General features: G+C 43.3%; 2 protein-coding genes and 1 long non-coding RNA gene across 8 annotated transcripts; all 3 read left to right on the plus strand.

Moving 5' to 3' along the window:
* The first annotated feature begins 2,189 nt into the window (after window positions 1–2,189).
* On the plus strand, window positions 2,190–2,743 carry LOC116353058 (uncharacterized). The gene is made up of 3 exons (XR_004202365.1): window positions 2,190–2,233; window positions 2,386–2,492; window positions 2,706–2,743. It is a non-coding gene; the product is annotated as an uncharacterized LOC116353058 (long non-coding RNA).
* Window positions 2,744–4,725: 1,982 nt separating this feature from the next.
* On the plus strand, window positions 4,726–14,746 carry LOC109902629 (sterol O-acyltransferase 1). 3 transcript variants are annotated; one of them, XM_020499145.2, is made up of 16 exons: window positions 6,317–6,463; window positions 7,145–7,282; window positions 8,170–8,228; window positions 9,344–9,492; window positions 9,616–9,678; window positions 9,826–9,933; window positions 10,025–10,307; window positions 10,422–10,500; window positions 10,595–10,688; window positions 10,811–10,856; window positions 10,951–11,080; window positions 11,259–11,356; window positions 11,511–11,609; window positions 11,808–11,943; window positions 12,056–12,201; window positions 12,356–14,746. In XM_020499145.2, the coding sequence occupies exons 2-16, from the start codon at window positions 7,159–7,161 to the stop codon at window positions 12,428–12,430; spliced, it is 1,689 nt and encodes a 562-aa protein (XP_020354734.2). In that variant the 5' UTR covers window positions 6,317–6,463; window positions 7,145–7,158; the 3' UTR covers window positions 12,431–14,746. The 3 variants fall into 3 exon arrangements, with proteins under 3 accessions (XP_031641845.1, XP_020354736.2, XP_020354734.2); XM_031785985.1 differs by lacking the exons at window positions 6,317–6,463; window positions 7,145–7,282 and adding an exon at window positions 4,726–5,116 and having other exon boundaries at window positions 9,383–9,492; XM_020499147.2 differs by lacking the exons at window positions 6,317–6,463; window positions 7,145–7,282 and adding an exon at window positions 4,727–5,116.
* Window positions 14,747–15,457: 711 nt separating this feature from the next.
* On the plus strand, window positions 15,458–53,845 carry LOC109902628 (tyrosine-protein kinase ABL2). Of its 4 annotated transcripts, none has more exons than XM_031785986.1 (11): window positions 15,458–16,170; window positions 22,622–22,696; window positions 44,015–44,179; window positions 45,248–45,543; window positions 45,714–45,986; window positions 46,270–46,354; window positions 46,470–46,832; window positions 46,931–47,083; window positions 47,239–47,328; window positions 47,837–48,028; window positions 49,890–53,845. In XM_031785986.1, the coding sequence occupies exons 1-11, from the start codon at window positions 15,960–15,962 to the stop codon at window positions 51,665–51,667; spliced, it is 3,681 nt and encodes a 1,226-aa protein (XP_031641846.1). In that variant the 5' UTR covers window positions 15,458–15,959; the 3' UTR covers window positions 51,668–53,845. The 4 variants fall into 4 exon arrangements, with proteins under 4 accessions (XP_031641846.1, XP_031641848.1, XP_031641847.1 ...); XM_031785988.1 differs by lacking the exon at window positions 49,890–53,845 and adding an exon at window positions 47,559–47,647 and having other exon boundaries at window positions 47,837–47,950; XM_031785987.1 differs by lacking the exon at window positions 22,622–22,696.
* The last annotated feature ends 1,545 nt before the right edge of the window (window positions 53,846–55,390 follow it).

Genomic DNA, 55,390 nt, shown 5'->3' on the forward strand with positions numbered 1-55,390 from the left:
AATGGATCCCATGTAAATGCAAGCCCCCATTTATGTCACAGGGAAAACCAGGTCCTCCTGGCCGTCCAAGAAACAGGCGACCTGGAGCCCTTGGTAAAAGAAGAGGATCCAAAAAAGTTGGTACCCGATTTATTGTAATCTATACCTCTTTATTATACTGTAAAATGGAGGAATCATACGCCACAGTCCACACTAAATGTTTCCTCAAAACAATTGCATAACCTGCACATAACTTGTTCTGGGATTCATCTGATGGCATTGAGGAGTTTATCACATCAGTCACCGACTTCATTAATAAGTGCATCGATGACACCCTCCCCACAGTGACCGTATGTACATATCCCAACCATGGGATTACGTGCAACATCCGTTCTGAGCAAAAGGCTAGAACTGCCGCTTTCAAGGAGCAGGACACTAATCTGGACGCTTGTAAAAAATCCTGCTACGCCCTCCAACAAAATATCAAACAGGCAAAGCGTCAATACAGGACTCAGATCGACTGTGTGATCACAATCTCCATAGCCAATGTGAGTAGAAACTTTAAACAGGTTCATATTCACAAGGCCGCAGGGCCAGACAGATTACCAGTATGCGTACTCACAGCATGCACTGACCAGCTGGCACGTGTCTTCACTGACATTTTCAACCTCTCCCTGACCCAGTTTGTACTACTTACATGTTTGAAGCAGACCACCATAATCCCTGTGCCAAAGAACGCTAAGGTAACCTGCCTAAATGACTATCGCCCCATAGCACATATGGAACCATTAAATACTTTGAAAGGCTGGTCATGGCTCACATCAACAACATCATCCCAGACACCCTGGATCCCCCAACAGATCCACATGACACAATCTCTACCTGGACAAAAGGAACACCTATATGAGAATGATGTTCATTGACTACAGCTCAGCGTTCAACAGCATAGTGCCTTCCAAGCTCATCACTAAGCTAAGGAGCCTGGGACTGAACACCTCCCTCTGCAACTTGATCCTGGACTTTCTGACGGGGTAGGCAACAACACATCCGCCACACTGACCCTCAACACATGTGCATGCTTGCTTAGTCCCCTCCTGTACTCCCTGTTCACCCACGACTGTGTGGCCGTGCACAACTCCAACACCATCATTAAGTTTGCCGACGGCACGACGGTGATAGGCATGATCACAGACGAACATCAATCTTTCCCTCAACGTCAGCAAGACAAAGGAGCTGATCGTGGACTACAGGAAAGGGAGGGCAGAGAATGTCCCCATTCACATCGATGGGGCTTTAGTGGTGCAGGTTGAGAGCTTCAAGTTCCTCGGTGTCCACATCACTAAGGATCTATCATGGTCCACACACACCAACACAAAGGCTTAAAAGATTTGGCATTGGCCCTCAGATCCTGAAAAAGTTCAACAGCTGCACCACTGAGAGCATCTTGTCTGGCTGCATCACCGCTTGGTTAGGCAACTGCTTGGCATCCGACCACAAGGCGCTACAGAGGGTAGTGCGTACAGCCCAGTACATCACTGGGGCGGTATAGAGGAAGGCGCAAAAAATTGACTCCAACCACCCAAGTCAGACTATTTTCTATGCTACTGAACGGCACCAATTCACCAAGTCTGGAACCAACAGGACCCTGAACAGCTTCTACCCCGAAGCCATAAGACTGTTAAATAGTTAATTAAATAGTTAACCAAATAGCTACCTGGTCTATCTGCATTGACCCTTTTGCACTAACTTTGTTTCATAACATACGCTGCTGCTAATGTTTATTATCTGTCACTTTAGTCCTAGTTATATGTACATATCTACCTCAATTACCTCGTACCCCTGCACATCGACTCGGTACTGGTACCCTGTTTATGTAGCCAAGTTATCTTTGTACTTATAATTAAATATATTAATATGTATTTTACTTTTCTATTATTTCTCTTTTTTCTCTACATTGTGGGAAGGGTCCATAAGTAATAATTTCACTGTTAGTATACACCTGTTGTTTACGAAGCATGTGACAAATAAAATGTGATTTGATGATGTATCAGTCTTATTTATTAGTTAAACCTATTGTGAGTCGGGTTTTGGATGGCCCTGTTTTCCCAGCAAACTCGGGCCATGACCAGGAGAACGCTTACCTCACTGCCTGACCAGAACCCAAGCAGCTCCATCAGCTGGCCTCAGGGCAGCAAAGACAGCCCTGCAAACACCTGCCACGAGCTGGGGCTGATTCATCCACACCTGCAGGATGGTGAGTAGAGCTCAGCAGGTAGCATTTAGACTGAACACTGAGCTGATGTAGGTAACAGATCTCTTGAAAGCAAACCTCCTCTCCTCCTATTTACAGCTAGAGTCCTTTGTCCAGTAAAATGTTGTAAAACTAACAGAGTCTGATCTTTCCAGGACACTTCTACATGGACCCTAACCAGGGCTGCCCATTTGATGCCGTGCAAGTCTTCTGTAACTTCACTGCAGGAGGGATGACCTGTATACCTCCTGTCCAGTCACAGGTAAGTAGCTGGTCCTGGCATCAGTCAGGACACTGGGGAAAGTGGTTGCACAGAATATCTGAGTATGAATGATTTATCTATAACTTTGCCTCTCCCTTGAGCAGAATATTAAGGAAGGCTTTCTAGTGAGCATCAATTATGGGTCACACCATTTCTCACTTATACGTATTGTTTTCATTTTGAAAAGGCATGTTGTGGTTTATCTTTCTATAGATAATAGGAAAATGGGAACCAGAAAAAAACATGTCAAAAAGTATATCCAGTGGTTTAGCCAGCTTGATGGTGGCTATAAGGTAAGACATACTGCATGTTACATTTAGAATTCATCTATAACTGCATTACTGTAACTGATCCAAATCATTTCCCCCTCCTACTGTAGTCGGAGTATGCTGGTCTTGATGTGGTCCAGCTCCGATTTCTACGGTTACACAGCCACTCTGCCACTCAGCACCTGACCATCGCCTGCCCGTTTAACCACAATAGTAGAGAAATCAGGAAAAATGCAACAAGCAGGGTTCTTCACTTTCTGGGTGACTCTGGTGGGGAGATTGGTTCAAGCTATTTGACAGTATCGAAGAATGGTTGTGAAGTAAGACCCAAAGAACAATGTAACCCTTTATACACACCAAGTACATTTGTTGTTTTATGTCAGCTACAGAACAACTCATTCTACACAACCATTGTAATTCATGGCCTGGCCACTTGATGTCAGTCAAGACCAATACAAAGACGACAGGGCTACTGCAATGTGAGAACAATGTTGTGTACTGTAATGACAGCCAGGTATTTTCAGCTTGTTTTCCCATGTTTGTCACTCAGGTGGAGGTGGAGGTACGAGTGAGGGGAAGCACAGAAATCCACAGAGGGGACATGGAGCTGCTGCCCCTCAGGGATGTTCGTATGGAGGGAAGGGGAGACCACTGGGACACAGACCTCAGAGCTGTCCTGGGACCTTTGTGCTTTTTGTAGCCTCAGCTTATCCATAGAGAAGCAGCACGCTCTGACCAGTGTATGGGTCAAGAACATTTGGTTGCAATTCCTCTTCAGGACAAAAGAAAGAGATATCATCATGTTGTGTGATCGCTGTAGCATTTGTGATAAAAACTAGAGCTATATAATAAAATGTAGTTTTAGAGTTATTTGTTAATCTTATCATGTGTCTTTTATAAAGAAAAATATAAAGCTGTTGTGTTTATCTCCCGCATTTCTATTTTTTTTAATGATTCATTTTCTTAGTGATGTACTGTGTATATATATATATATGCTTCATATTAGATTCATGTGGATGTTGTATTTAATTGTTAAGCTTTTGTAAGTATGTCTTTGCTATGACTTGATGTCTTGTTTTTTATTCCTGTCGACTAATACCTGAAGTCTTGATGAACACCAATATCTGGATGGTCTAAACTTCAAATTGATATAAATTGAAATGTTACTTCAGTTTACTTTACAATAACTTGAGCACACATTTTATGGTTTATACCTCAAATGCAGTAAACAGTAGTACACCCTGTTGTCACAAATGGAATTAACCCGAAATATATGCAATGAATTATATAAATGGTTTTCGTAAGATGGAAAACTGTTGTAGTAGGCTGCTGTATTTATTACAGAACATAATTTGCAGGACAATAAACCCATGCTGGGTAAAAGTGTTGTTCATAAAAACAGTGTGCAGTAGGTTACACATTGATACATTGAGGACTTGTGTAGGAATGTGTTCTCTCTTGTGGTGTCACTTCCCCATTACTCATCCTCTCCTACCATGCTTTTAGACCAGGGGTACTCAACTACTATTTGAGAAGGTCCGGTCACACACATTTCCTAGGCTGCAGTTTTTAAACTAATTTCCTGCAATTCTACACATTACGCCTCCTGTGTTCATATGATACCTGAGTGAGTCAACAAAATCAATGTGGTCCCCCTGGGGGTCAAGGACCCCATGGGCACAATCTGGCCATGATAACTACAAGGTTTAAAAAGCTGATTAGCCTAACTTACCTAACATGGGCTAGTAGTTGATCAACTGGACATTTCTGACAGGTTATATACTGTACTTTACAAAGACTGTTGTTTAATATTCTGTTATCAATGTTCTCTCTCACCATTCTCCATGGTCAACATAACTTTGGTGACATTTTGCCTAAAGCTATGGAGGACAGTATCAGTGTGTCTTCTGACTGGTTTCTTACATGGACAGCTTGGCACGGAAAATAAAATGTAATTTCCCAAATTGCTCAAAAACCATGTAGACAGATTTAATTCACCACGCTATAGCACATGTTTACCATTATACCAGCGTGGTCTCATAGATTAAACGTAATATAGTAAACGTAAATCCAGGAAACTGACATTAGTTTTATATGTTACATTTGGTATGGTTACATAAGACAGAAGCTTACTTAAGGCAAAAATGATATATAATGCAAACGTCTAGCATCCCAAAGGTTGCATGTTCGAATCTCGTTATGGACAACTTTAGCATTTTAGTATGCTGGGGATGACAGTGTCCTGCGCTGCCGCAGCGCTTTACCGAAGTTTGCCCACCATTTCAGACCTGGATGGTATGGGTGGAGAGAGCAGCAATGGAGAGAACCCTTGCAATGGAGAGATCCACAGTAATGGTGTGAGAATGGAGCTTGATTAACAGGTGTCAGAGCTAAATGCAACACAGGTGGTTGAACAGTTGGAAAGTGTTTATGCTTATGAGTAAGAATGATCTATGTGGGGTGACATTATCAGGATATAGATGGTGCAATTCTTAGGTCATGGGTTGAGCTCTCAAATGTCATTGTTTTATTTCCACATAGTCAATGGTCAAACCTGTTTAAATTCTGAATGCATTTTTCAATTAATGTATACCTAACTATCAATGGGCATAAAAATTGGAAGACAAGCTATTATCTCTTTGCTTACTTGCTTGATTGCTAACTGACCTCATTGGAACTGAAAGACCTGGTCTGTCAAAAAGTTAGTTGAGGGTCAGCGGACGGTTGTGATTTGCTGAGCATGCCTTGCTAGCTGGCAGCAGTCAGAGATTTGTACAGAGCCAATAATATAATAATGTTCGAACCATCATGGTACAGTCATTCAGTACAGCCATTCAGTCATGGGTGTGTTTGAATGGTTGTAGTGGCACTTGCTTAAACCCCAGCAGGTGTTCTCACTAGTCATGTCTTTATAGTGGTTACATTTGTTTCTCAAGACCAGTCTTCAATGACTCTCAAATGACTAAGCGCCTCATGGAACTTCCCTGATCTGTCCTGTTGCCCAGTTCAATTTCAAAGTTTTTACATTTCTTATAAAATAATTTTTCAACAGCATTCAAAGGTCGGTTGTTATCTGTAGAACTATATCTGGTCTAAAGGCTCAAATGGTAGCGTAATGCAAACGTCTAGCATCCCAAATGTTGCATATTCGAATCTCGACATGGAAAACGTTAGCATTTTAGCTAATGAGCAATTACTTAGCATGTTAGCTAACCCTTCCCCTAACCTTACCTAGCAACCTAGCTAACATTAGCCACAACAAATTGGAATTTAACATACGTTTTTTCAAATTCGTAGCAATTGTACTAATTGCAATTCATAACATATCATACAAATTTGTAATTCATATATCATATGAAATGGATGACAGGACATCCACAAATTAATACACACCATACGGAAACTTAACATAACATACTAAATGGAGTGGCTCGGATTACTTATAGCATAATGTGAAATGCTCTGAGACTAGGTTGCAGCCAGCATACTGGTCTGGAGAGGGAAACTAATAGGCGGAGTGACTTAGATTATTGATTGGGACTGACCCCTCTCGTCATTTAGAGGCGGGTGGTGGCGTAGAAAAAGAAGAGACATCATCGCATCACGTTTTTTCAACATTGAAGAGATGAGAATGTGATGAAAAATTGAAAAGTAACAGATTAACACGGGGGGTTTCATTTCAAGACAACGGCTCAGTGAAGGGTGAGTAGCATCAATATAGCTTGCTAGCCAATTCCTTATCTCGCTAACCAAAAAAAAACACCAAACGCCGAACTTGACAGACAAGCTCTGCTAGTTACCTCGCGCTTGACTGACGTTTTCTCGAGCGATGGAACCACAGAATTTGAACTCTCATAAGAACAAATATTTTTGTGACTTGATTAGCTCGATTGTAGCAAGTTTGTGACGTATGTACAGGGCACTAGCTACATAGCATAGCGTAGCTTGTTGTTGAATACCTGGCACACTGTGATTTATCCATGATGGTTCGAACATTATTATATTATTGGCTCTGTACAAAATCTCTGACTGCTGCCAGCTAGCAAGGCATGCTCAGAAAATCACAGCCGTCCGCTGACCCTCAACTAACTTTTTGACAGACCAGGTCTTTCAGTTCCAATGAGGTCAGTAAGCAATCAAGCAAGTAAGCAAAGAGATCATTGCTTGTCTTCCACTGTTTTTAAGCCCCATTGATAGTTAGGTATACATTAATTGAAAAAATGCATTCAATGGCCACTGATGTTTTCACATTTTGGCGTTATCATGTTTTTTAAGACTAGGAAGTTGAATTGTTTTAACTAATTGTGTGGAGCTCCATCTAGCTTGTCAGGTGAATATGATTTGTGTGTGTGTATACATATCCAACATTTTGTTCTCTTACAGGATGGAGAGTGGGGATGACAGTGTCCTGCGCTGCCGCAGCGCTTTACCTAAGATGCCCACCATTTCAAACCTGGATTGGTATGGGTGGAGAGGGCAGCAATGGAGAGAACCCTTGCAATGGAGAGATCCACAGTAATGGTGCGAGAATGGAGCTTGATTAGCAGGTGTCAGAGCTAAATGCAACACAGGTGGTTGAACAGTTGGAAAGTGTTTATGCTTATGAGTAAGAATGATCAATGTGGGGTGACATTATCAGGATATAGATGGTGCAATTCTTAGGTCATGGGTTGAGCTCTCAAATGTCATTGTTTTATTTCCACATAGTCAATGGTCAAACCTGTTTAAATTCTGAGTGAAGATAACCTGGATTAACCCCAAGTACAGTCATTCAGTCATGGGTGTGTTTGAATGGTTGTACAGTGGCACTTCCTTAAACCCCAGCAGGTGTTTCTCACTAGTCATGTCTTTATAGTGGTTACATTTCTTTCTCAAGACCAGTCTTCAATGACTCTCAAATGACTAAGAGCCTCATGGAACTTCCCTGACCTGTCCTGTTGCCCAGTTCATTAAAGTTTTTACATTTCTTATAAAATAATTTTTCAACAGCATTCAAAGGTCGGTTGTTATCTGTAGAACTATATCAGGTCTAAAGGTTACATGGTAGCGTACTACTCATTTGATCCTGTTTGAAGACAAAAATTGATTTAACCACACCCCAGCTAGCTTGTCCTTAAGGTTCCCTGAGACTGTGCTTATTATTTCCCATGGGGAATAATGGCCAATTGTCCACCCGCTATATTGATTTAGGCATTTATGTAAATATTTAACATGGTATTGTTTACTCATAGTAGGCCTATATTAATCCTCCTCTTCCTCTTGGGTAACCTGGCAACTGTATTGGTCCTGAAGTAATTTAGGATTCATATTCCTCACTGGCACTGGTAGACTTTGGAACTGAATGAATACGAAAGCCTGATCCACGCTTTATTGCTTTGCATAAATGACATTTTCTCCATCTATTTCAGGAAAAATGGAAGTGGAGCGACTCATCAGCAAGAAACTCCAACTGAAGAGGAAAGCAGAGGTGAGACTTAAAACAGAATGTGTTGTCAGCAGGTAAAATTTGTTCTGAGCCTGTGATTAGATTCTGAGTTCTGATGTCAAATCCTCCAAACAATGTTATCTGTTCTCACATGTCACCCGTCCATTGTTTGAGTCCCAATGATTCAACAAACTCCTCTTAGTTCTGTTTGTGGATGTGCCTAATCATATATATTTTTTAAAGTGTTTTGTGCCTTGCTTCTGCACTGCCAAATCCCTACTAGACTGATTCAATCTTTTCCTTAAGCCTATGTGAGCTGTAACATTATCATTTTAACTTGGCGAGCTGCTTTGCCTTGACTGTTTGTTTTCAAATCCTGTCATTATTTGTGCATTAGGAAAAGAGCTAACAACTAGCAGTGAGCCAACGTACAAGGCTATTCTAATCTCCATCTTTCCCACTTTCATGCCTGGAGAATGGAAAGATACAGCAAGATTCAGTTCTGCTTTTATGACATCCAAACCCTTGTCTGATTTGAGTCCATGGGTATTGCATACCAGTGAGGAAATTACTGAAATGCATTGTAGGGGTCAACCTCGGTGACTGAGTGTCCAAACGAAAGTTTCACAATTAATTGGGAAGTGCAAACTGAAGAGGGCCACTTGAAACATGTATTGATGTATGGTGTAATTGGCTGAACTATGAAGTGTTATTCACATCTTATCGCATTATAATAGATGGGTGAAATTAACACGTCCTGTCTTTACTGTACAGGACACCCAAACCCAGAGAGCGCCCTTATTTTCACACAATGTAACAGGAAGAGAGAATGAGGAATAGGATTATTGTTTTCTTAAAGTGATCTTTTAAGGGCAGTTTGTTTAGTATAAAGGTCAACTAACCTCTACTGTGCAAACAGATCAAATAGACAGAACAGTCACCACAGTCTTTCTGGACATGAGGTCATCATTAAAATATATATTTTTTAAGTGTCATCATTATCTCCAGCTACAAATGGTTACTTTCCGTTCTGACATAATGTTTGTCAATTTAATATTTGTCTTTATGATATGGATTTAAATAAACATTCACAACCATCCTTTTCATTTAACTGAACCCTATGACTTGCTGATTGTGAATGTGTATCTGGTTGACAGCACTTGAAGTTTGACCTGATGAGGCAGTTTGACTCCCAGGTGTTGGAGTTCATGGACAGTCTGATAGAGGAATCGGCCAGCCTGGAGCCTGCTCCTGTCCCTGCTGTCTTCTCCCCTCCTCTGTCCGATAAAGAGAGGAGTAAGCTCAGGTATTGAGCCCCTCACTGCTCCCTTTTGCCTTCCACCCTTCTCCTTTCTGACCTACTCTCTTACTATGTCAGAGGTCAACATCTATTTAACTAATATTTTGTCAATGATTTTTATTCTATTAGGCATCTCCAAGGGTCATCCCAGGGCCAAGGCAAACAGTTTGTGTTCCGGAGGTCCTTGTTAGAGTAAGTGACGAGTTAATAATAGACTGTGTGTGACTGCTTTTGACAAAAAGCTCCCTCATCGAACACTATATACATTGTGCTTAAACTGAAATGTTGCTGGTTCCGTATTGTTTATGTTTATCATGGTCTATGTATCTTGTTTCACAGTGAGCTGTTTGAAGTGAACCACATCCGGACCATCTACCACATGTTCATTGCCCTGCTGATCCTCTTCATCCTCAGCACCCTGGTGGTTGACTTCATCGATGAAGGCAGGTGAGGTGTAACACTGACTCTTTACTGATCTCTCTCTTTAAATATAAACTACCACTTGTGTATTGACTCTTCATTCCCCCCTCTTCCCCAGATTGGTGCTCGACTTTGACCTGCTGGTCTATGTATTTGGACAGTTCCCCCTGGTGGTGATTACCTGGATCTGCATGTTCCTTTCAGTGCTGGTGGTGCCCTACAGCCTGTTCCACACCTGGGCCTCTCACTACCATGAGTCCCGCCATGGGACCCTGTGGTCTCTTCTACTGGGCGCTCTCTTCCTGCTCTACCAGGGCCTGGGCCTAGGCTTCCTGCCTACCTTTGTGGTGGTGAAGAACAGCTTTCCCCCTGCATCCTGCTTCATCATCATCCTGGAACAGGTACTCCAAATACAGGCCCGCCCGGGGCATGACATGTTCTTTGTTTTATTGATGTTCAGTCTACTGATGGACATGCATTGTGATTGGTTGACAACATGTGCTGTCTCCCTGCAGGTGCGCTTGATGATGAAGGCACACTCCTATATCAGGGAGAATGTCCCCAAAGTTCTGGCTTTGGCAAAAGACAAATCCAGTAAGCAACTGTTTTTGTATGAATCATTTATATACACTAGCTTACATTCTGTTTTTGTCTGTAGATGTATTCAGTTCCCTTTTTTATTCTCCAGGCTCCTCCCCAGTCTCTCCACTCATCCCACAGCTGAGCCACTATATCTACTTCCTCTTTGCTCCCACCCTTATTTACAGAGATAAATATCCCAGGTAAGCAGAGTGGAATGACATAAGACCTAGTTTAAATTAACATACCTCTTGCATGTTATACTCAGCTGCAAGAGCGCTATTTGCCTTTCTGTAAACATTCAAACTCTTGTTTCCCTCTGCAGGAATCCCATCATCAGGTGGAGTTATGTGGCCTCTAAGTTATTACAGGTATGATTTGAGAATCTAAATGAATACCTGAGCATAGTTGAAGACCTTGTCCAGGATATCAGTTCATTTATGTAGTTTCTCTCTCGTCTTTCAGGTTCTAGGATGTCTCTTCTATGCCTACTATGTGTTTGTGCGCCTCTGCATCCCACAGTTCCGCAGCATCAGCCAGCAACTGTTTGACCTGCGGGCCATGGTCCTGTGTGTGTTCAACTCTATTCTGCCAGGTAACTCCAGTCAACACATCTTCACTTGCAGCTTGTGTCATCGGCACCACAGTATTCCTCCTGCATGTTCACTATATTGTCTTCTGGATCACTCAGTCTGGATGATTCTGTTAACTAACTACACAAATATTTGAATGAATGGAGGGAAATCATATGTCATCTGTGTGTCTCTCTCTAGGAGTTCTGGTTCTCTTCTTGGCCTTTTTTGCCTTCCTGCACTGCTGGCTCAATGCCTTTGCTGAGATGCTGCGGTTTGCTGACAGGATGTTTTACAAGGTACACAGGCAGATGCCTTTCCTCGGCCATATTACTCATTTAGTCAATCACTGACTAGATCTACAGCGCAGTAGTGCCACAGTGTTCACTACACTGCCTCAATCAGCTCTTTGCTGTGTTCTTTAAAAAAATAATATATTGATTTGCTTCACAGGATTGGTGGAACTCCACATCCTTTGCCAATTACTACCGCACCTGGAATGTGGTGGTACACGACTGGCTGTATTACTATGTGTACTGTGACTTCCTATGGGTGAGTGTTATTGTTGCACTTGGCATTAATGTTAATCTCTCTGTTTTTACAATACTTATGAATTATCCCTCCCATTGCTGTGTAACTCTAATCTTAAACAAGCAAGCCAGTTGAGCAGCTTTGATTTAATTTTGTCCATGCCGTCTTAACCCTCTGGTCTGTCGTCTGTTTTTTTCCCCCTACTCCACTCCCTGACAGATGTCAAAGAAGAGATTTCGGGCGGCAGGCATGTTATTGGTCTTCACTATGTCTGCAGTAGTGCATGAGTACATCTTGGCGATCTGCTTCGGCTTCTTCTACCCGGTCCTCTTCTGCCTCTTCATGTGCTTCGGAAGTAAGACCTTACCTTCATTACAATACAACAGACACAATATAAAAACAGAAGGTTTTTTTCTGACTCCCAATCCTAACTGCTCATCTTCTTTACTGGGCTGTTCATCTGGCAGTGATGTTTAACTTCATTCTTCATGACCGGAGAAAAGGCCCAATTTGGAACGTGATCATGTGGACTGCTCTGTTCCTCGGTCAGGGGGTCATCATCTGCCTCTACTCCCAGGAGTGGTATGCACAGCGCTACTGCCCCCTTCAGGAGGTATATGCCACTGCACATCTAGGAAAAACATTCATTTTAGGCTCATATTTCATAGCTTTTCAGATCAAGGAGAGTAAATATTTTAAACGATTGAGATGCAACCTTAGATTCAACCAAGTCTTTACATGCCATGTTTTTTTTGTCTTGTTTTTAGCCCTCTTTCCTAGAGCTGCTGAAGCCGCGTTCCTGGAGCTGTCACCTCCAGACCAACCCAGCAGTCGACTCTTGAGGGGCTGTAACTGACATCACATTGAACTACTGAACCGACAACACTCGCCAATCTATTGAATGTGTTTAGGAAGAGCACAACCTCCTGTTTCTTTCAAGCCTTTTTACTTTTTGTTTGACTTAATTTTTTTTGTGTTACACTAGTCATTCTGACTGATATTGAGACTGCGTTATTCATTTGAAAGGGCATGGAGTGAGACATATAATGGACTCTGTTATTCACAAAGATGCCTTATTTATCCTTTTAGTTACATGACAAACCCATTGGAAATCAGGGTAACATAGAGCACAGAAATGTGAACCGAATAAATATATATGTATAAAATATTATTTTTTATTTATAATTTTATTTCCAGCCTGGATACAATTACCACACTCTTTCATTTGAAATGCACTTTCAATGCCAATATGGTAAATTGTAAAATTGCTGCTTTTCCCAAAAGTTAACCTCTTAGCAAACATGCAGTTATATATATTTAGCAAATAATTTACTTAACCAATTTTTTTTTTTTTTTTTAAATGAACCCAGACATTTCAAATGTTCAGCCACTGTATTTTGTCGTATATTCTCCAAGGTGTTTTAAGTCATGTCGATGGAGATCAGCGTTGGGCTCATTTCAGATGTTTGAAATTAACTCCCATTCAACTCATGAGTTTAAATTAGAGTTGAATTGGCTGCACTCCACGGGATGTAGAGTTTGTGTGACAGAAACTAACTCAAGGAAATTTCACTCGTCATACAACATGAGTTTCATTGAATCTCACAGTTCCAGACACCAAATAATAACTTTTCTCTGGAAATAATGTTTAACTTTGGTGCTTAGAATAGCCAATTATATTTCTGCCAACCCTTTCATTTGTTTGGCTTCTTTTTGAAGTCCTCATGGTCAACTGCAGGGTTACACTAATGCATTCTGGGAAATGTATTTTCCTCATTGAACAAAATGTAATCAATTTAATGAAATACAATAACTTTGAATATTCACATACAGGTTTTGTTTCCCTTGATCATTCAGTTTGTCCTGAAAATCAATTGTTTTAACATGTATATAATGACATGTTTCATGTCCAATATCCATATTTGTATAGACCACCTAATATAGAATAGAGGCATTTGAATTTCTCTGAACTCAATTACATTTCCTTTCAGTCAAGTTTGAATTGCAATTTTGTTTGCTGTTTACTATTTAAATTCAACATTTAAATTGGAATTTGAGGCATTCTCCATTTTAATTCTGAAGTGAGCCCGACCCTTATGGAGATAAGTTTGCTCTGTATTTACTGCTATGAATGTTTTGTCAGATGTGAAGCCTTACACAAAGATTAATGTTAATTAAGAATATGTATTTATTCAAAAGCAATATTGAAAGTGTTCCTATACCAATCAGAAATTTCACACCTGACCTTGAGTTGGTGGAAACTGCACTGCTGTTGCAGCTGGCTGCTCCAATGTTGCCATTATCAGTATGACTGATGCATGTATTGTTTATTTACTTGATTAGTGCCAATGCCTAAATATACACTAGTGCATTATTTGCTTTTGGCAGAAATTACATCATTACACTAACTGTTGCCATTAATGCTGTAAATTAGGGATTCCATTTCAGCTTCTATCCATGAGTCTGACTTGTCATTTTGTGATTGTCTCTCTTTAGAACAGTTTTTGTTTTTGACTCAAACCATGTATGGTGATAATTTAAACCAGATGGCGCTGTAATGTAACATTTTTGAATTCCCACGACAATCTATTTTACTCATAAGTAATTATTTAAGAAGGACCGTTAACAAAACATTGTTATATAGAGAAACGTGTGTGTGTGAATGTGTGTGTGTTTATATATATCCTATCAAGAGATTTTGTTGCAAGACTACTTCAGCCTGTATTGTAATTGGGAGACTGTTTACTATTTGTGGTCGTATTTCAGTGGTTATTCGAGCCCACTTTTGAGATTATTATGATGCTCTTTTGATCATTTAGAAAATGAGTGATACTTTTGTTCAGATATTTCTATTTTTGAACAGAGATTGACATTCCTCTATTTTGCTTGATACATTTATGGAGTTCTAGTGTTTGAAACATTTATTTGGTATTATACGAGATATGTTGAATAATATTTTCCATTACAGTGCATTAGGTATATGTCAGGTTGAAAATAAAGCTATAAATCTATATTTTTGGTCTTTAAACCAAACCCTGGGTTAGAATTGAGAGTGCAGCATTTTTTTACTTTAAAAAGAACAGTTCGGGTTTGTGATGTACTTTCCACATAGAATATTGTACATTTCACAATGTCAAGACAATACAAATTTGAATGGATTTTTCTAAATGTTTTTTGTCATAAAGTTTATTGTTAATATTTATTAACAAATGGCCACCCTTTTGTTTTTACGATGCTGCTACTCGCTGTTAAATATCTATGCATAGTCACTTTACCCCGACCTACACATACAAATTACCTCAACTAAACTGTACAGGTGCCCCCTGTATATAGCCTCGTTATTGTTATTTTATTGTGTTACTTTTATTTTTAAAATTTTAATTAGTCAATATTTTCTTAGCTCTATTTTCTTAAAACTGCATTGTTGGTTAAGGGCTTTTAAGCATTTCACGTTAAGGTATATATATACCAGTTGTATTCGGCGCATGTGACAAATACAATTTGATTTGATTTAATATAAAATGTAGTCAGTTCAAATCAAAGATGTGGGATCCTATCCATGAAATCACACCAGTATGTACACTAGGAATAGGGGGGAGGAGGACATACAGAGGCATGAAACATTAGCTGTCAAGTCAGTGGTATGGAGCCGAACTGTCACTGCCAAAAGAAAACAGACATAGGTTGTCTTTTTAAGTGTTCTTTGGTAGAAATGGCTTTCACACAAATAACATTTGGTCAATGTTATGACAGTATTTCAAGAGTGTATATTCTAACGTTGAACAATAGACATTTCGTTTTTCCAGAGGTCTTACTTCATACATAAAACCTGTGAACAACGCAATCATGATAGTAGTTGGTCTAGCGAATCTCGACAGAGGGTCTATGGTTGGTCCTCGAGCTGTCCGCCTAGTGGCTCGGAGGTCCTAGTAATGTTGGGGACAGGGATGGGAATGGAGTTTGGTGAAGGGTGAACCCCCCCCTTCTTTGCGAAATAGCAAGCTCTATTCTGCGGTAAAGATGGCGCCGGCAGAGGGGGCGCGCAGTGGCCGGAGCACGGCGAAACGACCCTGAAAGGCTCCATATTTCATAGAAACTCGGACGTGGGGGACCGAATATTACTGTCTCGAGATCCCACGGGCCGTTGGCAGAGAGTTGTTTTCAGTGATTTATCAGACTTTTGCTTTATTGTTTGAGGTAAGGTGGGTGGGTTTCACAACGATATAGCTAACAGCTAACGTCAAGCTAGCTAGCTAGGAGACTGGTTGAGGAAGACTTCTGAACAGGCCGCTCCATAATTTGGGGATGTGAACTGGGAGTGTGCAGGGTTGGATAGCTTCGTCCCGAACATCTTTACACTGAACTGCGGGGATGGGACAACAGGTAGGCCGCGTTGGTGAGGGGACTTCGACAGGGCTGCCACCGCCACAACAACAGCAGCAACACCCGGGGAAGGGGAACAGGGGAAATGCCGGGAGGAGACCCCGGGAAGTCAGTAACGTTAACACTGGAACACCGCCAGGCAGGGTTGCTGCCGTTAACGTGCCGGACCCAGCAATTAATATATTCACCCAGCATTCAGGTAGGAATAGCCACATGGTATTACACAATAGTTTATTTAATCAATTGGTTTGTGCAATAGTAGTCAAACTGTGATTTTTAATTGGCTAGCTAACCAGCCAATTTACTTCTACTAATCAACTCTGCTCGTCAACGACGCGTTAGCGGAAATACAACCAATTGCCATCAGTGCCAGCTCTAGTTGTACGGTTGACCAGCATATGTTTGCTAGTTTTCTTGGTTTCTAATATGTTCTCGTACATTATCAGACAATGAAGTTGAAGAGCACAAGCGTGAAGTGACAATGACAGCTTGACATGTCCCACAAGTAGCCTAATGGTTGTGTGTTTTTTTCTTCATGCAGCTGTCTGGCATGGGCAGGTAACAGTGCAGTCAGTGCTACTAACGAGGATTGGGGTTGTTATTCTGATCCCAAACAGAGTGATGAAGACAGAGCCGTTTCAGGACTACACAGCTGCAAGCAGCAAAGGGACTGTTCACTTCTCCTGCCACTGAGAGATTCTTGTTAAACAATGATCTCTGCTACAAGGGGATGCAGTGGCAATTCCACTCCATTAACTCACTATGGCAGCCACAACAGTCTCACATTTCAGCCTGAAGAGGTTTACACATGCTCGGTTACAACATACTCAGCAGACAATTGCAGCTCAAAGTAATTTTTTGAATTATGTTTGTGTAACTGACTGTAATCCAACATATTCTTTGAGGATACTCTCATTTTCATAGACATTGTAAGGTACTGAAAGACTCACTGTGGTCAAATGATCTAGTTCCCCAGTGACACACTCAGTGTGCTCTGAGGGTCAAACTGGATAGATGTACTCTCATTGTGCTGCTGTCTAGGCCTGTTATGTGTCATTGGCACTCACGATTTGGTCAAGAGAAGGCAATCATTAAGGATCTCCCTGCAGGGAAACCATTATTGCATTTGGTCAGCTCTGAGCTAGAATGAGTTGCTGTTGTGTATGTATGCTATTAGGTTCTGTATGACCATTAGGGATGCGTTATGTTGAGGGGGATGTTATTATTCTTTGCATGACAAAGCTATAATATCCATACATGATTGTAACAACTATCCAGTCTACTGCTTCCATTGAGCTTCTGCTTGCCTAAGGGAAGGTCAGTCAAAGTCTCGTATGAAATCAGATGTGATGTGAATCGCAAGATTGTACGTCTCATCCAATAGTTGTTTTTTCAGCGCTCTGCACTGGGGCAAAGAGATACCTGTCACATCTCCACAATTAAACTCTTCAGCTGGAAACGCAAACCTGAAAAGTGCACACTATCTGTTTTTTAAAATGTCAAGTGTCCTTTTTATAGCTGGATGCATAGCCAAGTTGTTGGAAGGCTGTTAATGGAAGGTTTACAAGGTTATATTTTGAAGTAACTCTCTCCTTGACCTAGCAGAATCAATTCTAATGTAAGTTTAGGCTATATGATGCAGTTATTACCTGGCAGTGCCACTGTTCGGTAATATCAATGTGTTGTGAAGGCATTGGACCATATGAGTAAATTAGCAATGTGTCAATGTCGAACATGGTTTTGTCTGTTCATAGAATTTGAGCTCTGCACATCTGGCTGAGTTATGTGACCACACACCAAGGCTGCTTTAACAAAGTTATTTTGCAACAAAGCACATTTCCTCCTTTCTTTGCTGAGCAAGATGATTTGAGATCCTTCATCCATTTTCCCATTTGTGATTGCCACTGTTCAATAGTTGATCTTTGTGTGGTTTGTCAATGGTGAAAGGCCTAGGTGTACAGTGCAGTTTTTACCAATGCAATGACTTTGTAATCATGTTTTGATACTGTGGCTATTTTAGATGTATGTCTCAGTCTGTGACCTTTTCGAGGTGTGTGTGTGTGGTAAGTGTGTACTGGTATCCATGTTTGTATGGGTTATGCCTGTGTACGTGTCTTTTTTCCTGAAGGGATTCACGGTGGGGACAGACAAGTTTTCTAAATCAATGGCCTCTGCATGTCACTGTCCCCCTAGGTGACTCGGCGCATCCCTGTTGTGTCACGATGCCATTTTGGTATTTATTTATTCATTCATTGTCTCCGGATCTTAGAATACGTTTCTTTGCAGCGTTATGAAAACTAAACCCTACGTAACTCAGTGGCATTTTAAACCCGAAGGGAATGGTATCTTTGATATGTAATATGTAGCCTCAGTGAAAGAAGGTTCACATTCCCCCTAACCACATCATGAGTTTAGAGTGCTCATCCAGTGTAATGCTCTTCTGATCAAGTGAACTTAGAATTCTTCAATCGTTTAATGGCTTGTGTGGAACTATGGTCTTTCATTTTGCTCTGCCTTGGGCTCTCTCTTGTTTGCAGAATTCACAGAAGTGCTGATTTGGCTATCAAGCCCATAAGCAATTCAGCAGGTTGAGCGGTCAAGAGCAGGTTTCATATACTTGATTAGGAAATGGGCCACTTGTATTTCACATCTCTGCTCTACATGTTCTCCCTCCGCCTACCTTCATAAAATGGAATGAATTCCAGGGTAGGCAGGACAGTGGATGGGTGATCTGCCCATTATCCCTGATACATAAACTGATTTGCATTAGGAATGAAATTGGATTAGACAAATCCTCTTTTCTATATGGGCAAAGGCCCCTACAACCAAAATAAGCCTCACAGTACTGCTAATTGACTTTGAGGCAACTGTAAGATTTTAACAAATGTAAACTTGATGTGTTGAAGTAATCATGTCCTTTGGTGGCTTATCTGGGTGACTGGATCCTCTCCCCCACCCAGCAGGTCACCCCAAGTTGCATCGTTCAGCCACTAGAAGGAGCTCCGTCTCGTAATTTTCAGCCCTATAAATGCTGGGTAGTTGTGTTTATTTGCATGTTTACCAGGGTATGTACTATGCTTATGCATGCCATGAAGCGCATTGATTATTGTGGCGGACTATGTTCTGGTAATATAGTACACTCTGTACTATTGCTTCATTAATGATTCAATCTTGCTCCTCTCTGTGCCTGACTGGTGAAAGCATGAGGCTGGAGACTAAAGACAGCACTTAATCCTGGCTCATTTTCCCCTTCCCAGTGGAACTCATTCTACTCTCATTAAAATAACCAAAGGAAATGGTCGGAGTCGATGTTGCTGCTGTTGCAAATGATACCTGTCCCACCTGAGCTTACATACTCCCACATATATATCATATTGGGACTTTGTTTACCCTACATAAGGTCAAGTTGTTTACTGTCTATCTTGTAAAACCAAGATCAGTGGTTTTCAACTGGTTTTGCTTGGGGAACAAAATCGAACCAGGTTGTCTCGGTCGCGAGGAAATATTTGCATTGTGGAAAAAGAATCACAATTACAATCCGCAAGCTATTTTTAATGCTATATTGATAGTAAATGTAGCAGTTATAACAAGTTAACAACATTCCCACCTCTTTCATTGACAATAATACAATGGTGCCCATATTCTTGATGAAGAATGTTAATAAATTCACTGACTTTGGACACAAAGTCAACCAAAATAGCGCTGCTGTTAGCTCTATAATGAAAATACTGTGATTGAAGACATTTTTTTTCAGAGATTAAATTATTAACAAATTTAAGTCTTATGTTCAGACTGGAGTGTGTATGTGTGTGTTTATGTACATGTTTGTATAAAAGAAAAGAAACTGACATCCAGGACCCACTTAAACTACTGTGAACCAAATTTGGGTCTTGACTCACCAGTTGAGAATTGCTGACCTAAATCATATAGGTCCAGATACAGTATGTCATGCTGCTGTTGGTTTTCCAAGTGGGAGACTGGTCTATTGGGCTGCTTAGTGAAGACGTCTGATTTGAAACTCAAAACCAGTTCAGTGTTGACTGGGTGCCAGCACTTGGACTGGGTTGTGTCTGACTGCTCTATCAGTGCTTATCCAGAGATCCAAGCTCCTGGCTTGGACCCTATTCCCTCAGCGGGACTGAGTCTCTATCCACTATCACTCTCATCCCAGACTACTTGGTTCTCTCTGTGCCCAAAGCTCAGCTCAAATCCTTCATCTTCATTCCCTGTCTTCTCATCTGCCTCTGTGTCATCTTAGTGGAGTTGAAATTGAGCACTGCTTATACCCGGGATAATCCTCTCCGTCCTCCCTATTCTTCCTCTCCTGTTTAATCACACACCAGAGTCGGCCTTAATCTGGCCTTTAATGTGGTGCAGCCAGGGCCGCCTCCATGCTCTCTTGTGTTGAGCAGTGGGGGTGAGACCAAGAAGCTCAGCCACAGAGGGGGCCAATTTCTCTTTCAATAGACTGGGATAATTTGCCCCATTTCAAAGAGAATGAAGCGAGTGGCTAACCTGGGTGCTATCGGAAGCCTTTGATACACGGTGCCTTGTGCAGGGCTATTTGGGTGGCCAAGCCCTCCATATGGAAGCAATGGGAAAGTAATCTCGTCAAACTCACTGTATTATCACAGGAACATGAATAGACCCACTGAAGTCAGTGTAATCCTCTTCAGCCAGGCCTGAATGTTCATAGTAATTTCAGCAGTTCGAATACCCGAGTCGACAAGATAAAAAAATAAATAATAATCTGTGCCCTTGAGCAAGGCATTTAACCCTCTTTTGCGTCCAGGGACGCTGTACTACTATGGCTGACCCTGTAAAACAACACATTTCACTGCACCTATCCAGTGTGCGACAATAAAACATATATACACTGCCGTTCAAAAGTTTGGGGTCACTTAGAAATATCCTTGTTTTTGAAAGAAAAGCAAAAAATTGTAAATTTAAAATAACATCAAATTGATCAGAAATACAGTGTAGACATTATTAATGTTGTAAATTACTATTGTAGCTGGAAACGGCAGATTTTTATGGAATATCTACATAAGCGTGCAGAGGCCCATTATCAGCAACCATCACTCCTGTGTCTCCAATGGTACGTTGTGTTAGCTAATCCAAGTTTCTCATTTTAAAAGACTGACTGATCATTAGAAAACACTTTGCAATTATGTTAGCACAGCTGTAAACTGTTGTTCTGATTAAAGAAGCAATAAAACTGGCCTTCTTTAGACTAGTTGAGTATCTGAAGCATCAGAATTTGTGGGTTCAATTACAGGCTCAAATGGCCAGAAACAAATAACTTTCTTCTGAAACTCGTCAGTCTATTCTTGTTCTGAGAAATGAAGGCTATTCCAATGCGAAAAATTGCCAAGAAACTGAAGATCTTGTACAACGCTTTGTACTACTCCCTTCACAGAACAGTGCAAACTGGCTCTAATCAGAATAGAAAGAGTGGGAGGCACCGGTGCACAACTGAGCAAGAGGACAAGTTTTTATTTTATTTGTTATTTTTACCTTTATTTAACTAGGCAAGTCATTTAAGAACAAATTCTTATTTACAATGACTGCCTAGGAAGTGGGTTAACTGCCTTGTTCAGGGGCAGAACAACAGATTTTTACTTTGTCAGCTTGGGGATTCGATATGGCAACCAGAGTTCCTCTGTCCAGTGTCTGTTCTGCTCATCTTAATCTTTTCTTTTTATTGGCCAGTCTGAGATATGGCTTTTTCCTTGCTACTCTGCCTAAAAGGCCAGCATCCTGGAGTCGCCTCTTCACTGTTGACGTTGAGACTGGTGTTTTGCGGGTGCTATTTAATGAAGCTGCCAGTTGAGGACTTGTGAGGCGTCTGTTTCTCAAACTAGACACTCAAATGTACTTGTCCTCTTGCTCAGTTGTGCACCGGGGCCTCCCACTCCTCTTTCTATTCTGGTTAGGGCAAGTTTGATCTGTTCTGTGAAGGGAGTAGTACAAGGCGTTGTACAAGATCTTCCATTTCTTAGCAATTTCACACATGGAATTGCCTTCATTTCTCAGAACAAGAATAGACTGACGAGTTTCAGGAGAAAGTTATTTGTTTCTGGCCATTTGAGCCTGTAATTGAACCCACAAATTCTGATGCTTCAGATACTCAACTAGTCTAAAGAAGGCCAGTTTTATTGCTTCTTTAATCAGAACAACAGTTTACAGCTGTGCTAACATAATTGCAAAGTGTTTTCTAATGATCAGTCAGTCTTTTAAAATGAGAAACTTGGATTAGCTAACACAACGTACCATTGGAGACACAGGAGTGATGGTTGCTGATAATGGGCCTCTGCACGCTTAGGTAGATATTCCATAAAAATCTGCCATTTCCAGCTACAATTGTCATTGTCGTAAATGACAATGTCTACACTGTATTTCTGATCAATTTGATGTTATTTTAATGGATAAAAAAATAGCTTTTCTTTAAAAAATAAGGACCTTTTTAAGTGACCCCAAACTTTTGAATGGTAGTGTGTGTATACATGTTTTTTTAAATCTAGCGTAGCCAAACTATGGAAAAATGTAACAAATGGCTAATGAAAGGCCAGCTGCTGCTGTATACTGCCTTACAATTTCCATAATATCATGGGGTCAATTGAAATGAGATGTTATATTTTCTGCCTTAGGACTTTTGCTCCGAGTCCCACTTGATCCTGTCAGGCTGATCCTATCATCTCACCTTGGCTGGACTGTGATGCAACGTATGTATACCATTTTGCTTCGTAACTGATGTAATCATCTCTAGGCTTATGTCTCTACACCACACAGATGGCACTTGTGTCTCTCCACACAGTGGTCCAGTTGGTTTCACATTGCCAAATGTCAAATGAACTAAAACTCCTCAACAAAACCAGGTGTCCATACAAGTAATTTGTTTATTGGACAAAAATGCTCATGCTAAATCATCTACCATTATCATGAAACGCGACTTGTGTGTCCCAATCGTCATATTTCTTTTTCAACAACATGTGGGAGGAAACCGTGCAATAGCCGCTCTAACTGTGAAGTGAATAGCCAATATTCAGTGGCCTATAGCACCCCCCGTACCCCTAGTTTGCATCGGATGCTCTCATAAATGCGCTGCTATACAGTTAAATCCATATGAATTCAATCACTTTTTGACCGCACCCCTTTTGATTTGAACAAAACCTACCATAAATATTTGCCCATTGTTGAAGTGAACAGAAAGTTACTCTTTGGACCTGAATACCAAGACATCTAAGAGAAAGTTGACCTATTTTGCGTACCCCACCATACCATGAAACATCTTCATTACTGGAAAATATGAATGGTTGAGATTTGATATCATTTAAAAGCTTATGAACAAGGGTGTCAAACTATTTTATAATGTTTATAACAATTAGAATATTTGAACCTTATGTAAATTCTCTAAAAACACATGAACCTCAAATGTTTTTCATATTTGCATATGTTGTTGCTTAGACCTTTCATTACATCCTGGGGTTTTTGTGTTGTGCCCGCCATCGGTTGAGAAACAACATGCTCTTGAATACAGGGTGGGTGTCATGTTTTGGCTGATAAATGTACTAAAGTTGAAATTTCAACTTTCAAATGGTACCACAAAAAGAGTTCCACAAATCAGAATGTTGAGTTGAATGGGAATACCTCTTCTGAAATAACCATCAACCCTCCAAAGGAAACTTATTGAAATCATATAAATATTTGTATTGCTTGTAACTGTTTCGGGTAATGCAAGTTCTTGTGCTGTTAGGGGAATAACCTGTGTGTAAATGTAATCTGTTGCTGTATTCTTTTGTGTTATCTGTGATCGTTTTGTTTGTCTTGTGTAGTTTCTTAATCATTGTACCTAAACTCTGTGTAAACATGTATACGCAGGGCCCAGCTGTAAAAGAGACCTTGATCTGTCTGTGTTCCTTGAAATAAAGGTATAATAATAGAATAGACATGACCATTAAGTTGATATTCGATGGTGGGTGGACCGGCGTCCATCTTTATGGTACTAATTATAATGAACAAAAATATAAATGCAACATGGAACTATTTCAGCAATTTTTACTGAGTTATAGTTCCTATAAGGAAATCAGTCAATTGATTAGGCCCAAATCTACAGATTTCACATGACTGGCAGGGGAGCCAGGCCCAGCCAATCCGAATGCGTTTTTCCCCAGAAAAGGGTTTTATTACAGACATAAATACTCCTCAGTTTCATCAGCTGTCCGGGTGGCTGGTCTCAGACAATCCCACAGGTGAAGAAGCTGGATGTGGAGGTAGTGCGCTAGCATGTTTACACATCGTTTGCGGTTGTGAGGCTGGTTGAACATAGTGCCAAATTCTCTGAAATTACATTTGAGGTGGTTTATGGTAGAGAAATGAACATTCCATTTTCTGGCAACCGCTCTAGTGGGCATTCCTGTAATCAGCATGCCAATTGCATGCTCCCTCAACTTGAGACATGTGGTGTTGTGTGGCACAACTGCATATTTTCGAGTGGCCTTTTGTTGTCCCCAGCACAAGGTGCACCTGTGTAATGATCATGCTGTTTAATCAGCTTCTTGATATGCCACACCTGGCAGGTGGATGGATTATCTTGGTGAAGGAGGAATATTCACTAACAGGGATGTAAACACATTTTTGCGCACAATTTTAGAGACGCTTTTTGTGCATATGGAAAAATTCTATCATCTTTTATTTCAGCTCATGAAACAGAACCAACACTACATGTTGCATTTTTATAATTTTGTTCAGTATAGAATTAAAAATGTACTTTCAATGTACATTTTCATGGCGTACCAGCTAAGTTACTCTGGTCGGAAGTAATAGAAATAGAATTCATAGAATGGACCTATGATTGAAATGAAGCCCACTCTGTATTCAAGAGCATGTGTCTCAACCAATGGTCTGCTACAACAATGTAAAACAAATCAGAGTTTACACATCTTTTTATAATTGATGTTAAGGTTGAGTTTTGTAATTTTTATATATATTTTTTTAAGATACTTTTGGTCATGTGTATGTGGACCACGTGCTTGTCGAACATCTCTTTCCAAAATCATGGGCATTCATATGGAGTTGGTCCTGCCTTTTTCTTCTATAACAGCCACTACTCTTCTGGGAAGGCTTTCCACTAGATGTTGGAACATTGCTGTGGGTACCTGCTTCCATTCAGCCGCTAGCATTGGTGAGGTCGGGCACTGATGTTGGGCGATTAGGCCTGGCTTGCAGTCGGTGTGCCAATTCATCCCAAGGGTGTTCGATGGGGTTGAGGTCAGGGCTCTGTGCAAGCCAGTCAAGTTCGTCCACACCGATCTCGACAAACCATTTCTGTATGGACCTCACTTTGTGTACGGGGGCGTTGTCACGCTGAAACGGGAAAGGGCCTTCCCTAAACAGTTGCCAAAAAGTTGGAACCACAGAATAGTCTAGAATGTCATTGTATGCTGTAGTGTTAAGATTTCCCTTCACTGTAACTAAGGGGCCTAGTCCAAACCATGAACAACAACCCCAGACCATCATTTTTTCCTCCTCCACCAAACTTTACTGTTGGCACTATGCATTGGGGCAAGTAGCATTCTCCTGGCAGCCGCCAAACCCAGATTCATCTCTCGAACTGCCAGATGGTGAAGCGTGATAATCACTCCAGAGAATGCGTTTCCACTGCTCCAGAGTCCAATGGCGGCGATCTTTACACTACTCCAGCCGATGCTTGGCATTGCGCATGGTGATCTTAGACTTGTGTGTGGCTGTTCGGCCAGGGAAACCCATTTTATGAAGCTCCCGACGAACAGTTATTGTGCTGACGTTGCTTCCAGTGGCAGTTTGGAACTCAGTAGTGAGTGTTGCAACCAAGGATAGATGACTTTTAGAAGCTTCAGCACTAGGCGGTACCGTTCTGTGAGCTTGTGTGGCCAACCACTTCGCGGCTGAGCCTTTGTTGCTCCTAGACGTTTCCACTTCACAATAACAGCACAGGGCAGAAATTTGACGAACTGACTTGTTGGAAAGGTGGCATCCTATGACGGTGCCACGTTGAAAGTCACTGAGCTCTTCAATAAGGCCATTTTCATTTTTGTCTATGGAGGTTGTATGGCTGTTTGCTTGATTTTATACACCTGTCAGAAACGGCTGTGGCAGAAATACCCGAATCCGTTAATTTGAAGGTGTGTCCACATACTGTTTCTATGTAAACTCAGCAAAAAAAGAAACAGCCCTTTTTCAGGATCCTGTCTTTCAAAGGTAATTTGTAAAAGTCCAAATATAACTTCACAGATCTTCTTTTAAGGGTTTAAACACTGTTTACGATGTTTGTTCAATGAACCATAAACAATTAATGAACACGCACCTGTTGAACGGTCATTAACCTCTCTGGGATATGTGGGGCCAAAAGCCAGAGAAAATGCAGAGCGCCAAATTCAAATAAATTACTATAAAAATCAAACTTTCATGAAATTACACATGTAAGATACCAAATTAAAGCTACACGTGTTCTGAATCCAGCCAACATGTCAGATTTCAAAAAGGCTTTTCGGCGAAAGCAAACTATGCTATTATCTGAGCATATCACCATAGTAAACAAAGCGAGAAAACATACAGTGGGGCAAAAAATCTTGCGTGGAGCCCCAGATCGAGGGAGATTATCAGTGGTCTTGTATGTCTTCCATTTCCTAATAATTGCTCCCACAGTTGATTTCTTCAAACCAAGCTGCTTTCCTATTGCAGATTCAGTCTTCCCAGCCTGGTGCAGGTCTACAATTTTGTTTCTGGTGTCCCTTGACAGCTCTTTGGTCTTGGCCATAGTGGAGTTTGGAGTGTGACTGTTTGAGGTTGTGGACAGGTGTATTTTATACTGATAACAAGTTCAAACAGGTGCCCTTAATACAGGTAACGAGTGGAGGACAGAGGAGCCTCTTAAAGAAGTTGTTACAGGTCTGTGAGAGCCAGAAATCTTGCTTGTTTGTAGGTGACCAAATACTTATTTTCCACGATAATTTGCAAATACATTCATTAAAAATCCTACAATGTGATTTTCAGGATTTTTTTTCCCCTGATGAAAATTACAGGCCTCTCTCATCTTTTTAAGTGGGAGAACTTGCACAATTTGTGGCTGACTAAATTATTTTTTGCCCCACTGTACACTCAATTGGAATTTGGTAGCATTGCCTTTAAATTGTTGAACTTGGGTCAAACGTTTCAGGTAGCCTTCCACAAGCTTCCCACAATAAGTTGGGTGAATTTTGGCCCATTCCTCCTGACAGAGCTGGTGTAACTGAGTCAGGTCAAATCAAATCAAATGTTATTTGTCACATACACATGGTTAGCAGATGTTAGTGCGAGTGTAGCGAAATGCTTGTGCTTCTAGTTCCGACAATACAGTAATAACCAACAAGTAATCTAGCTAACAATTCCAAAACTACTACCTTATAGACACAAGTGTAAGGGGATAAAGAATATGTACATAAAGATATATGAATGAGTGATGGTACAGAGCGGCATAGGCAAGATACAGTAGATGGTATCGAGTGCAGTATATACATATGAGATGAGTATGTAAACAAAGTGAAATAGTTAAAGTGGCTAGTGATACATGTATTATATAAGGATGCAGTAGATGATATAGAGTACAGTATATACGTATACATATGAGATTAATAATGTAGGGTATGTAAACATTATATTAGATAGCATTGTTTAAAGTGTCTAGTGATATATTTTACATTTCCCATCAATTCCCATTATTAAAGTGGCTGGAGTTGAGTCAGTGTGTTGGCAGCAGCCACTCAATGTTAGTGGTAGCTGTTTAACACTCTGATGGCCTTGAGATAGAAGCTGTTTTTCAGTCTCTCGGTCCCAGCTTTGATGCACCTGTACTGACCTCGCCTTCTGGATGATAGCGGGGTGAACAGGCAGTGGCTCGGGTGGTTGCTGTCCTTGATGATCTTTATGGCCTTCCTGTGACATCGGGTGGTGTAGGTGTCCTGGAGGGCAGGTAGTTTGCCCCCGGTGATGCGTTGTGCAGACCTTACTACCCTCTGGAGAGCCTTACGGTTGTGGGCGGAGCAGTTGCCGTACCAGGCGGTGATACAGCCCGACAGGATGCTCTCGATTGTGCATCTCTAGAAGTTTGTGAGTGCTTTTGGTGACAAGCCGAATTTCTTCAGCCTCCTGAGGTTGAAGAGGCGCTGCTGCGCCTTCTTCACGATGCTGTCTCTGTGGGTGGACCAATTCAGTTTGTCTGTGATGTGTATGCCGAGGAACTTAAAACTTACTTCCCTCTCCACTACTGTTCCATCGATGTGGATAGGGGGGTGTTCCCTCTGCTGTTTCCTGAAGTCCACAATCATCTCCTTAGTTTTGTTGACTTGTTGAGTGTGAGGTTATTTTCCTGACACCACACTCCGAGGGCCCTCACCTCCTCCCTGTAGGCCGTCTCGTCGTTGTTGGTAATCAAGCCTACCACTGTTGTGTCGTCCGCAAACTTGATGATTGGAGGCGTGTGTGGCCACGCAGTCGTGGGTGAACAGGGAGTACAGGAGAGGGCTCAGAACGCACCCTTGTGGGGCCCCAGTGTTGAGGATCAGCGGGGTGGAGATGTTGTTGCCTACCCTCACCACCTGGGGACGGCCCGTCAGGAAGTCCAGTACCCAGTTGCACAGGGCGGGGTCGAGACCCAGGGTCTTGAGCTTGATGACGAGCTTGGAGGGCACTATGGTGTTAAATGCCGAGCTGTAGTCGATGAACAGCATTCTCACATAGGTACAGTGCCTTGCGAAAGTATTCGGCCCCCTTGAACTTTGCGACCTTTTGCCACATTTCAGGCTTCAAACATAAAGATATAAAACTGTATTTTTTTGTGAAGAATCAACAACAAGTGGGACACAATCATGAAGTGGAACGACATTTATTGGATATTTCAAACTTTTTGAACAAATCAAAAACTGAAAAATTGGGCGTGCAAAATTATTCAGCCCCTTTACTTTCAGTGCAGCAAACTCTCTCCAGAAGTTCAGTGAGGATCTCTGAATGATCCAATGTTGACCTAAATGACTAATGATGATAAATACAATCCACCTGTGTGTAATCAAGTCTCCGTATAAATGCACCTGCACTGTGATAGTCTCAGAGGTCCGTTAAAAGCGCAGAGAGCATCATGAAGAACAAGGAACACACCAGGCAGGTCCGGGATACTGTTGTGAAGAAGTTTAAAGCCGGATTTGGATACAAAAAGATTTCCCAAGCTTTAAACATCCCAAGGAGCACTGTGCAAGCGATAATATTGAAATGGAAGGAGTATCAGACCACTGCAAATCTACCAAGACCTGGCCGTCCCTCTAAACTTTCAGCTCATACAAGGAGAAGACTGATCAGTGATGCAGCCAAGAGGCCCATGATCACTCTGGATGAACTGCAGAGATCTACAGCTGAGGTGGGAGACTCTGTCCATAGGACAACAATCAGTCGTATATTGCACAAATCTGGCCTTTATGGAAGAGTGGCAAGAAAGCCATTTCTTAAAGATATCCATAAAAAATGTTGTTTAAAGTTTGCCACAAGCCACCTGGGAGACACACCAAACATGTGGAAGAAGGTGCTCTGGTCAGATGAAACCAAAATTGAACTTTTTGGCAACAATGCAAAACGTTATGTTTGGCGTGAAAGCAACACAGCTCATCACCCTGAACACACCATCCCCACTGTCAAACATGGTGGTGGCAGCATCATGGTTTAGGCCTGCTTTTCTTCAGCAGGGACAGGGAAGATGGGAAGATGGATGGAGCCAAATACAGGACCATTCTGGAAGAAAACCTGATGGAGTCTGCAAAAGACCTGAGACTGGGACGGAGATTTGTCTTCCAACAAGACAATGATATAAAGCAAAATCTACAATGGAATGGTTCAAAAATAAACATATCCAGGTGTTAGAATGGCCAAGTCAAAGTCCAGACCTGAATCCAATCGAGAATCTGTGGAAAGAACTGAAAACTGCTGTTCACAAATGCTCTCCATCCAACCTCACTGAGCTCGAGCTGTTTTGCAAGGAGGAATGGGTTGCATCGTCTGTGGACCTATTTGGGCGGTAAGCAAATTGGAGTGGGTCTAGGGTGTCAGGTAGGGTGGAGGTGATATGGTCCTTGACTAGTCTCTCAAAGCACTTCATGATGACGGAAGTGAGTGCTACGGGGCGGTAGTCGTTTAGCTCAGTTACCTTAGCTTTCTTGGGAACAGAAACAATGGTGGCCCTCTTGAAGCATGTGGGAACAACAGACTGGGATAGGGATTGATTGAATATGTCCGTAAACACACCAGCCAGCTGGTCTGCGCATGCTCTGAGGGCGCGGCTGGGGATGCCATCTGGGCCTGCAGCCTTGCGAGGGTTGACACGTTTAAATGTTTTCCTCACGTCGGCTGCAGTGAAGGAGAGTCCGCATGTTTTAGTTGCGGGCAGTGTCAGTGGCACTGTATTGTCCTCAAAGCGGGCAAAAAAGTTATTTAGTCTGCCTGAGAGCAAGACATCCTGGTCCGTGACAGTGCTGGTTTCCTTTTTGTAATCCGTGATTGACTGTAGACCCTGCCACATACCTCTTGTGTCTGAGCCGTTGAATTGAGATTCTACTTTGTCTCTATACTGACGCTTAGCTTGTTTGATTGCCTTGCGGAGGGAATAGTTACACTGTTTGTATTCGGTCATGTTTCCAGTCACCTTGCACTGATTAAAAGCAGTGGTTCGCGCTTTCAGTTTCACGCGAATGCTGCCATCAATCCACGGTTTCTGGTTTGGGAATGTTTTAATCGTTGCTATGGGAACGACATCTTCAACGGTTTGTAGGCCTCCTTGCACACACACTTTTTCAGTTCTGCCCACAAATTTTCTATAGGATTTAGGTCAGGGCTTTGTGATGGCCACTCCAATACCTTGACTTTGTTGTCCTTAAGCCATTTTGCCACAACTTTGGAAGTTTGCTTGAGGTCATTGTCCCAGAAGACCCATTTGCGTCCAAGCTTTAACTTCCTGACTGATTTCTTGAGATGTTGCTTCAATATATCCACATCATTTTCCTCCCTCATGAAGCCATCTATTTTGTGAAGTGCACAAGTCCCTCCCCCACAACATGATGCTGCCACCCGTGCTTCACAATTGGGACGATGTCCCCCCCCCCCCCCTTTTCTCCAAACATAACGATGGTCATTATGGCCAAACAATTCTATCTTTGTTTCATCAGACCAGAGGACATTTCATCCAAAAAGTGCGATCTTTGTCCCCATCTGCAGTTGCAAACTGTAGTCTGACTTTTTTTATGGAGGTTTTGGAGCAGTGGCTTCTTCCTTGCTGAGCTGCCTTTCAGGTTATGTCGATATAGGACTCGTTTTACTGTGGATATAGATACTTTTGTACCTGTTTCCTCCAGCATCTTCACAAGGTCCTTTGCTATTGTTCAGGGATTGATTTGCACTTTTCCCACCAAAGGAAGTTCATCTCTGAGACATAATGCATCTCCTTCCTGAGCGGTATGACGGCTGCATGTTCCCATGGTGTTTATACTTGCGTACTATTGTTTGTACAGATGAACGTGGTACTTTCAGGAATTTGGAAATTGGTCCCAAGGAAGAACCAGACTTGTGGAGTTCTACAATTAGGTATTGGCTGCTTTCTTTTGATTTTCCCATGATGTCAAACAAAGAGGCACTGAGTTTGAAGGTAGGCCTTGAAATCCATCCACAGGTACACCTCCAATTGACTCAAATGATGTCAATTAGCCTACCAGGAGCTTCTAAAGCCATGACATCATTTTCTGTAATTTTCCAAGCTGCTTAAAGGCACAGTCAACTTAGTGTATGTAAACCACGGGAATTGTGATACAGTGAATAATAAGTGAAATCATCTGTCTGGTAACAATTGTTGTAAAAATTACTTGTCATGCACAACGTAGATGTCTTAACCGACTTGCCAAAACTATAGTTTGTTAAAAAGAAATTTGTGGAGTGCTTGAAAAATGAGTTTTAATGAATCAAATCAAAGTTTATTTGTCAAGTGTGACGAATACAACAGGTGTAGTAGCCCTTACAGTGAAATGCTTACTTACAGGCTCTAACCAACAGTGCAAAAAAGGTGTTCGGTGAACAATAGGTAAGTAAAGAAATAAAACAACAGTAAAAAGACAGGCTATATACAGTAGCGAGGGTATAAAAGTAGCGAGGCTACATACAGACACCGGTTAGTCAGGCTGATTTGAGGTAGTATGTAGATATGGTTAAAGTGACTATGCATATATGATGAACAGAGAGTAGCAGTAGCGTAAAATAGGGGTTGGTGGTGGGTGGCGGGACTCAATCCAGATAGCCCGGTTAGCCAATGTACGTGAGCACTGGTTGGTCAGCCCAATTGAGGTAGTATGTACATGAATGTATAGTTAAAGTGACTATGCAGGAATGATAAACAGAGAGTAGCAGCAGCGTAAAAATAGGGGGGTGCCCACAATGACAATAGTCCGGGTAGCCATTTGATTACCTGTTCAGGAGTCTTATGGCTTGGGGGTAAAAACTGTTGAGAAACATTTTTGTCCTAGACTTGGCACTCCGGTACCGCTTGCCATGCGGTAGTAGAGAGAACAGTCTATGACTGGGGTGGCTGTGGTCTTTGACAATTTTTAGGGCCTTCCTCTGACACCTTCCGCCTGGTGTCAAGGTCCTGGATGGCAGGCAGCTTAGCCCCAGTGACGTACCGGGCCGTTCGCACTACCCTCTGTAGTAGAGGTTGACCGATTTTAATCGGAATGGCCGATTTAATTAGGGCCGATTTCACGTTTTCATACCAATCGGAAATCAGTATTTTTGGGCGCCGATTTTTATTTATTAATAAAAAAAATAAAAAAATTACACCTTTTATTTTATCTTTATTTAACTAGTTAAGAACACATTCTTATTTTCAATGACGGCCTAGAAACGGTGGGTTAACTGCCTCGTTCAGGGGCAGAACGACAGATTTTCACCTTGTCAGCTCGGGGGAACCAATCTTGCAACCTTACAGTTAACTAGTCCAACGCAATAACGACCTGTCTCTCTCTCGTTGCACTCCACAAGGAGACTGCCTGTTACGCAAATGCAGTAAGCCAAGGTAAGTTGCTAGCTAGCATTAAACTTATCTTATCAAAAATAATCAATCAATCATAATCACTAGTTAACTATGTGTAGGTTGATGATATTACTAGATATTATCTAGCGTGTCCTGCGTTGCATATAATCTGACTGAGCATACAAGTATCTAAGTATCTGACTGAGCGGTGGTAGGCAGAAGCAGGCGCGTAAACATTCATTCAAACAGCACTTTCGTGCGTTTTGCCAGCAGCTCTTCGTTGTGCGTCAAGCATTGCGCTGTTTTTGACTTCAAGCCTATCAACTCCCGAGATGAGACAGATAAGTCAACCAAACAACACATTGCTGAATGTGTTATTATGAATTTACTTTCTCCCTGACACTGAAAACTTCATGTAAAATATGACTCTGATCATTGTACAAGAAGCCCATTTTCTGGCTATTTATACCAGAAAGAGCGTGGTGGGACTCCCCATAATAGAGGAATAAAACATCAAAGTGGAGTATGGCTGGCTAGTTAGCGCGCGCTACTCGCTCTGAGCCTTGGGGTGGTTGTTTCCCTTGCTCTGCATGGGTAACGCTGCTTCGATGTGGTGGCTGTTGTCGTTGTGTTGCTGGTTCGAGCCCAGGGAGGAGCTAGGAGAGGGACGGAAGATATACTGTTACACTGGCAATACTAAAGTGCCTATAAGAACATCCAATAGTCAAAGGTTAATGAAATACAAATGGTATAGAGAGAAATAGTCCTATAATTCCTATAATAACTACAACCTAAAACTTCTTACCTGGGAATATTGAAGACTCATGTTAAAAGGAACCACCAGCTTTCATATGTTCTCATGTTCTGAGCAAGGAACTTTAACGTTAGCTTTCTTACATAGCACATATTGCACTTCTACGTTCTTCTCCAACACTTTGTTTTTGCATTATTTAAACCAAATTGAACATGTTTCATTATTTACTTGAGGCTAAATTGATTTTATTGATGTATTATATTAAGTTAAAATAAGTGTTCATTCAGTATTGTTGTAATTGTCATTATTACAAATACATTTTTTTTTTAAAGTTTTAAATCTGCCGATTTAATCGGTATCAGCTTTTTTGGTCCTCCAATAATTGGTATCGGTATCTGCGTTGAAAAATCATAATCCGTCGACCTCTACTCAGTCAGAGGCAGAGCAATTGCCGTACCAGGCAGTGATGCAACCGGATGCTCTCGATGTTGCAGCTGTAGAACCTTTTTGAGGCTCTCAGGACCCATGCCAGATCTTTTTAGTTTCCTTAGGGGGAATAGGCATTGTCGTGCCCTCTTCACGACTGTCTTGGTATGTTTGGACCATTCTAGTTTGTTTTGATGTGGACACCAAGGAACTTGAAGCTCTCAACCTGCTCCACTACAGCCCCGTCGATGAGAATGCGGTCGTGCTCGGTCCTCCTTTTCCTGTAGTCCACAATCATCTCCTTTGTCTTGGTTACGTTGAGGTATTTGTTGTTATTCTGGCACCACCCGGCCAGGTCTCTGACCTCCTCCCTATAGGCTGTCTCGTGGTTGTCGGTGATCAGGCCTACCACTGTTGTGTCTTCTACAAACTTAATGATGGTGTTGGAGTCATGCCTGGCCATGCAGTCGTGGGTTAACAGAGGACTGAGCACACACCCCTGGGGAGCTCCAGTGTTGAGAATCAGCGTGTGAGATGTGTTGCTACCTACCCTCCAGGATCCAGTTGCAGAGGGAGGTGTTTAGACCCAGGATCCTTAGCTTAGCTTTGAGGGTACTATGGTGTTGAACGCTGAGCTGTAGTCAATGAATAGCATTCTCACATAAATGTTCCTTTTGTCCAGTTGGGGTAGGGCAATGTGGAGTGCAATAAAGATTGCATCTGTTTGGGCGATATGCAAATTGGAGTGGGTCTAGGGTTTCTGGGATAATGGTGTTGATGTGAGCCATTACCAAACTTTCAAGGCACTTCATGGCTACGGAAGTGAGTGCTATGGGTCTGTAGTCATTTAGGCAGTTTGCCTTTGTGTTCTTGGGCACAGGGACTATGGTGGTCTGCTTGAAACATGTTGGTATTACAGACTGACAGGGACATGTTAAAAATGTAAGTGAAGACACCTGCCAGTTGGTCAGCACATGCCCGGAGCACACGTCCTGGTAATCCGTCTGGCCCCGCAGCCTTGTGTATGTTGACCTGTTTAAAGGTCTTACTCACGTCGGCTACGAAGAGCGTGATCACACAGTCGTCCGGAACAGCTGATGCTCTCATGCATGCCTCAGTGTTGCTTGCCTCGGAGTGAGGCTGGACAGCTCGCGGCTGTGCTTCCCTTTAGTCTGTAATAGTTTGCAAGCCCTGCCACATAAGACGAGCGTCGGAGCCGGTGTAGTACAATTCAATCTTAGCCCTGTATTGACGCTTTGCCTTAATGATGGTTCGTTCCAGGACATAGCAGGATTTTTTTGTAAGTTTCTGTGTTAGATTCCCGCACCTTGAAAGCGGCAGCTCTACACTTTAGCTCAGTGCGAATGTTGCCTGTAATCCGTGGCTTCTGGTTGGGGTATGTACGTACAGTCACTGTGGGGCGGACGTCCTCGATGCACTTATCAGTGACTGGTGTGGTGTACTCCTCAATGCCATCGGAAGAATCCCGTAACATGTTCCAGTCTGTGATAGCAAAACAGTCCTGTAGTTTAGCATCTGCTTCATCTGACCACTTTTTTTATAGACCGAGTCACTGGTGCTTCCTGCTTTAATTTTTGCTTGTATGCAGGAATCGGGAGAATAGACTTGTGGTCGGATTTACCAAACTAATGTATGTAAACTTCCGACTTCAATTGTGTGTGTGTATTATCGAATAGCTTGACAACCCTGTTTTGTCAGCTTTAAAATGATATCCAACTCCACATTTATCTTTTCCAGTGATTAAGACATGGTATGTTGGGGTATGCCAAATGGGTCAACTTTGAGCACTTTTATCTCCTGAATGTTTTGGCATTCAGCTCCAAAAAGTCACTTTCTGACCACTTCTTCCATGGGCAAACATTTAAGGAAAGTTTGCTTTTAAATCAAAGGGTATGCAGTTATTGAATTCAAATGGATTTACCCATATTGATACTGCATTTAATTAAATGTTATCTGTCAAACAACCAATACTACTGCGCTGCTGGTTCTTTTCCTGTGTTTGGTCCAGACTGCGTTCTCAACTGCAGCAAAACGCACCATGGTACGAATTGAATCTGACCGAGACCACCCTTTCTGGGTGAACCACGGTGCGTTTTTAGTGCTCTCCTGAGTGCGAATAGTGTTCACACCAGTCCAAACTAACTTAACTAAGTGGGTAAACGCACCAAAGTTCAGAAAAACCTCTCAAAACCAATTCGGTGTGAAAGCCCCCTAAAACCAGAAAGCTCAGACTCATCTTATTAAATACTTCCCACCGCTTGAACCTGTGTCATCACCTGGATCCTGGCTAGGTTGGGTTAGTCATCTTCTCTACAGGAATCTTTCATATTAATCAATGCTCTTAGGTTTCTCCTGCTTTCATACCCCACCACACAACCTCTTAGAGTACTTTACACGTTTACTCTTGAAAGAGCCTGTGGCTAAGCATGTTATTGTGTTAAAGGCAGGTGGGGACTCGGTACTATAAGGGAGAAGGTAGGTTTGAAGCCAGAGATGCTCCTGTCATTTGTTCTCTGAGATGAAGAGGAGGATGTAAAGTGAGCATCACTCATGGTGTTCTGTTCTGGCATTCCACCCAGGTCTTTGTTGTGTCAATGGGAGAGTGACTGGGAGGGTCTGCCTTTGGCCCTGGTGGGGGAAACACTGACTGGGACAGGTTCTCAGAGACAGTGATCCAGTAAACACTGTGTCTAGAATAGATTCTCAGGAACAGGGACTCTTCTCCTGAGTGATGCTGCTGAGTGGTGATTAGTTAGTTACAATATCACCCCATCCGATTGGGAAAGACCCTCCTATCGGTCTGCTTGTCTGAGCCTCTCTTGGGATCTGCTGGATCGTATCCTTATGGTGGATGATGCCAATCATACCTCCACCCTTCTGCTGTGTCACAGAGCCCAGCCCAGCACAACACAATGGTAGACTACTGCCAGACCAGGAAGAACAAGTACTTCAGGTAGTACAAACTGAGTGAACCAATGAGCTGCACACATGTTACAAAATAGAGGTTCTCTTGAAATGTTTGTAGTAAACAGAAGGAGCAGGCACATCTATGGAGGCATGCCAAATGCCATGACTTTCAAGTGACTTAATTTTCCACTCATCACTTTTCATTGTTCCAAACTAACAATACTGTGTACTGTAACTTAGCATTTTGCAGGAGTTAATTGAGACAATAATAGTGTGGTGTTGTATTTTGGTTTTGCTCACACAAACATCAACATGAACATGGATGGAATATTTTTCAGCCTCACTATGTGCATCCTGAAGAGGAAGATTAAAGGCAGAATGTGAGGCATTGTGGATGGCCTTCCTCTAGTCCACTGCAGAGAGTTATATAGACCAATACTTACTGTGTTGTGAGTGAGCCTGGAGGGACGCACTTACTCCACATTAACCAATTAAAGGGCCATGGTGGGCAGGCGGTGGGCTAGAGCCCCATTATTAGGGTGACTGATTTACACTGTCCAGTCTGTAATTGCTGTATGCCTAGTGGAGCACAGGCTATAGATGAATGGTACATGGCGTTTCCCAACACCCCGGTGTCTCATTATTTGCTCACTGACATTTATGGGAATATGATGTAGATGAGTAGGGGGGGGGGTCCTGCCCGTAAGGCTTATTACTAGCACAGCTAAGGCGCTGGCCAGACCTAAAGGGCTCTGGTGCTGTCCTCTTCCATTATGGTTTGTACAACCATCACCACTTCTAAAGCCCCTCAAATCTGTCTGGATCAAACTTCAGCTGTTCATTTTAATCCCCCTGATTAGGAAATGTTGGGAATCAATTATGGTAATTGTGAGTGTGTTTCATAAATGTGTTGGCCTAATTCAATAGTTGGGTGATCTGTGTTTTTAAGGAAGGTTTCGTGATTTAGAATTGTCTCTGTTTTTTTGGGTTGTGTTTATTGTTCTAAATGCTTTCCCCAGCAGTGCTGTTGAACAATGTAACTCAACTCTGGTAGAATATTATTAGCCCCTGCTGTGTTGAAATCAGGTTGCATGGAAGACTTGTCAAGTTGATACTAATGCTCACTTTGCCTGGAGGTAATAAATTAAGGATGACAATCCACTTTTCCTAATCAAACCAACACCCAGAGACTCCCAACTGTTGTGATTTGATGTGAATGGGTCATTTATGTGTCCTCGTTAACAACAACAGATGGCTACTGCCAACTCTGCCTCTCCTCAGCCACTCAGCCTCTCCACTAGATTGCTGCATGGGGATCTCTGTCTGTACAACTGCCCTCTTCAGAGTGGAGTTGAAGTGTCACTGTCCTCTGCAGTCCATGTCTGTTCAGCTAAAAGCATGTCTGTCTGTTCTGATCCACTGTTCCTCTAACCAAAGGCCTGTCTGTCTGTTCTGACCCACTGGTCCTCCGGCTAAAGGCCTGTCTGTCTGTTCTGATCCACTGTTCCTCTAACCAAAGGCCTGTCTGTCTGTTCTGACCCACTGGTCCTCCAGCTAAAGGCTTGTCTGTCTGTTCTGATCCTCTAACCAAAGGTCTGTCTGTTCTGATCCTCTAACCAAAGGCCTGTCTGTCTGTGTTCATCCCACATTAATTCTCTGGCTGTTTGGCCCGGCAGCGACAGGATTTGTCTTGTGTGCCTCTCATCCGTGACATTGTCTCAGCTTATTGTTAACATTTCCTCCAGCTCTCTATCTGAAAGCTGTGATCATTCAGGAGGTATTTATAGCCATGATGTTGCTTTGTTTTGCTCCGTGGCTAAAGATATTCCCAGGCCAGCGGGCAGTAGTGCATAATACTGCTTGTGGTTTAGATGGTTTCAGTGGTGTCTCCTTGTAATACTCATAACTAGCTAACTGTTTTACACTGACTGAGGCCTGGTCATGTGTTGGGTTAAGCTATGTATTCTGACAGGGCACAGTGAAAGGATTCACATGTGATCCTGCACAGGGATTGGGAGGGTGCAGAGGTGGCTGGTTCAGCTGCCACTTGCCTGGACAGACCCTACCAACAGCTGCAGGAGTGGTAGAGGTTGGGGTAGGGTGGCCAGGGGGGTCGGTCTCTCAATATGCCCATTGAGCTGAAGCAGAACTGGAGGGGCACCACTGTCTCAGCTGTCTGGGGCTGGAACTGTGCCTGCTGCTCATACCCAAACACTGGTCAAGTCCCTGCTCACAGTCCTCTGCCCTCTGCAACCGCACAAAGGCACACACACATGTGCACACGCACCGATACAGGCACACTGACAGGCACACGACATACCTCATGCATGACATACCAACTGGTGTGGGTCAATCTCAAGTTGTAAACAGCTTCACTGAGGAATAGTCAACCAGATTCAGCTGCGGGCGGAATTTTTTGAGGATGGTCAAGGGGCCAGAACATAATTACAAATAATTTGTAAAATATTTGACTAAAACACAACCATTTCAAACCATGCTTACATTTGTATGTGATGACATGTATCTCTCTATTATGCGTGGAATACTTGGAACAGAGTTGGTATTTTTACTGTCTTATGTCCAAAATATATACAGTACCAGTCAAAAGGTTGGAGACACCTACTCATTCCAGGGTTTTTCTTTATTGTTACTGTTTTCTACATTGTAGGATAATAGTGAAGGCGTCAAAACTATGAAATGACACATATGGAATCATGTAGTGACCAAAAAGGCTTAAACCAATCTAAATATATTTGAGATTCTTCAAAGTAGCCACCCTTTACCTTGATGACCGCTTTGCACACTCTTGGCATTCTCTCAACCAGCTTCATGAGGTAGTCACCTGGAATGCATTTCAATTTACAGGTGTGCCTTGTTAAACATTTATTTGTGGAATTTCTTCCTTAATGCGTTTGAGCCAATCAGTTGTGTTGTGACAAGTTAGGGGTGGTATACAAAAAATAGCCCTGTTTGGTAAAAGACCAAGTCCATATTATGGCAAGAACAGCTCAAATAAGCAAAGAGAAACGACAGTCCATTACTTTAAGACATGAAGGTCAGTCAATGTGTAAAATTAAGAACTTTGAACGTTTATTCAAGTGTAGTCGCAAAAAGCGCTATGATGAAACTGGCTCTTATGAGGACCGCCACAGGAAAGGAAAACCACATGTTAACTCTGCTGCGGAGGATAAGTTCATTATTTACCAGCCTCAGAAATTGCAGCCCAAATAAATGATTCACAGAGTTCAAGAAACAGACACTTCTGAACACGAACTGTTCAGAGGAGACTGCGTGAATCAGGGCATCATGGTTGAATTTCTACAAAGAAACCAGTAGTAAAAGACACCAATCAGAAGTCTTTCTAGTACAAGAAACATGAACATTAGACCGGTGGAAATCTGTCCTTTTGGTCTTTGTGAGATGCAGAGTTGGTGAGCAGATCTCTGCATGTGCGGTTCCTACCGTGAAGCATAGAGGAGGTGGTGTGATTGTGCTTTGCTGGTGACACTGTCAGTGATTGCCAGTTATGGAACCTTTTACATGGTTTTGCCAAACGGTGGTTGTTGCTTAGTTGTTAATATTTCAGGGATCAGCTATATTTCTTTCATCATTGATTGACCAAACTCTTATTCAAAGATCAATCTTAATTGATAAAAAAAATTGACTGATTGAATTAATACATTTAGCCGTTTTCTTGAGTCTTTATGAGTTGAAATTCTCCAGCTCTCAGTTAAAAATAGGCTTGAGGCTGACTGAATAAAAATATTTGTAATAGTGTGATATGCTTGAGCAGTGTTCTTCTGACAGGAAATTCAGGGCCTGTAGCAGTTGTAGTGCCTCTTGCCCCCCCGCCTCCCCCTGGAGGCTATGAGTGTGTTTCAGCAAGCGGCATCTCAGCAACAGCCATCTGCTGTTGACCTCAAGACTGCCCCTACCCCTCGCTCTGCTCTGTTCCTCAAGAGACCTCCACCACAACTCACCTCCCCCAGTGAGCTCAGATTTCCTATGTCTCACACACAGCGAGCCCCTCTCTCCCTCCCTCCCACCCAGTCCCTCTTGTGGAGAAGTTTTAAGAGAGAGGGAACTCGTCAGACGTCTGTACTAGGATTGTCCTGGCTGGGATTGTCCTTGCTGACTGGGTCAGGCATCTGTACTGGGATTGCCCTGGCTGACTGGGAATAATTGGAAGATGTACTGGGAGCTGTGGCTGAGCCAGTTGACAGCGACAGACCTGCATCATATGCTGGTGGGGAACAAAGGTGGGAGAGCATCAGCTCTAGACAGGGCAGAGTCACACCTGACCACTAGGCCAGTTTAATGTCCTTAGGAGATGTCCTGACAGATTAACTATACTGCTGCCATGTAGTGTACTGTGTAGTTTACTTGCTGAATGGAGAAATGTGTACTTAAGTAGTTCTGCGTGTTTAGAATGGAGCAATGTGTACTTTAGTAGTTCTGCGTGTTTAGAATGGAGCAATGTGTACTTTAGTAGTTCTGTGTGTTTTAGAATGGAGCAATGTGTACTTTAGTAGTTCTGTGTGTTTTAGAATGGAGCAATATGTACTATAGTTTTGTGTGTTTTAGAATGGAGCAATGTGTACTTTAGTAGTTCTGCGTGTTTAGAATGGAGCAATGTGTACTTTAGTAGTTTTGTGTGTTTAGAATGGAGCAATGTGTACTTTAGTAGTTCTGCGTGTTTAGAATGGAGCAATGTTTTACTTTAGTAGTTCTGTGTGTTTAGAATGGCACAATGCGTAGTTCTGTGTGTTTTAGAATGGAGCAATGCGTAGTTCTGTGTGTTTTAGAATGGAGCAATGCGTAGTTCAGTGTGTTTCCTGTTTTACTCTCTATTTCACGTGTGACACTCATTAGGCTGGATTTGGAGATTTGGGTCATTTGATCAACTTTTTATTCGCCTACCTCATGCCTTTTGCACACAATGTATATAGACTCTCTTTTTTTTCTACTGTGTTATTGACTTGTTAATTGTTTACTCCTTGTGTAACTCTGTTGTCTGTTCACACTGCTATGCTTTATCTTGGCCAGGTCGCAGTTGTAAATGAGAACTTGTTCTCAACTGGCCTACCTGGTTAAATAAAGGTGAAATAAAAATGTAAAAAAATAAGATGCAGGACTTCATATTTGAGGTTAAGCTTTAATTCAACTCAGTCTTACACAGTGTATATCTTAAAGGGCAAGTTCACCAAAATGCCATATTGGTTTCCTTACCCTGTATGCAGTCTATCGCCAAAGGATGACTGCGATCCATTTTCTGGTTTAGTTTAACATTTTAGCATTTGGAACAAATCCCATTCAAGTCATGGGATCAATAATATCATTTTTTTGCGCATCATGTTCAAATCATCTATCAGTGACTTTGTTGACCTTCACAATACATTTTAGATACTTTTGGACATGATGTGTGAAAATGCAAATATTTTGTCCAATGACTTAAATGGGATTTGTGCCACAAAAGCAAAAACTTTAACATGTGGAAACCGTGCCAGAGAAACCAGACCAAAGCATGGATTGCTGTCGTACCTTGTCCATAAACTGCTGTGAACTATCCCTTTAACTTCTCAGATGCTATTGTTTTTGGGCAATTCCACTGTAAACAGAGTGACGCTGAGACTTTTAAAATGTATGTCAAACTAAAACCAATGATGGCAATGAACAGTGCAGCAGATGCGAAGTTTGGTAACAGAATGACGGTTTGCCGTTTGTGCCGTCATTACCAAACTTTGCATCTGCACTGTTCTTCAAGTAAATGTTTATGTAACGTTTTCAATGGAAATTGTTAAGTAGTCCTTGTGCACAGAGTTGTATGGTTTAATTTGCAAATATTGTTTTTTGTTTAAAATGTCAAAGTAAAACTTCTTATCGCGTCTTATCGCCCCAAATAATGGCCAAAAGCCACCCACTGTGGTGTAACCAGTCATTCCTTAGTTGTATCGGGGTAATTCCACGGTAACGGAGTGAAAGTAGTCTTTGTGCATACAGTTGTTTAGTTTGTTTAACTTTGCAATCATTGTTTTGTTTTTTACATACATTTTATGCCAACTCTCGACTTTCTTTTCAATGCCTCTTTCATCCTCTCCCCTCTACCTGTCTTTAATTCACTCCTCTCCCTAACAGTGGGTAAGTCCCACTCAGCAGCTGCCCAGACATGCTTTAGAGTTTGTTGGCAGCTGTTAAGGAGTTATTGAGGCTCAGGCATGTTGTGTGGGCGTGGTGACCCACAGACGCCGACAGAGCCCCTCCCCACAGCTACTACACTCTTTACATACAGGCAGGGAAGAAGAAAGTAGTGACTTCCTGTAGGACCTAGTCCTCAGATCTCAGATTAGTGTGTTTGGAAAGTGAAGCGAGTCAATGTTGAGCGTGGACATGCAGAGTATGTATTTGAGGACCCTTCAACCCAGCAGCAGTTTTGAGGAAGAGTGTGTTAGGCTGACATGTCGGCCCTACATGGGGGTAACGGATGTGGACGGGCCCAACATAGCTCTTTCTGTTTATGTTGGTAGACTCCAGCTGCCTATTAATTGGACAGCTATTGATATTAAGCTATCACTGGTAAATGGTAGCCTATTTCACAGTTGATTAGTGCAGATTGTTAAAGGAACAGAAACTGATGTTTGGGTGAAATAAAGAATTTAGGCAAAACATAGGTGGGCCATTGGAAAGGGATGCATGTTTGGGGTCCCTAAAAGGTAGGTACGTGTTTTGTTAGGCATACCTGGGGCACTCATGTGGTTTATGTATTTTGAACGTGAGATTTCAACAGATATTTTTAGGCCGTTTGACTTTCACTGAACCATTCACCAACCACTTTCTTTCTCTATCGCTCCCTTTCCCTCCCTCCAGAGGCCCTCCACCGACCCTTTGGCCTGGACTCGGCAGCGTTGACGGAAGCGGTGCGCTGGAGCTCCAAGGAGAACTTGCTGGGTGCTGCCGAAAGCGACCCTAACCTCTTTGTTGCACTTTATGACTTTGTTGCCAGTGGCGACAACACGCTGAGCATTACGAAAGGTATGTGTTCTGAAAGAGATTTTTATCAATAGCTGCCGTCCCAATAGATAACCTGGTTTAATTTCCTCACCCTGCATCATCGCAAACCACTCGTTATCTAAAGATGATTTGCTTCGAGGTATGGGGCCCCTACCTGTGAGTCACTGCATGCCCAAGGAAGAGGCAGGCAGGCTTGCCCTCCCACACCCTTGTTAGGCTCTAATGCACTTTTAATGTGGAATCCTTTCAACTGTAATAATAACAGGTGCATAAACCCAGGAGGGTTTATCCACCTGCTGGGTGATCACAGAGAGTGACTTGGTGGCCCTGCCGCCCTTAATCGCTGTCTCAGATCAATGCCATGTCTCAGATCAATGCCATGTCTCAGATCAATGCCATGCCTCAGACCAGTAATGTCCACCGCAGGCCGCCTGACATTGTGTTTCCACCCGGAGCTCTCTGGCTCCCCACGGTGTGTCGCAGAGGAAACTGTCTAGTGTGACTGGTTAGGCCAGCCCAATGTTTTTCTGCCTCCCCGGCTGTCCAGTGTTAATGAAGCCTGTAGCTATATCCTCTGTGGCACCAGAGGGTATTGAGTCTGCAGCATGTTCAGCTCAGGCCATGATGTACAGGGAGAGTGAGTAGGAGGGTGAGAGAGAGAAGAGAGGTTAAGTTGCAGAAAGCTTGGCGGCGCTCCCTGTCCCCTCTCCAGGCCGTGTCTTGTCGCTGCCATAACAGCTCACTGTCATTATCCTCTCACTGGGAGCAGCTTTGAAGGGCTGCAGGGAGCTGCCAGACAGCCAGGGCGTGTTTCAGCTACACAGACTCACAGCTCCTCTATTGTACTGCACTCCCTCCCGTCTCCACCGTTGACCTCATAGGACGCAAACAAAGCAGCAGTCCAAGTCACTACATGCGTAGGCCAGACCTACTTTTTGGGAATGTATTAAAGGAAGCATCAACGGGGGCCATTTAAACCCTATGAAGGAACCAAAAACTTCAAGGGATGCTAATGTCCTAAAGTGTCTCTAAATGTTTGAAGATGATGTCCTTTTACCTGACTCTGTCTCCCTGTCCCTCTCTGCCCAGGTGAGAAGCTGAGGGTGCTTGGCTACAACCAGAATGGGGAGTGGAGCGAGGTGCGCTCCAAGAATGGCCAGGGCTGGGTGCCAAGCAACTACATCACGCCTGTCAACAGCTTGGAGAAGCACAGCTGGTACCACGGGCCAGTTTCGCGCAGCGCTGCAGAATACCTGCTAAGCAGCCTCATCAACGGCAGCTTCCTGGTCCGGGAGAGCGAGAGCAGCCCAGGACAGCTGTCCATCTCCCTGCGCTACGAGGGGCGTGTCTACCACTACCGCATCAACACCGCCTCAGATGGCAAGGTAGCTAGTGTCTGGGACCTACAGATGGGCTGTCTCTCATCCTTTTCTTCACTTTTGTTGTGAAACTACTCTGCCCCTGCTAATGTTCATGCTCTGTCTCTGTTGGCCATCTCTTGTTTCTCCTCACGGTGCTGACCCCTGTGTGTCCCTGTCTGTCTGTCTGTCCCAAGGTTTACGTCACAGCAGAGAGCCGCTTCAGCACCCTAGCCGAACTGGTCCACCACCACTCCACCGTGGCCGATGGCCTGGTCACCACGCTCCACTACCCGGCACCCAAGTGCAACAAGCCCACCGTCTACGGTGTGTCGCCCATCCACGACAAGTGGGAGATGGAGCGCACCGACATCACCATGAAGCACAAGCTGGGAGGGGGGCAGTACGGAGAGGTGTACGTGGGAGTCTGGAAGAAATACAACCTCACTGTTGCAGTCAAAACACTCAAGGTTGGTCTCTCTATAAAGATTGGTGGACGCATGTAAAATCTCCATCTTTTGTGTGTCTATTTTGTGAAATCCTCTATGGGATTATGTAATATGAATGGGATGTGGTATTTAGTGGTTGATGGTCACCATCTGCTGGTGAAATGTGGTATTACATCAACATGGAACTCAATGTTGGAGATATGTTTATTCACAGTTTAACTTGTTACGCTCACCTTGGTATCCTGATACTAAGATATTGAATGAACCCAGTGAATATAGACCTTTCTGCTTGTTTGTCTTCCAGGAGGACACTATGGAGGTGGAGGAGTTCCTGAAAGAGGCAGCAGTCATGAAGGAGGTGAAACATCCCAACCTGGTGCAGCTGCTAGGTCAGTGCTGCTCACAGTACAGCTCCACTTACTAACAGCACATGGGTTTTCTACCGGCTGTTTCTAGACTCGAGGCGTAGTTACCTCTGACCTCTGTTGGCTTGCCTCTGTCCAGGTGTGTGTACGTTGGAGCCTCCCTTCTATATCGTGACAGAGTACATGCCCCATGGCAACCTGTTAGACTACCTGAGGGAGTGTGACCGGGAGGAGGTGAACGCAGTGGTGCTGCTCTACATGGCCACGCAGATCTCCTCTGCCATGGAGTACCTGGAGAAGAAGAACTTCATCCACCGGGACCTGGCAGCCAGGAACTGTCTGGTGGGGGAGAACAGCGTGGTGAAGGTGGCTGACTTTGGGCTGAGCAGGCTGATGACGGGGGACACGTACACGGCCCACGCCGGAGCCAAGTTCCCCATCAAGTGGACCGCTCCCGAGAGCCTGGCCTTCAACACCTTTTCTATCAAGTCTGATGTGTGGGGTGAGTCAGAGCCAGATTTTCAGTCAACGCGTGTACTAAATCAGTCAACATTTCGTGTGAGCGTGTTTCTCATCCTATGATGGTCTCTCGTCCTTCAGCTTTCGGTGTGCTGCTGTGGGAGATAGCGACGTACGGTATGTCTCCGTACCCAGGGATCGACCTGTCTCAGGTATACGACCTGCTGGAGAAGGGCTACCGCATGGAGCAGCCAGAGGGCTGTCCCCCCAAGGTCCACGAGCTGATGAGAGCCTGTGAGTATGGGCACCACACTTAGTACACACACACAGTACACACACACAGTCCCTCGCACTATCATCCATTCACGTATGTCCTGCATAGAAGCTCTATAACCTAAATTGTCAATGGAGTAAGAAATAACATTAACTTTGTTTTGGTGTGATATCAGGCTGGCAATGGAGCCCGTTGGACCGACCCTCGTTTGCCGAGACCCACCAGGCTTTTGAGACAATGTTCCACGATTCCAGCATCTCTGAAGGTACTTGTACAACACAGTCACATTACTACCCTCATGGCTGAAACACGGTCAGATACGACACAGTCACATTACTACCCTCATGGCTGAAACACGGTCAGATACACTTCTCTTGGAGGCATTTCCTTCTGCTGCCTGACTCTTCAAGCCTGTCAGTTTTGGCACTAAAGCGGAGGCATTTGTGGACATAAGATAGATAATGGCCATTAATTATGCGTAAACATCTCCTGTAGGGCCTTTTCAGAGTGGCATGCCTGGTGCCTCAGGGAGAGACGGAGGATGATATTTGAGTGAGGATGAGGAAAGGGCAGGCTGAACTGAGGTGAGGGGAGTACAGGGAGAACGAAGGGTTTTCAGAGAACCATTATAAACTCAGCATTGATTTATTCAGTTATTCCAGTTAATGCAGTACTACTATTTCTAGCAAGGGATTCAATGTGTATAACGGTCTAATGTAAATGTCCACTTCATTAAGCATTCCTTTCCTGTGGCTCCCTCTCTCTCTCTGTAGAGGTAGCAGAGGAGCTGTGTAAGACGGCCTCCTCTGGCCACGGCCCGTCACCACACTCCTTCAGCCACGACATGCCCCTGCTGCCCTCCAAGTCGCGCACGCTCAAGAAGCATACGGAGAACAAGGAGAACATCGAGGGGGGTCTGGATTGCAGGCAGGAGACACACACAGCCAGCACCCACAGCCCCTCAGGTACCTGCCTTGCCCGCCACCATGCCTGTAGACTGAGGACAAGGGCTGCTGTCACAGGAACACCTCACCCAGTAGTCACCACAGGTGGTGCCATTACACAATCACAACAGAGAAAGGGTTTGGATTAAAGGCATTCTCAATCCTCTCTCTATCTTCCTCCCTTACCTGAAGGGCTGTAGGGAGCTGGGTAAATAGGTCTGTTTGTATGCGTCTGCGCTCATGTCTGCGCTCATGTCTGTCATCTTTTTTATTAACATGACGATTGAGGATTTGAATTGTAATCCTCCGGTCTCTGTCTGTTGCATCCTCCCCACACAACACGCACAACTCTAAAGATCACTAAGAATGACTGCATACGTATGTACCAATACCTCAATTAAAAGCAGATCATATTTTGTATGGTTTTTGCCATGTTGTCATTCATGTTTTATTGCATGTTTTCTTATGTAAAAACCAAAGGCGATTTATGTTCCTGTCAACCCTTATACGCTCACTCATTTCTCTGACTCAGGCTGGTGCCTTGCTCACTCTGGCGCTCATCTATTACACATACAGAGCCGCTTCGCATCTCTAGTACAAGCTGTCACCACAAAGTTATTGAAACAGGGATGGCTCTGGAGAGGGAGGATATGGCTGTAGTCAAAGCAAATTGGCAGCCAGCCTGTGAGATTCAATGGTTTTGGGCTATGTCCTCTGTTCTCTGTAGGTCTGGTACCTGTTTAACCCCCTGTTCTCTGTAGGTCTGGTACCTGTTTAACCCCCTGTTCTCTGTAGGTCTGGTACCTGTATAACTCCCTGTTCTCTGTAGGTCTGGTACCTGTTTAACTCTCTGTCCTCTGTTCTCTGTAGGTCTGGTACCTGTTTACCTCTCTGTCCTCTGTTCTCTGTAGGCCTGGTACCTGTTTAACCCCCTGTCCTCTGTTCTCTGTAGGTCTGGTACCCGTTTAACTCCCTGTCCTCTATTCTCTGTTCTCTGCAGGTCTGGTACCTGTTTCTCCCTGTTCTCTGCAGGTCTGGTACCTGTTTCTCCCTGTCCTCTGTTCTCTGCAGGTCTGGTACCTGTTTAACTCCCTGTCCTCTGTAGGTCTGGTACCTGTTTAACCTGTAGTGACGCCCAGCCCGTGAACGGGACCGTTATCATCATCTGACACTAATTAGCATAACGCAACGGACATAAATCTTCCTAGAAAATATTCCTATTCATGAAAATCACAAGTGAAATATATTGGAACACAGCTTAGCCTTTTGTTAATCACCCTGTCATCTCAGATTTTCAAAATATGCTTTACAGCCAACGCTAGACAAGCATTTGTATAAGTTTATCATAGCCTAGCATAGCATTATGTCTTGCTAGCAGCAGGCAAACTTGTCACGGAAATCAGAAAAGCAATCAAATTAAATTGTTTACCTTTGATGAACTTCAGATGTTTTCACTCACGAGACTCCCAGGTAGACAGCCAACGTTCATTTTTTCCCAAAATATTATTTTTGTAGGTGAAATAGCTCTGTTTGTTCTTCACGTTTGGTTGAGAAATCCCCCGTAAATTGCGGTCACCACAATGAAAATACTGCCCCCTAACACCAAGAGGTTAACTCCCTGTCCTCTGTTCTCTGCAGGTCTGGTACCTGTTTAACTCTCTGTCCTCTATTCTCTGTTCTCTGCAGGTCTGGTACCTGTTTCTCCCTGTCCTCTGTTCTCTGCAGGTCTGGTACCTGTTTAACTCTCTGTCCTCTGTTCTCTGCAGGTCTGGTACCTGTTTAACTCTCTGTCCTCTGTTCTCTGCAGGTCTGGTACCTGTTTAACCCCCTGTTCTCTGTAGTTCTTGTACCTGTTTAACTCCCTGTCCTCTGTTCTCTGCAGGTCTGGAAGCCACCCTGCTGTCAGGGGATGGCCGGTCAGGCAGCTCTCCTGCTCTGCCTCGGAAACAGAGGGACAAATCCCCCAGCAGTCTCTTGGAGGACTCCAAGGAGACCACGTTCACACGGGACCGCAAGGCTGGCTTCTTCAGTTCCTTCATGAAGAAGAAGTCTTCCTCCAACTCTCCCTCCTCCCAGCTGCAGCAGAGCCTGCCTACGCCACCCAAGAGGAGCAGCTCGTTCAGGGAGATGGAGACCCAGCCTCACAAGAAGTATGAGCCCACGACTGGCTTTAGCACCCCTCCTCCCCCTCTTCCCCAGGCAGATGGCCTGGGCTTTTCACCGTCCCACGGAGAGGGGAACCACGTCCAGTCACGCTGCTGTGGAGCCACTTTTGGACAAAAGGCCTCTGCCAACCACACCTCTGGGGCGCCGCCCTCGCAGGTGGGCAGTAGTAGTAGCAGCAGCTGGGCAGGCCTGGCAGGCTTCTTCACCCCCCGCCTCATCAAAAAGACCTTAGGGCTACGGACTGGCAAGTCCACTGGGACCGAGGAGGGGGGTGGGGGAACCAAGCCCTTCCCCAGGTCCAATTCCACCACCTCCATGTCTGCAGGGCTGCCTGACCTGGAGAGGATGGCTCTGACTTTACCCAGGAACCGCAGTAAGCCTCCTCTAGAGCGCACTGCCTCCACCACCTCGCAGCCTGAGAACGGGGCAGCACACACCTCTGAGACCCTTCTCCGTAACATGGATGAGGGCACAGCTCAGATCAGGGACCGGCCTAAAGCCAAGCTGCTTCCCCGAGTGGTGGGGGGAAGCTCTGGGGTGGTGAGAGCTCCTGGCGTTGGGAGTGAAGCAGATTCATATTGTCCCTCGGGGACCCTACGGGGTAGGGAGGTTCTGGAAGCAGGAGGACAGGACCGTCAGGGATGGTCATCCCCCTCCAAAACAGTGGGATCAGGCCTGTCAGCGGCTCCACACAACCACAAGGTTCCAGTGCTGATCTCTCCCACACTCAAGCATGGCTCGGTCGATGTGCACCTGGTGGGGATGGACTCTCAGGGGAACCGCTTCAAACTACTATCAGAGCATCAAGCGGACCGGGACCGACCACGGCTGGTCAAGCCTAAATGTGCCCCACCTCCCCCTCCCACTCTGCGCCTCCTTGGACACTCCTACAGCGGGGATGGAGAGGAGCAGGCCGGGGTGGCTGTGGAGGTCAATGGTGATGGGGTGAAACGGCCGGGACGAGTAAGGGAAGTTGGAACAGGGAGACCGTCAGTGCCACCACCACAAGTGCCTCCACCTCCTTCAGCCTCTTCTTCCTCTGCCAACAACACTACCCCTACTAAGATGGCTAACGGTGCCACCAGCACTGGCTCATCCACAGTCCCCTCTGGTGGCTCTAAGCTTCTGCGTCGGACTCGGCAGCAGGCAGAGAGGGTTCAACCGGAGACGATCAGTAAGGAGGCTCTGCTGGAGTATGCTGAGTGCCTGAGAGGTGCCCTCCACAGCAGCCCTGAGCCCTCCTCCAGCAGCCAGGTCCTAGACGCTGCCCACCAGCTGCTAGACTACTGCTCAGGCTACGTGGACTGCATCCCACAGATGCGGAACAAGTTCGCCTTCCGGGAGGCCGTGGGAAAATTGGAGCTCAGTTTGCAGGAGCTGCGGGCATCGTCCTCCTCTGGAAGCGGAGGAGCATTCAGTGGCCTGGGGGCTAGCCCTGCTCTGGACAACTTGCACACCTGCATCAAGGAAATTAGTGATGTGGTTCAGAGGTAGCCTCTGGACCCTTTCAAACATTTCCTTTTGTTATTCCCTTTGTTGGTTCTATTAACATTTTGGGGACAGAGAACAATCTCAGAAGTACCTCAAAATCACTACAAATTGTTTCTCTTATTGTTTACAGTTGACTCTTTCTCAAAAATGCCAGTGGAAAACAATGTTCTATTCTTTGACATAAACATTGTTGATACCAAACTAGAAAAATAATTGTTTTGCCCCAAATTGTAACTTTAAGGCCTTTCTTTTAACTGGACGTGGAGTATATCAGCAACGTTTTCAGTCCCAGAGTTGATAAAGAACAAAGTCAGTTTGAGTATCTGTCATTTAGTAACTCAACCAAGAAACAAAGTGGAGAATAATGCATTCATTCTCCTGGCAACAATGAAAAGAGTCCCTGTGACAGGATGTCACTGTTCCAAACTATTGTCACCTGGGACATCGATGAGTGTTCCACATAATCAGGTCTACTTTCTCTGCCATTTGGTTTGATTATTTCAAACCAAATGTCACAACATTTGAATAGAAAATGTAAGCATTTCAATATTGATGTCCAAATTCCCTAGCACATGACCTAGCTATATGTTTGGAGCCTATGAGAAGAGCGAAGAGAGTGCAGGGTAGTACATGAGCAGGTGGTTTGGGACAGTTTCTAAGTGTCCTTGGACAGTGCTGAATTCCCTGTGGCCCTTTCCCTCAGTGCCTATAGTTTCTTAAATGTTTGAAAATCTGCAAATACAACTACTCCTTGACAAAATACTGATCTCATCACAAACTACAGTATGTCAGTGATTTATTTGTACATTATTTGGTTTTAACTTTGGAATGGTTTTATGTATGAACTTGAATTTTAAATTATTGTTTTTTTATTAAAAGCACAGACCTATTTTAAAAATGTTATGTAAATATTTGCTTAATTTCATATCCAGGAAAAAGTGAGGTCACATTTGCTTGGATAAGTGTTTGACTCTAAAAAGAAACCATAGTAGGAAGTTTATCACAGGACTGAGGCCCACCCCTCCCTCCACAACCCCATCTGAACATCTGCAAAATGAATGTATTATGTATTGTTATCTTCCTTTTGTCTGGTCATTTCAATACCAACATCAGTCAATGCTTATGGTCAATTTACAAAATTGATTCTTAAAGCACGTTTTCTGTTTTGATATCCCTTAGTAGGTGTCATCTCTACACAAACATTTCCATATCAGGTTGCTGGATGTCATTTCATCCTGTTTGTTCTATTGTGCACAAATAACAAGTTTCACCTGTGTCTGCAATCATTTCTCAATAATAATTTGGCTAATGAATCAAGCAATCAAAAACAAAAAAAAGCTTGCTTATAACAGTGCTCCTCAACTGTTTGAAAATTCCCAGAATCCCCACTTGAGATGTTGGAACCCTAAGTGTATCAAAAAGGGATCATCGCGCTCTCCCAGAAGCTTGACTGGTATGTAAAACCCACAAATTCAGGCAAACAAAAGATGTAATGGGTCTGCACTCAAAAATATGTCCCATAAAGCCTACTTAATTTATCCATCCCTTCGCTCTTCCCTGCGTCAGGCACAGACGTCTCGGCCCTGTTTGTCGGAACCCTGAGTGTACACTGGATAAAGCCGATGATATAGTAGACATTGATTGGTATATTGCATTTCATCTTAGTATAAACTCTAGTAGTGCCCAATATATTTTCACATTTCATTCCATTGTGGTACACTACCTATCTAATCCAGCAGATGAGCTTCAGTGTGCCTCAGGTCATTCAAAGGTCCTCTTGACTAATAGCATGAAATAGTTTATTTTCACTGGGAGGTTCACTTATTATTATTATTATTATTATTATTATTATTATATATTTTTCTTTTGACACTGGATACAGCAATGTTTTTCCTATGGTTCTTGGTGCCTTTTGTGAAAGATATTTTATGTATAGTGCACTACTCAGTCAAGAAACGGATATACAGCGATGTGTAATTGTAAATATCTTGTGCTTTTGTTTTCAGATGACAGATTTTGCAATGATGTTGTGGCCAAGTATAAATATCACTACAACGTGCATTTCTATTACTGGGAGTAAACATTTTGTTTTTTAATTTAAAACTCACATTTAATAGTATATTACTGTGAATTTCTCCCCATCAGTGTTAAACTTGATATAAATAAAATGTTGGAACAATTCTAAGGTCCTTTTTTATATTTTTGATTTGTCAAAATGTTCAAGATTTGTCCAGAGAGCGAGTATTCTTTCGATTAATAGCATACATGTCATTGACCTGTTGGATCAGAGACTGATAATGACCAATGCATTTACTACTCTTTAGGTCAGTATTGAAATGACTTTACTATAAATATAATACAATTGGTGGGAGGAATATAATGATAGCCCAGGGGCAGTTAGGGGTTGGATCATTTTCTGGCATGTGATTCAAATCCTTCTCAATTTAGGGCACATCCTGAGCACAGGATCGCATCTGCGCCTGGAACTACTATCTAAAATTTCCTTTTGAAGAATAAATTGTTCTGAAAAGAATCTGTGCAACCCTCCATTGAATTTGACATTGGGATGTGGCCCTCGGCCTCGGGATAATAAAACCCCTGCTCTATGATATAGGCCTATAAGAAGCTACCTGGGTGGTGGTCACCAGGGATGTGGTGCTGCTGTAGTGAGGGGGGAGTGGTGCTCCCTCCCTTATTTCAATTTGAGTATACACAGAGTTGGTTGTAATATTTCTGGATTCTAAATAAATTATTTAATTACTGAATTTTCATAAATTATAGAATGACAATTAAAATATAGCTACAAGCAGCAATTCCAGGGTTCAGCTGTGGCACCACTTTGCCACCACCAGGAAAAATTGCCCTAGGATGAGCTAATACACCTCCGCTGTCTTCAACCAGGATCTCAGCGATCACTGCCTCATTGCCTGTATCCGCCACGGAGCCGCAGTCAAACGACCACCCCTCATCACTGTGAAACGCTCCCTAAAACACTTCTGTGAGCAGGCCTTTCTAATCGACCTGGCCCGGGTATCCTGGAAGGACATTGACCTCATCCCGTCAGTTGAGGATGCCTGGTCATTCTTTAAAAGTAACTTCCTCACCATTTTAGATAAGCATGCTCCGTTCAAAAAATGCAGAACCAAGAACAGATACAGCCCTTGGTTCACTCCAGACCTGACTGCCCTCGACCAGCACAAAAACATCCTGTGGCGGACTGCAATAGCATCGAATAGTCCCCGCGATATGCAACTGTTCAGGGAAGTCAGGAACCAATACACGCAGTCAGTCAGGAAAGCTAAGGCCAGCTTCTTCAGGCAGAAGTTTGCATCCTGTAGCTCCAAAAAGTTCTGGGACACTGTGAAGTCCATGGAGAACAAGAGCACCTCCTCCCAGCTGCCCACTGCACTGAGGGTAGGTAACACGGTCTCCACCGATAAATCCATGATTATCGAAAACTTCAATAAGCATTTCTCAACGGCTGGCCATGCCTTCCGCCTGGCTACTCCAACCTCGGCCAACAGCTCCGCCCCCCCCGCAGCTCCTCGCCCAAGCCTCTCCAGGTTCTCCTTTACCCAAATCCAGATAGCAGATGTTCTGAAAGAGCTGCAAAACCTGGACCCGTACAAATCAGCTGGGCTTGACAATCTGGACCCTCTATTTCTGAAACTATCCGCCGCCATTGTCGCAACCCCTATTACCAGCCTGTTCAACCTCTCTTTCATA

Source organism: Oncorhynchus kisutch, linkage group LG13 (assembly GCF_002021735.2).
Source record: "Oncorhynchus kisutch isolate 150728-3 linkage group LG13, Okis_V2, whole genome shotgun sequence".
NCBI lineage: Eukaryota > Metazoa > Chordata > Actinopteri > Salmoniformes > Salmonidae > Oncorhynchus > Oncorhynchus kisutch.

Bases quoted from the DNA above. Each gene is read 5' to 3' on its own strand.
- LOC109902628 (XM_031785986.1), top strand. From the start codon at position 15,960: ATGGGACAACAGGTAGGCCGCGTTGGTGAGGGGACTTCGACAGGGCTG. The intron at 16,171-22,621 runs GTAGGAATAGCC...TTTCTGCCTTAG, and splicing joins TATATTCACCCAGCATTCAG to GACTTTTGCTCCGAGTCCCA. The intron at 45,987-46,269 runs GTTGGTCTCTCT...TTTGTCTTCCAG, and splicing joins TTGCAGTCAAAACACTCAAG to GAGGACACTATGGAGGTGGA.
- LOC109902629 (XM_020499147.2), top strand. From the start codon at position 4,984: ATGCTGGGGATGACAGTGTCCTGCGCTGCCGCAGCGCTTTACCGAAGT. The intron at 9,679-9,825 runs GTAAGTGACGAG...CTTGTTTCACAG, and splicing joins TTCCGGAGGTCCTTGTTAGA to TGAGCTGTTTGAAGTGAACC. The intron at 11,610-11,807 runs GTGAGTGTTATT...ACTCCCTGACAG, and splicing joins TGTACTGTGACTTCCTATGG to ATGTCAAAGAAGAGATTTCG.